The sequence below is a fragment of the Pipistrellus hanaki genome (assembly GCF_964339955.1).
Source record: "Pipistrellus hanaki genome assembly, chromosome: 3".
Lineage (NCBI taxonomy): Eukaryota > Metazoa > Chordata > Mammalia > Chiroptera > Vespertilionidae > Pipistrellus > Pipistrellus hanaki.
Window position 1 is genome coordinate 17,231,176 of NC_140505.1, and position 72,089 is coordinate 17,303,264.

Below are 72,089 nucleotides of genomic sequence, written 5' to 3' on the forward strand. Positions count from 1 at the left end.
GCTGTGATGTTTTTTTCATTTGTAGTACTTCCAGCAGTAGAACATTGAACTGATTTTTTTCCTTATGTGACTTAGAAGGCCCTTAGGGATCAGAGACAGCTTTATTGTATTCCAGATGTCAACCTTAAATGTTGCCAGTTTGTTGTAATGTTCTAGTCTGTAATGACTCGGTCATTTATAAAACCATGTTTGAAGCTATTTATACATTTATTTCCTCCCTTTACCACCTGCTGATGTAATGCATTTGGTAAGTTTATTACCCTTTTGGTGAACAACTTCCTCTATAAATTTTCAAAGGGTGTCCCCCCATACTAGTATTTTGAGATTTAACAAATAAATCTGTTTTCATGTTGCTCGTGCTATTGAAAATTTTATAGTTTAAGACAATGTTCTCTCTCCATTCTTCACATTTCCAAACAACTGATAACCTAAGACCTTGGACCTCCAGTTGGTTTGTGAAACATTCTCTTCAGGCTACCCCATTAGTAGAGCAATATTTGGGTTCTTTATTTATTCAGGCTTTTGGTCTATAATTTTATTTCCTTTACCTAGACTAGACTCAGCTAGACAGGCATAAACTAAAGTAAAGGGTGAAAGCCATTATGGAATCAGAGAATGTTAGAAGCCACTCTTTTTGTAGACTGGAGAAAGTCAGGCTTAAAGAAGTAAGATGACTTGCCCAAAGTCTCATGTTATTAGTTAAGAGAGAGCTGGTTTAAAATTGGACTATCAGACTGACATTCTTTCCAAGGTCTTGCTTAAGTTCAAATGGACAACTCTTATAGGTTTTTACTGTTATTATGTTCCACATGTGGTCAAAAGTTCATGGTCAAAAAGTATCAGAGATAAAATTGTAAAGTAGTCTGTTCTTTTCTTCAAGGCTTCTTCATTCCCTACCATGTCTCCCATTCCGATGAAGGTGTTCTTGGTCGTGTTTGCTAACCACCCATTGTCTTGGTGCTACTTTCTATCTGCCTCAGTCCCCCACATCTGACAATGTGACCTTCCTTATATACTGTACTGTTTGCAGCCCCATATGACCTTTGCTGTTGTTTGCTCCTTTCTTTCCTCAGTTCTATCAATCTACTATGTGGCTCCTGCACCAAAATTTCCAAGTCTGGTACCATTCTGTGACCTTGGGACTTGAGAATAATACTCTAATCGGATGCACCATTTCTAGCTGAGACAATCAGGACCCCAAATTTGTGTTTCTTTAACCTCTCTCTTTCTGTTCTTGCAATTACATGAAGAGTAAATATTGTGGAGCTTTGGAAATCATGAGTGCTCAATAGAGAAGATGATTTTGAACAAAGGGGTCTTTCCCACTGACTATTGCTTTGAGGTGCTGGCCTGGACTACAGCTGATTCTTCATATATGAATCTGAACCCACCTTTTGCATAGGGGCTACAGCTCTGTCATTTTTATCCTCTTCCCTGCTCAGGTCCTTTCTTCCCAGAGGAATTCATGGAAGTTGAAAATGACTATTGATGTGACTAGACACAGAACTCAACTGAGAACAGCATGAAGAAACCAAGGAGAGACCATTTATTTTTTAAATATATTTTTATTAATTTCAGAGACGAAGGAAGAGGGAGAGAGAAATAGAAACATCAATAATGAGAGAGAATCAGCCGCTTTATGCACACTCCACACTGGGGATTGAGTCCACAACCCAGGCATGTGCCCTGACCAGGAATCAAACTGTGATCTCCTGGTTCATAGGTCGACACTCAACCACTGAGCCACACCGGCTGGGTGGGAGGGGGCATTTAAAGACATGAGTACTCAAGGGAATGGTTTGTGAAAAATAGAAAGGAGAAAGGACCATAAAAGGCAGGTATGGACAGTAACAGGGAAACTACTACTACTAGTAACAGGGACTACTGTTACTACTAGTAGTTACTACTACTACTAGTTTCCCCATTACTACTAGTAGTAGTTTCCCTGTTACTAATAGTGAAGTCTACTGTCCATTTATATTACATGTCTCCTCTCACAGTTTCTGGTTCAATTCTTTCTCATTTTGTTCTGTTTTATAGTTTTTAATAGGTGTGTTTCTTCTTTTCTACTTCCTACAATGCCTCTCAGGCACATTTCTACTTGAACCAAGCAGTTTTTCTGTTACACTGTCCCAGAGACCATTCCTCTGGTGAACTCTCCCCAATTCTCCCCCTCTTTTAGCTGGCTTTATATGTTCTTCACATTTGCCTCTGCTGTGTGGGATCCTGAACTTGAAGGATACAGTTACTCCTTCATTCAGAGTCTATATTCTGATGGTATTTCAGGGCTAGGTGTCTCTGCTTTTTCCATTGGAAGCATTGGAGCCTGTAAGAGCTTATTTCCTAAACTTCTTATCCCCACATTTATGAGCATCTTGTAATACCAGTGGTAGATGTTATTATCTGTATATTACTTTGAAGATTGCAAAGTGTATCTGCAGGGCTTGCCTTGTGGAGCTGTTCGACCTGCCTGCCTGTGTAAAAGTTCCAAGTACCTGATGGTTTTACCCCTCTTATGACTGTAAACTCATGGGTAGAAAAGTCATTAATTCCTCCTTTCCAAACATTGCCCATTGTAGGAGAAAGCACTGTACAAAATGGACACTCAATTTTCTGGATGGGCTTATAAATCTCAGCCCTCAACTCAAACGTCCCTAGTACAGATTTACTATAACTTGAGAAACTCAATACACACAACTGGAATCTATAGAAACATATATCATTTGTATTACAAAAGGATTTACCATAGGACTTTCTCTGGTAGCAAACGCCTTTAGTGTATTCAAGTTGTTTTGATCTCATAAGGCAATTTATTTTACACTGAAAAAATAGGTGTATTTGGCTAAGGGTCATGTTGATTGCACAGGTAAGAACACTTGATTCTTAGTCAGTGACTAATGGCCCGGTGGTATCTCTTTTGATCATAGAGTTATGTCACATTGAAAGGTGACTCTATTTGTCATTATTATGAACCACAAGCTCTCAATTGATGGAAATGGAAAGCATGTAAGTGTAGGTAGCGTGGAGGGAAGGATCATTGTTCTCCCAGGTTTCAGCCTGGAGCCTAAAATCTCTCTCTGCTGTGGTAGATAACTTGAAAGGGAATTGGAGGCATGCATACACATGCACACACACAGAATCCCCACCTTTCCAGGTATGAAAAGGGCATAGCAGTAGCTTGCAACCCCAGAATAACCCTGGCTTTGCTTGTTGGATTATCCTCACCCCTCCTCTGACTTCTCCCGAGCCCCTTTGGACTTTGTCTTTGCCCCGGTGGGTGCCATTCTCTGTGTCCAGTCATCCCCATTCTCCAAGGCAGGCCAAGGAAGCGGACACACATGTTTCTGAGCTGGCCCAGCTCCTGGTTGAGCTCAGCCATTGTGGCAACAACACTGGGATGGAAACAGCCGACCTCTCAGCCCTTTCTTTCTCTCCTGCTCTTGAAAGCCAATTTCCTTCTTCAATCTCATTCTTCTGAATAGAAACACGTTGCTTGCATGGAGAATGAGAAACTACTGTATCATAGGAAGCAATCACACAGAACACAAAAAGCCATTCAAAGTAATTAAACTACTCCCATCCCCTTTTCTATATTTCTTTTCAGCTCCGCGCTGATGGGCTGTTTATCTCTGCCACCACAACAGCCGCAGAAGCAGCCCAGGAAACAGCGAGCCATTTTCTGCGAGGGCTCATGCCGAGAGGGCAGAATTAAGACAAACACTTTCATTTTTGGCTGCCAAAGCATTATAGCTTCTGAGAATCAAGGGAAGCAATGCCATCACCCCCGTCAGGAAATAAATACATGGATGCCCTGGTGGTGAGAGAAGCTTCTGGGTGATTTTGCACTTGTGAGAAGACAGGGAAGGGGGGGTGGTGTCTGTGAGGATGGGGGTGGGAGGGATGGGAGGGTCATTATTTTCCAGCCCCTAGAAGCTTTTGTTCTCTTCAGCTGTGGTGAGGAGGCTGCAGCTCTGCTCCCAGCTGTGCAGAACCTTGCAGGACTCTAAGAAGGGTGTCTGAGACCACAGCAACATGACTCCAGCAGGCATTGCACCCTGGAGGTGGCAGCTGGGCAGGAAGGGGGGTTCCTTCAGGAACAGGACTGAGTTAACAGGGCTCCCATGAGAATACCTGTGTAGATGCTCTTTTCCAGGCAGCTGCAGAGAGAGCTGAGGACTTAAAAACATTTTTCCCTCTTGGCCTGGCCCCAGCCTGTCTATGGCAGCTGCTTGACAGACTGGGCACCTTGGACAGTGCCACAGGGGCTTAATGTTGGAGGAAAAAAGGGACAAACCCAGCTTGACTCAATACCATATACTCTGCCATTAGCCCCACATTACATTTGCATCTGGTATGTATTTGTTCTTTTGTGAATATCAATGTTTCTTCTGAATAGTGTTGGGAGGTGGATAAGAGAACTTCAGGAAATTTTCGGAAGGGATTTTGAGCTGTCAGAAATCTCTCAGGCATCCGCACTTCCTGGATGGGAACTGAGAGGGGTCACAAAGGACAGAAGGCAGGATCCTTGATGCAGGCTGGGCTACTTGGAACATAAACCCTTTGGGTGATGGCAACTGGGCAGAAAGGTGGAACCCGCTGGTTCTCACCGGCCCCAACCCCTGAGCACCAGCTTGGATTCTCCCCTTTTTGGGTTTCAAGTAACTTTGCATCTAATAGGCAACCTGAGCTTGATTGAAGGTTTTGCAGAAGATGGTCCATAAAATGCCAAATCAAGCTACATGGACTATCTCAAGCCTATTTTAGGCCTAAGTGGCTTACACTCAATTCCTCGAACCTGCCTCGCTCTCCACTGCAGCCATGGGATTTGTAGTGCAGGTTTAACTTCCTGGTTTTGGAAAATGCCAATTTGAGAACGGCTTCAGAGGCCCTGGATCCACTCCCTCCCCAGTTCCACTGCCCCTGCATGGCGTTGCCTGCTTGGCTTAATCTGGAGAGCTGGCTCCTTACACATGCTCCACTGACAGACCTGCAGAATCCAGCGTGTGTTTTGCACCTGTCATTATCTTTTGTAAGGCAAGGAAGCTTCGTGTGCAATCAATGTAAATGGCCAATATATGATCTGTGTTTTATTAATTCTCATTTGAGCCTGTTGTTGCCAGCAACTGCTTTGCCTTACCAGGATTCATCAGCAAGATCTTCAGTCCTTAGTTTTCTTTGCCTGCTCCACCTCATTTCTGAAATCTGCCTTATCCAACATCTCTCTCTGCTTCTCAGTGCCTTCCTCTGGCTCTCAGGGTGATGGGTACACCCACACTTCAGATGGCAAAGTCTTTCTGGGATGGTTTACTTCAACCATTACCCAGATCTGGGGGGAGGGGAGTGGAGAGAAAGGCCTCTTGTGCATGTATCATCTATCTTGTGTATGAATATTTCAGCAGGTAGGGAACTTCAAAAATATTTCCTGAAAATCAAATGTTGCTGCTTAGACAGGAACATTACTTTCCTACCCTCATTTCAACATTTTTAAAAGGACCTTGTCTTGCGATAATTTTACTCACTTTGCAAAAGTGTTCAATATGCTAAATTAAAATGATAATTCAATTTATTCTCTCAGTAGGAATCCTTGTAAGGTACAAGAGAGGTGGGGAAATGCCTACTGAAAACTAAATTGAGTTTTTGGGGCCACTGCAAAAACCTGGGATTCTTATCCTCAGGGCAAGTGCATTGACATTTGAAGGTTGCTGGGGTTAATATGTGTTTTTAAATACTCACCTAACAACTTAGGGTGGCTTCAAGTAATGTGGACAGATTTTAATCCTGACTTTTGGGTGGTCACTGAGAGCAGTAAATCAAGGGAAAAGTCATTCTTATAGTGTTTTCTCAGAGACTTAGCCAGTAAACATTTCTGGTTTGAGGATGAAAGAGGGTATCAACAGTCGCATGTCAGACATGAGGGAAGAAGCCTAGTGCTGAGAGAGCGCATCGGTCAAAATCACAGGACTGGGGTGGCTTTCACAGCTCCAAAGCCATGAATAGACTCTAGGTGGCACTTGGAAAATTCACTGCCACATAGTGCAAAGGTCTCCCTTTCTAGCCCTGGCTATGTTTTAAATTAAGGAACTTTCAGGTACTTCTGGACAGCTTCCTACATCTGCTAGTGTATAAGTGATTCTTACATTTTCTGAGTGGTAAGGAAGAAAGGTTGATTAGAGCTATCAAGAGACATTAGAAGTGTATTGTTCCAAATTTCCACAAATGCTGCATCAAAACACTCCATACCTCTCCTGCAGTGTTTCCGCAAATTACAATTTAAATGAGTACCCACAGAGTAATGGAGCTTTTGCTTCTAAGATGGCTTTAAAAAAACAACAACTCAGGTTTATTGAGATACAATTCACATACGATATACTTCACCTACGTAAAGTGTACAATTCAGTGGATTTGAATATATTCCCAGAGTTGGGCAACCATCACCACATCAATTTTAGAACATTTCATCACTCCAAAAGGAAGCCCCATATCCATTAGCAGTTTCTCCTCAGTTCCGACCAATTTGCTAATTTACATTCTGCCTCTAAATTTGTCTATTCTGAACATTTTATGTAAATGAAATCATAAAATAGGCAGTCTTTTGTGACTGACTTCTTTCACTTAGCATAATGTCTTCAAGGTTTCTCCACTTTGAAGCACATGTCAGTACTTCATTCTTTTTATCCCTGGAATATTCCATTTAATGGATGAACCACATTTTACTTATCTGTTCATCAGTTGGTGAACATCTGAGTTGTTTGTACTTTGTGGCTATTATGAATAATTTTGTTTTGAACATCTGCGTGCTAGTTTTTGTGTGGGCATATATTTTTATTTCTCTTGGGTACACACCTAAGAGTGGAATTGCTGGGTCATATAGCAACTTTATGTTTAACAGGTTGAGGAACTGCCAATTGCTGTTTTCCAAACTGGCTGCACCACGTACATTCTCATCAACAATGTGTGAGCATTCCAGTTTCTTCATATCCTTATTAATGCTTGTTATTGCCTGTTGTTTATGTTGTAATCATTATAGTAGTCATGAAGTGCCATTTTAATGTGTTTTTGATGAGCATTTCTCTAGCGATTATAGGTGTTGACCATTTTTTCATGTACTTATTTGCCATTTGTATATCTTCATTTGAGATTTTTTTGTTGTGTCTTTCCCCATTTTAAAATTGGGTTACTTACTTACTTACTGTTGTTGTTGTTGTTGTTGTTGTTGTTGTTGTTGTTCTTCTTCTTCTTCTTCTTCTTCTTCTTCTTCTTCTTCTTCTTCTTCTTTTTCTTACTGTTTAAAGTATTATATGTCTCCTCTTTTTCCTATTGACAACTCCTCCCCGCCAACCATCACGTCCATCCCTGAGGACAAACCCCCACAGCCCCAGTGTCTGTATCCATTGGTTATGCAAATATGCATGCATACAAGTCCTTTGGTTGCTCTCTAACCCCTGCTTCCCCTGCCTTCTCTCTGAGGTTAGATGGTCTGTTCTGTGCTACCTTGTCTCTGGGTCTACTTTTGTTCATCAATTTATGTTGATCATTATATCCCACATATGAGTGAGATCATGTGATATTTATTTATACTGGCTTATTTCACTTAGCATAATCCTCTCCACTTCCATCCATGCTGTTGCAAGTGGTAAAAGTTCCTTCTCTTTTGTAGCAGTGTAGTATTCCATTGTATAGATGTACCACTCATCTGCTAATGGGCACTTAGGCTTGTTTCCAAATCTTAGCTATTGTAAATTGTGCTGCTATGGACATAGTGATGCATATATCCTTTCTGATTGGTGTTTCTGGTTTCTTGGGATATAGTCCTAGAAGTGGGATTACTAGGTCAAATTGGAATTCCATTTTTAACTTTTTGAAGAAACTCCAAACCAGGGGTCGGCAACCTGCGGCTCCGGAGCCGCATGCGGCTCTTTTGAACCTTTGCTGCGGCTCCCAGCAGGGCCGACAGCAGGGGGCGGGCAGGGAGCTGTATCACTTACCTCTAATACTAATTTTTGTTGTTGGTTAAGCATGGGAGACAGGTACTTTTGTAAGATGTACACTGTAGGAAATTTGTGGCTATTATATAAATTTTTTTAAATAAATAAATTAATTAAATTATTATTTACATTTTTTAATTTAATTAATTTAATTTACGGAATATTGGGGGGCCTGATGAATTATTTTTATGGCATGCATGGCTCACTAATTAATTTACAAAATATTGGGGGCCTGATGAATTGTTTTTTTTTTTTTAAAGGTGACTTGTTGAGGCGGGCGCAGGGGCGGGGTGGGGAGGGAGCAGCCGTGCTCACCAGTGCTCTCTTTCGGTTTGCTCCGACTCCGGACCCCCCACACTCTGAGGCGCTTCTCCTCCTCCGAGCGCCCCCGGGTTTGGGGATGGCCACCAGCATGTTCAGCATGGACAACATCCTGGCTGCACCGCTGTGCTGCAAGGATGCGGTGCTGCCGGTGGCTCCTGACCCCGCCGCCCCTGTTGTCTTCCCGGCGCTGCAGGGGGACTTGCTCTACAGCGCCGTCGGCAGTGCTGCCTCCTCCTCGAACTATGGCCAAACAAGGGGTGAGGATATCTGTAAGGCTATCCTGGACTATTTAAGTGCCGAAAAAATAAACACCAACCACCTGGTCTCAGTGGCTACTGATGGGGCACCGAGCATGAGAGGAGCACAGAAGGGCTTTGTGGCTCTACTGCAGAAGGCTCTGGGTAGAACGCTGCTGTCATTTCATTGCATCCTGCACCAAGAGTCATTGTGTGCTCAAACATTTCCCCCGGAATGCACAAAAGTGATGGATGTGGTCATTCAGATTGTTAATAAGATAATGGCAGAGGGTTTAAACCACTGCCAGTTCCGTTTGCTATTGGATGAGGTGGAAAGCATATATTCTGACCTCCTGCTCCACAACAAGGTCCGGTGGCTGTCCAGAGGCGAGGTGCTAAAACTCTTTGTCGCATGTTTGGAAGAAGTAAAAACTTTCCTGGCCAGCAAAGAGCTCACCTTTGCTGAGCTGGAACAACCAGAGTGGCTGGAAAAATTATATTTTATGGTAGACATGACAGCACATCTAAACACACTAAATACAACCCTTCAGGGGAAAGGAGGCACAGCCCTGCACATGCTGGAGGAGGTTTTGGCATTTGAGCGCAAGTTGACAGTGTTTGTCAAAGATTTACAGAGAGGTACACTGTCTCACTTTCCCTCTTTGAGAGAGTTCAAACAAAGTCATGATACGATAAATTTGGAATATTTGAAGTCTGCAATCACCACAATCCAAAGTTCGTTTGGGAAATGATTCTGTGAGTTCAGAGAGGAAAAAACCACATTATCCTTCCCTGTCACTCCCCTGGCGATCGATCCATCCCTATTGAATATGATTGCATTTGCAGATATAAGTCAACTTGATCTTGAGATGGAACTGGCCGATACAGCCTACAAAGATATATGGGTGTCCAAGTTCAAATGCTTGGCCGCTACTCTTAAGGATGTTGCCTGTCAGAAGGCCATTCTGGCTCAGAATCATAAATGGAGTGATATTGAAAACCTTCCCAAACAGGACAAACTTGTATTCGAAACATGGAATGCCATCCCCAACACTTATATAAACATGAAAAAGTATGTATTTGGAGTCCTGTCAATCTTCGGCTCCACATATGTATGTGAGCAGGTCTTCTCCAACATGAACTATATTAAAAACAAACATCGATTACGCCTCACAGATGACAACTTGCAAGCCTGTGTAAAAATGAAGGTAACGTCTTACAGCCCTGATGTGCAGACACTGTGCACTGAGGTTCAGGAGCAAAAATCCATTAACCAGGTAAATTAAATATTTTAATTAGCTATTAATTTGCAAAAATATATTTTACATTGTTAAGTGAGAAAATCCTTTTCTTCTTCAGATTGACAGCTAACTGCACGATACGGTATATAGCATTAAGGTAAGAAACAATATATGCAGTGTTATATTTGTTTTAAATGTCTCAATGGTTTTGTGGCTCCCAGGTTTTTTTTTTCCTTCGAAAATGGGTCCAAGTGGCTCTTTATGTCTTAAAGGTTGCTGACCCCTGCTCCAAACTGTTTTCCACAGTGGCTACACCAGTCTGCATTCCCACCAGCAGTGCACGAGGGTTCCTTTTTCTCCACATCTTCACCAGTACTTGTCGTTCGTTGATTTGTTGATCATAGCCATTATGACAGGTGTGAGATGATACCTCATTGTTGTTTTGATTTGCATCTCTCAGATGATTAGTGACTTTGAACCTGTTTTCATTTGTCTTTTGGCCTTTTGTATGTATTTTTTTAAAAAATGTCTGTTAAGGTCCTTTACCAATTTTTTTGATTGTATTATTTATCTTCCCTTTGTTAAGTGGTATGAGTTCCCTGTATATTTTGGAGATTAAACCCTTATTGGATATAGCATTGGCAAATACGTTATCCCATGCAGTGGGCTTTCTTGTTGTCTTGTTGATTTTTTTTTTTTTCTGTGCAAAAACTTTTGGTTTTGATGCAGTCCCATTTGTTTACTTTCTCCTTAGTTTCCATTGATCTAGGAGCTGCGTCAGTGAAGATATTGCTATGACATATGTTTGATATTTTGCTGCCTATGGAGTCTTCTAAGATTTTTATGGTTTCCTGTCTTACATCTAAGTCCTTTAATCATTTTGAGTTTGTTTTTTGTGTACTGTGTAAGTTGATTACCCAGTTTCATTTCTTTTTGCATGTATCTGACTAAATTTCCCAGTACCATTTATTGAAGAGACTGTCTTGACTCCACTGTATGCTCTTGCTTCCTTTGTCAAATATTAATTGAGCATAATAGCTTGGGTAAATTTCTGGGTTCTCTATTCCGTTCCATTGGTCTGTATGTCTATTCTTGTGCCTGAACCAGGCAGTTTTGAAAACCTTGGCTTGGTAATATAGCTTGATATCTGATAATGTGATCCCTCCAACTTTGTTCTTCTTTCTCAGGATTGCTGTGGCTATTTGGGGTCATTTTTTATTCCAGATGAATTTTTGGAGAGTTTGTTCTAGGTCTGTGAAATATGCCCTTGGTATTTTAATGGGAATTGCATTAAATCTATAAATTGCTTTGGAGAGTATGGACATTTTAATGATGTTGATTATACCAATCCATGAGCATGGTATGTTCTTTCATTTATTTATGTCTTCCTCTATCTTTTTTTTCAATGTCCTGTAGTTTTCTGAGTACACAACTTCTACCTCCTTAGTTAAATTTATTCCTAGGTATCTTAATTTTTTTTGATACAATAGTAAATGGGATTTTTGTTGTTGTTGTTGTTTTGTTTTGGTTTTGAGTTTCTCTTTCTGTGAGTTAATTGTTGGTGTATAAAAAAATCCATAGATTTCTGGTGTTAATTTTGTATCCTGTTACATTGCCAAATTCATTTATTAAGACTAGTAGTTTTTTTTGGAGTCTTTGGGGTTTTCTGTGTACAGTATCATGTCATCTGCAAATAATGACAGTTTTACTTCTTCTTTTGCAATTTGTATGCCTTTTATTTCTTCTCTCCTGATCAGGTTACTTATCTTTTTAACCTTGATTTTTAAGAGTTCTTTATATATTCTGAATATAAACCCCTTATATGTAACAAATGCAAATATTTTCTCCCATTATGAGATTCTTTTAATGGCATCATTTGCAGTGTAAAAATTTTTAATATTGCCAAGCTGGTGTTGCTCAGTGTTTGAGCATCAACCTATGAACCAAGAAATCAACGTTCAATTTATGGTCAGGGCATATGCTTGGGTTGCAAGCATGATCCCTAGTTGGAAGTATGCGGGAGGCAGCCAATCAATGATTCTGTCTCATCCTTAATGTTTCTATCCCTCCCTCTTCCTGCCTCTCTGAAATCAATAAAAATATATTTAAAAAGATTTTTTAATGTTGATGACGTCCAATGTATCTATATTTCTGGTTTGTCACTTGTGTTTTTGTTCATGTATTCCAGATGACATTTAAGTATAATGAATAAAGAGCTCCCAGGTACAGCAGGCATTCACTGGGAATCATTTGAGGTAAGAAGGGCAAGGCCATATGGAGAATGAATGAAGCTTATCTACCCTCTAAGGTAGGCCAGTGTAGAAAGCTTTTATTTCCTTATTTTTTTAGAAATTTATTTTATTTTTAAAATTACAGTTGACAGTCAATATTATATTAGTCTCAGGTGTATAGTGTAGTGGTTAGACATCTTACAAAGTGATCCCTGATAAGTCTAGTACCACCTGACATCATACATAGTTATTATGGTACTAGTAGCCTGATGCACAAGATTCATGCTTGGGTATAGTCCCTAAGCCTGGGCTGATCAGGGCCTCTGGCTGTCAACCAGGGCCTTCCTTCTCTGGCTGCTGGCCTTTCTTTGTTCTGTACTGCCCCCTGGTGGCCAGTGTATGTCATAGCAATCAATCAAACTCCTGGTCTCCCAAACTCTTGATGAGACACTTTGCATATTAGCCTTTTATATATAAAGAGAAGATTATTGATGATATTCCCTATGCTGTAGAAAGATTTTATTTGTAGAAGGCTTCTATAGTCAAACATTTTAAATTCATACAAGTATTTTGTTTGCCCATATATCTTCATTTGAGGAGAAAGGGAAATGTTAGCAATACTGTTTTATATATTTAAAGTCATACTCTATCAAGTCAACTTTGAATTAAACAGGAATTCTCTGTATAGAATATAAAGTTCTCCTTTCTTAGTTTCATAATAATCTTATCTATCAGGATGTTGATTTACCACTGTTCAAACTATCCTTGGTGTAAGTTTAGTGATAAGACTTAGTCCTGTTTCTTGGCAACTGTTTCAGTTGCTTCATGATTTGTAGAAATATATCAAACCAGGCAAGGTCAAGGCTTGTGAAAATTAAATAGGAAAATTAGAATGAAAAAGAAAAGAATCAAACAAACATTTGAGGGATTTTATTTAATAAATTTGAAGGTTACATATTTTGTTTGTATCAATAATGCTATGAAGCAGGGCAGTTGGATGAATTAGGTTTAGTTCCTTTGTAATTGAATGATTATGTGCTATTTAGTCACAGATTTCAAAGCAAAAATATTATTTTTTCTCAGTTTAAAAGAAATCAGTGATTGCCTAAAAGTATGATGGTTATGATCCCTAGTTGCTGAAGGGACATGTGGAAGTCTAAGCTATTGAAGATGAAGCATCAAGAAAATGTATGACTATGGGTTGGATTGTATTAGTATGGGCTCTCCAGAGAAATAGAACTGATAGGAGAGAGAGATAGTGAGATTATAAGGAAATGGCTCTTATAATTACTGAGGCTGAGAAGCCTTAAGACACCCAGAAGAGCTGACAATATAGTTTCAGTGTATGTCTGAGGGACTGAGAATCAGGAAAGTGAAATAGTAAGTTCCATTATGAGTCTGGGTCCAAAGATAGGAGAAGACCACTGTCCCAGCTTGAAGATAGATAAGGTGAGAGAATTCTATTGTTCTATTCAGGCCTTCAACAGATTGGATGAGACCCACCAAAGTTAGGAAGGGGAATCTATTTCTCATCCAGAAATGGCCTCTCAGACACCCTGAATAATGTTTAGCCAAATATATGGAAATTCTGTGACTCAATCAAATTGACACACAAAATCGACCATCACAAGGGCATTGTAGAGGCATAGCCCCCTGTGTCTACACTACAGTCTCTATTAAAATCCTGAAAAATAATTTCTTAAAGCTGTACTTGTTGTACCAGTGCAGTGATGTAATCCTATAAATTGTGATCTTAAAAATATCCTAAAGAAAAAATTGTTTCAAAAAGGCAGGATAGATTTTCATCTGCTCTGGCTTTCCCTACTCTGCCAAACATCTCGGGCCATTCCTTTTCCTAGATTCACATAATTTGGGGAAGGTTGAAACAGAGCCCAGGATTTAGGATAGTATATGAATCTACTAATCCTTTCAATGGGCAGTTGCACTCTCCCTTTGTAGACATTTGGGAGATGAGATTCTCATGACAGCAGTTTCTGCTGGTCCTGAATTTAATTATTACCAACTCTTGCATTCATAAGTGTAAATGCAGCTCTACTGGGCTTAGAATACTGCCTTCAATCTGCATCCAGGCTTAAAAATCAGCAGCACTTTCAGAAGAGAAGGACTCTTCATATCACTAGCGTTGCCATTTTTGGAAATGTCAGTGATTGCTAAGTGTGTCCCATGGAAGGCTTTGACTCTGGGATATGAATGAGAAAAATGACATTAGCTTTATAGGCACCCTTGTATTGCATGCATGCTCTTTCTGCCATCATGTCTATATCTCAGAAATATTTTATGCTCCTCTGGCAATTGAGCACGCTTTCTACTGACTATAAGATATTACAGGTTATGTAAACAGAGAACTGGTGAAGCTAATTGAAAACAGATGATATTTAGTCAAACAATTGTTTAGAGTCCAAGTGAGGGGGTTGGGAGGCAGTGGACAGCAGGGAAGAGGCAACACAATATCAGATAATCATTTTTTAAATTTATTCCCCCCAGTGAACTTATTGAATGTGTGAGCAGGTTTCTATGAAACCAAAGCATCAAGCTGACATGGTCAATTCCGTCAATTAGCACTGGCTTCTTTTCAGGCTGGTTCTCAGAGGTGCATATAAATTATGCAGGATTGGCCACAGGCTTTTGGACAGGTAAGACCTTTGCAAAAAATAGTCTATTTGCCTTCTTAAAATGTGCTATATTTGCTACTCCTAAGGATCTGGAGTTTTCTACATGGTAGGGTTGGGATGGAGATGAAATTCTTTCTCATTTGGTTTCCCAACAAAAACAATTTGGAGCTAAAAGAGAATGGGCCCAGTGATTATGAATCCACATGTTGGTTGGTTTTAACAAGACAGAAATTGGAATATGAGTCAAAGGGCTGACACATATGCATATTTTTTGCATGTTTTTAAGGGAAGAATTAATGATTTGTGACTGTTCTCTAGTCCTATCAATCAGAGAGATGCCAATTCACCCTCCTTCGAAAACTTGAAATTTTGTGCTTATTATTATTATTACTTTTACTTCTTTAATAAGACACTGTAGTTATTTGAGTACTTGTCTTGTTTAATTTTACTTCATATATCCTTTTTATATGCAGGAGTGTTCATATTTATCTTCTTATATTTCCCAGCACAATGAATTATTAATACATTTGCAAGTGAATGAATGAATACCCAACTCAATTTGAACTATACTAGATTGTATGCATAACGAGAGAAGTGACTCAAAATCATAAAGCTATATAGTATATTATAAAATGGTGGTAGTTAAATTTAAATGTCAACTATAATTAAAAAAACAAACAAACAAACAACAAAAAACAGAGTAAGGCTTTTCCCCATGGTACACAGAGGGGCATAGCTATTCTCAAAAGTGTTGGACTCACAATTCATTACTTGTAGGCTTATATAATGTGAAGAAAAACCATAAAAATGTTAATACTTTTGTCCTAAAGCAATTGGTTTGGCAAACACCTCCTTTATTTCATGTCTTAAATTTTGTCTTGTGAAACATGCCATGTACACAAAAAGGCCTATAAAATGTATATGTCTGGTTTAAAGAGTTGTAATAGGATAAACATCCATATACCCATCATCCAGGTACAAAATAAACTATTACCTTAGAGATATTTTAGTGCATTCCCTGTGGGGACATCCACATCCCTCCTTCCCCCTAACAGGTAACATTGGCTGTTGATTGAATTATTCCCTGGCTCTTCTTTATGCCAGCGGCTGCACACCAGTGGTCTGCAGACCATTGGTGGTCCGTGAGGTCCAAAAGGTTGGAAACCACTGCTTTATACTTTCAATTTCTTCCTTTATACTTTTATTTTTTTAAAATAAATCTTTATTGTTCATATTATTACAAATGTTCCTCATTTCCCCTTCTCCTCCATTGCTCCCCTCCACTGGTTCCCACCCCACCCTCTGCCCTTTCCCCACCCCCATTGTCTTCATCCATAGGTGCACAGTCTCTTCCCACAGCCTCCTCTCCCTTTTTCCCTGAGAATCGTCAGTTCACTCCCCTTCCATACCTCTGATTCTATTATATTCAACAGTTAATATTGTTCATCAGATTTTTTTTAAAAAAATTCCCTTGGTTTTTAGATTCACTTGTTGATAGTTACATATTTGTGTTCATAGTTTTTATCTTTATTTACTTTCTCTTCCCAAAGAACCCCCTACAGCAATTCATATAATTCTGGTTTGGCAGTGATGAACTCCTTTAGCTTTTTTTTTTTTTTATTAGTGAAGCTCTTTATCTGGCCTTCGATTCTGAGTGATAGCTTTGCTGGGTAGATTATTTTTGGCTGTAGGTTCTTGCTATTCATCACCTTGAATATTTCTTGCCATTCCTGTCTGGCCTGCATGGTTTCTGTTGAGAAATCAGCTGACAATCGTATGGGTGCTCCTTTTTAGGTAACTACCTGCTTTTCTTTTGCTGCTTTTAATATTCTCTCTTTGTCTTTTGCTCTTGGAATTTTAATTATGATTTGCCTTGGTGTGGTCTTCTTTGGATTCCTTTTGTTTGGAGTTCTGTGTGCTTCCTGGACTTGTAAGTCTAATTCTTTCACCAGGTGGGGGAAGTTTTCTGTCACTATTTCTTTCAGTATGTTTTCGATATCTTGCTCTCTCTCATCTTCTGGGATCCCCATAATTCTGACGTTGGTTCGCTTGAAGTTGTCCCAGAGGTTTCTTACATTATCTTCAACTTTCTGGATTCTCTTGTCTTCTTGCTTCTATGGAGGAGTGTCTTCTGGCTCTTTATGTTCCAAATCTTCGACTTGATTCTTGCGATCTTCCATTCTGTTTTTAGGACTCTGTATAATATTTTTTATTTCAGACAATGTATTCTTTATTTCTTGTTGATCCCTTATTATTTCTTGTTGATCCCTTATTAGTTCTTGTTGATCCCTTATTATTTCTAGTTGATCCCTTTTCATATCCTCATAGGTCTTATCGGCCTTTTCTAGGAAATTCTTGAAAAACCTTATAAGGGTGGTTTTGAACTCTATATCCAGTCGCTTCTTTTCCTCCATTTCTTTTGTTTGTGATCTGCTTCCTTGTCTCGGCATTTTCACAGCTTCCCTGAGTTGGTAGGGTGGCTTTGTGTGCTAAGGTGTCCTATATGGTTCAGTGAGTCAGCCTCCCAGTTACCTGAGGTGGATAGTCTTGGTGTAGCCCTTTGTGGGCTTTGTGTGCAGTCTTGTTGTTAAGCCTTGCTTGTTGTTGGTATCACTGGGAAGCGTTGATCTCCAAGACAATTGGCTATGAGGATCAGAAGTGTCTCAGCTCAGAGGGTTTCTGTATTCCGCTTGGATGGGGCAGAATCTCTGGGTGGCACAGACAAGCGTTGTTGAATCCCACACAATTGGTTGCAGGCGAGCGCACCTCTTTGGTATAGGCACAGACAAGCTTTAGATTCCTGTCTGTCACTCCCTAGGAGAGTCCCATTCACTACGAACAGAAAGCTAGCCACTGGAAGGGCTTCTGTGCTTCGCTTGGATGGGGCGGAGTCTCGGGTGGTGCAGACAAGCTTTATTCTGAGTCCCGCAGTAACCTCCAAGAGATCTCTGCCCACAGCCTGACAGTTTGGCCTCTCCCTGTCTGAGGCCGTCTATCAGCGCAATAGGGTGGGTCTGTTTTTCTCCCAAACAAGAAAGCCAGCACGCACTGGGAGTAAGCCAACAGCGAACTCAGCCCGGCCCGCCTCTCTGCGCTCCGCAAGCAAGCCGGCAGCAAAGTCGGGTGGCCGCCTTTTCGCGCACACAGTTCTCTGTACCTTCATAGTTCCTGAGGTCCAGAGTGCCTTCTCTCTCCTTCCCAGAAGGTAGAGCCTCCTCTCAGCCAGCCATCTGGTGCTTCAGGGTGATGTTTCCCCTGTTTTTCAGTTCTAAATTCAAATTTGTTGTGGTAGGCTGCATTCGGGTGTCTACCCTATGTCGCCATCTTGGTTTCTCTCTCTTCCTTTATACTTTTAATTAGTACATGTCTATCACGAGGTGGTAAACAAGGTATTACTTAGTATTTTCTAAATTCTACACAGTAATGTTCTTATATAGAAAGATCTCTCTCTATAAAAGCCTAACTGACCAAATGACATGCACTGACCAACAGGGGGCAGATGTTCAAAGCAGGAGCTGCCTGCTGATAGTCAATGCATTCCCACAAGGGGAAGGCTGCTCAGCCAGAAGCCAGGCTCACGGCTGGTGAGCGCAGCTATGGCAGGTGAGCCTCTCCCAACTGGGACTGACTAGGAGAGACCCCACAGCAGGCACAGCAGACCAGGATAAGCAGGAGCCACAGGCCATGCTAAGGGACCCCACCAGTGCACAAATCTGTACATTGGGCCTCTAGTTTAATATAAAGATGTCAATTATTCCCAGGTTGAAGTGTATTTGATTTTCTGATTCAACTGAAGTTACATAGATTCAGTAAATGTTAATAAAGGTCTCAGTATTTCTATGAAATTTGAAAATATTAAATTCAAATTTATACAGAATAGTAAAGGGTCAAAACTAGCCAAGACACTCCTGAAAAAATGGGATAAAAGGATATGTGGAGGGCATGAGAGCTGTTCTCTAACAGATATCAAACTTTATTATAAAGCTAAAGCAATTAGAAAGTGTGGCACTGGTGCAAAGATTGATGAGTAGACCCATGGCCAGGGTAGGCCAGAAACAGACCCATGGTTGTATGGGAACTGGATATATAACAGAAACTGCATTGCAGACCATAAGAAAGAAAATTGAACTATGTAGCAAACCATTATCCATATGGACAAAAATAAAATTGAATCTCTGCTTCAAACCATGCACAACAGTACATGCCTATTGAATGAAAGATAAATTTGATAGTTAAGAAAGTCAAAACTATAAAACATATGAGAAGAAACAATAAAATAATATATCAGCTCTGGCTGTGAATAACTTCTTTCTCAAAATTAATAAAAAGCCCAAACATAAAGAAAAAAGTTGATAAATTCAACTGCATTAAAAAGAAGAACTTTTGTTCATCAAAAGACACCATAAAGAGATAAACCATAAATGGAGAAAAGATATTTGCAACAAATGTAACTGACAAAGATTTATTATCCTGAACATATAAAGACTTTCTATGAACCATTATGCAAAAACAAAACAAAACCTAAATTTAAAAATGGGCAAAGAACATGAATATAAATTTCAGAGAAAAGGGAACTTATAACCCATAAACACATGAAGAGACGCTCAGTCTGTTTAGTATTCTGTGAAATGCAAATTGAAATCACAATGAAACTTTATTTCATATCTACCAGATTGGCAAAAGTAAAAAAAAAAAAAAAAAAAGTCTCTTGCTACCATTTGTGAGAAGGCAGAGAAATAGGACATCCACTTCTGCTGGAGTGTAAATTGGTTCAAACAGTGAGACAACTATCTATTAAATTAAAAAAAATATTGTTTTACTTTATTAATAGAAATAAAGGGATGGAAGGGAAGGTGTCAGGTCCTTGAAATTATCACTAGATGTGTTTAGAAGTCAAATAGTACTGAGAAGGAAGAGAGGAAGATTCGGTTCATTCTTTGTTGGGAGAACACTCAATGGCCTTTTTAAATCCTGGCATTTTTGCCTGGGTCAATTTGTTTCTCAGGAAAACAAGTGAAGTTTCACCAATTTTTGGTGCTAAGAACTGGTGTGTATAATTAAAGGAATAGAAAGTAGATCTGCCATCCACAACACTGTGGAGACATGATTAGCAGAATTCAAATGATATGGCTTCCTTAACAAATAAATTGCAAGAGAAAAAAGAAAGAAACAAGGGGAACTTACAAATTAAGAGACTGAAGAGCCAAGAGACATGTTAACCAATTGGAAAGGGTGGGCCTCATTTAGATCTTGCTTCAAACAAGCAGACTGTAAAAACCAAACAAAGCACTACCTTTACTATTCCTAATTAGAAGTTTATTCAAAAAATAAATTCACTTATTCTCTCTAAGACTTAATTTTCTCATCTATGTACTGGGGATACTAACCATGCCTTCTTCCTAGAGGTTTAGTTGGAATAAAATGAAATGATGTTTGTAAAGCAGTTAACACAATACCTACGGCATTGTAAAAAACTCAATAAATGTTTGTAGTTATTATTATTTTTGTAATCATTACCACAAAAGATGGTATTAGAAACTTGGTGAGTAGTCTAATATCAGACTATCATATTCTCTCTCTCTCTCTCCCTCTCTCTCTCTCTCTCTCTCTCTCTCTCTCTATATATATATATATATATATATATATATATATATATATATATAAATATATATATATATATATATATATATATATATATATATATATATAAAAGTTAAGTGACCATTATGACCAAATGACCAGAATGACCCATCAACCAGTCGCTATGATGTGCACTCACCACCAGGGGACAGACACTCAACTCAGAAGCTGCCCTCCTGGTGGTCAGTGCATTCCCACAGCCAACTCCTGGGGTTCCTCCTTCTGGCTGGCAAACTTTTACCCCCCTTCCACCCTCCCCTCCCCCCCCCTCCCCCAGTACTCCCCAGGCCTCGATCGCTTGCCAGGTTGAGGGACCCCAACTATGCATGAATTTGTGCACCAGGCCTCTAATTATGAAATAAAAAAAAAATAAGAAAATAAGAAAGCCAAGATGAAAGCCAACCAGATTGGTGCTGGGTGTAGCTGGTATATGAGGAAGATAGATGTGAGCTGTAAGAAGAGGGGACTGAAGAGCACTTTCATCCAGAATTCTGGAATTTACTTTAGCCTGTACCAAGTTCTCAGAAATCAGAGAAAAGGACTTCCAAGGAGAACACAGCCTGCAACATATTATTAGTGAAAGCTGAAATTTACTCTAGGCCTCACTCTCATTTCAAGACTGCGGTGGAACTAGGACTCAAATCCAGGTTTCTCAACTGTGGAATCCATTACTAAAGTGAAAATGACAAAGAAAGTAGAGACTTAAGTACAAAGGGCAAATTCTGGTCTTTGTAATACTGCCAGAAAGACACCTGAAATAGGAAAACTTACAGATGTGAAAAGAGCAAAATAGTCTTACAGTTTTTCCTTCATATCTTGGAATATTTCCTGAATACTAGAGGCCCGGTGCACAAAATTTGTGCACATGGCCGAGGGGGAAGGGTGGTGTCCCTCAGCCCAGCCTGCACCTTCTCCAATCTGGGACCCCTCAAGGGATGTCTGAATGCCCATTAAGGCCTGATCCTGGGGGACAGTCAGATATCCCTAAATGGGCAGTCGGACATCCCTCTCACAACCCAGGACTGCTGGCTCCCAACTGCTCACCTGTCTGCCTTCCTGATTGCCCCTAACTGCTTCTGCCTGCCAGCCTGATCTCCCCCTAACCACTCCCATGCCAGCCTGATTGATGTCTAACTGCTCCCCTGCCAGCCTATTTGCCCCCAACTCCCCTCCTCTGCTGGCCTGGTCACCCCTAACTGCCCTTCCCTGCAGGGTTGATCACCTCCACTGCCCTTCCTTGCAGGCCTGGTCTCTCTCAGCTGCCCTCCCTTGCAAGCCTGGTGCCTCCCAACTGCCATTCCCTGCTGGCCATCTTGTAGTGGCCATCTTGTGTCCACAGAGGGGCAGGATCTTTGACCACATGGGGGCAGCCATATTGTGTGTTAGAGTGATGGTCAATCTGCATATTACTCTTTTATAGATAGGATAGAGATCTGGTGCCTGTCGGTCAGCTGAGTGGCGCTCCCACTGTGGGAGCACACTGACCATCAAGGGGCAGCTTCTGCATTGAACGTCTACCTCTGATGGTCAGTGCACATCAGTGACCAGTTGACCAGTCACTTGATCGTTTGGTAGCTTAGGCTTATATATATATAAACTAGGGTCCAGTGCATGAATTTGTGAACCTTGAATGGAACTGTGGGTCATGAGGCTGCAATGGGCACAGGGGCGGATCTTGACCCATCCTCTTGCCCTCTCCCAGCCCCTCCTGCAACAGCCTCCCCATTCTCTGTCTGCTGGCAGCCCTGCTCCTGTGGCTGTCACTTTCACATGCTGACAGCCAGCTCTACTCACACCTGCTGACAGCTGGCACTGTCAGTGGGTGCAAGCTACTGCCCTGATTGCCCCTGAGGAGCAGGGGGAGGTGGAGAAACCCTCAAAGGTGATCAGGGCCAACAGCTACCACTAGTACCTGCTGATGGCACTGAGCGATTGGGGTCAGCACTGGGCACTGGCAGTGGGTGTGAGCAGCAGCTCCAGTGCTGGCAGCAGGTAGGATTGCTGGGCGGGACCACAGCGCATGGGAGCAAAGAATTTCAGTAACCACCAGGGGCTTGCTCTGATGACAACAACTGGCACCCCTGCTCACCTGCTCCACCATCCTGCTGTGGCCGATGCCTGCCATGCTCCGCATGCACCTCCTGGTTGTCAGTGCACATCATAGCAACTGGTTGTTCGGTTGTTCTGCCATTTGGTCTATTTGCATATTAGCCTTTTATTATATAGGATGCTATATTGTGATCAAGTTTATAAAAGGGACCCGCTGATGTGAATGAAATGGACTTTAAATCTATCATTATGAGGAAATACCCTTAGCTCCCGAACAGATATTAGTATCATTTCAGCTCAAAATTCAATGCAGAACTTTTCTCAAATTAATATCAATCATAGTATTTAGTTTGCCATAGGTACTGCAAGTATTGAATCCTCTGGCCAAAAGGACTCAGTCCTAGCACTATAGTCCAGATCAACTAGAAACTTTCTCTTGTTCAGGACTCCAGTAAAAACCTCAACCTTTGGTAAATGAGTCAGAACAAGAGGCACAAGATGCCATATGCTGATTTCAAAAGGCTAATCCAAGTACGGGCCTCCTTTGTAATGGGGGGGGATATATAGTTGAGAAACTTGTTTTTTACTTTGGAGTATGTTCAGTCTAGACCACTGGATGTCCAGAAAGTTCACTGAGTTGAATCATCTTAGGGTCTATTGCCCACTCACTGTCACAACTAGGTCTTACCAACTCATTTAGGGTTCCAGTTACTTGTTCACCAGGTTCTATTATATTCATATTGTATAATATCATTAATACATTGGACAAGCACAATAGTCTATGAAATAGTGAGACAATCAAAGTCCCTGTGAACAAAATTATGGCAAAAGTTTGGATAGTTGATGTGGTCCTGAAGCAAGGGAGTGAAACTATATTCCTGAACAAAAAAGTGAAAGTAAGCTACTTTGGTGATTTTCGCTTCACGCTTTAGAAAATAAAGCCTTTCCAGATCTACGCTGCATGCCAGGTGCTCCAGTATATGTTGATTTGTTCCAGTAAAGAGACCACATCTGGAAGAGCAGATTAATTTTATAATTAAGTTTATGATAATTTACTGTCCTTCTTCAAGTCCCATCTGCCTTTTGCAAAAGTCACACAGAGAGTTAAATGGGAATGCTGAGAATCATCACCCCTGAAGCTTTTAAGTTTTTGATAATGGCACAAATATCTGAAGCTTCCCAGGGCTATCGTATTGGTTTTGGTTTACTATTTTGGAAGGGAAATGGGGCTCTATGGGGCCTTTTTTTTTTTTTTTTTTCCTATGGGCCTTTTTTAAGTGCTTCCTACATAATAGTCACATCATAGGCCAGGGAACCATTGGAGGTGCTTTGCCAGTTGCTGAGCCTTCCTATTTCAACTACATTTTTCCCCCCAGAGGAAATAGCCATAGGATGAATTATCAGATGAACTGAACTTACTATGAAATGGACTGGGGCCAACATTTATTATCAAACCCACATAAGCTCTGGTAGATCTCAGGATATTTTTAGATGATAAAAAAGAGCTCAGAGCCAGAGTCCAACAATTCCTGGAAGGTCCGAATGTTTCCTTTACTCTTGGACATAGTCATTCTAGGAAGTGGTGGCAGGTCTCTTTGAGGAAGACCAGGGAGATTATTTACAAAACATAAATGTCACAATATGGCATGAGCCTTCCTCAAAGGTACAGCGTCCTTCCTTTATTCATGGGCCTCTTTGAAGTGATCGGCTCTGGAATCAGATGAGACCCCAATTCAGGCCTCTAGTTGCCTGCTCTAGAGATTTTCTCCAGTTATAGAAATCAATCAGATTTCTCTAAGGAGTCTAGGCTACTAATTCTGGCTCTAGAGACCTCATTAGCAGTTATCCACTGTCAAAAATACTTGTGTCAAACCCTTGTGATTATCCCCAAACCTAAATCTATCTATCTATCTATATATGTAGAATTATTATGAGAAATTGGCTCATGTGATTATGAAGGCCAAGAAGTCCCATGACCTGCTATCTGCAAGCTGGAGATGCAGAAAAAAATGGTATAATTTCTAACAGGCAGGCAGAAAGTAACAAATCCTCCATTCCACTGCTTTTTATTCTATTCAGGCCCTCAGTGGATTGGACAATGGAGACCCACATTGGGGAGAACAATCTACTTTACTGAGTCCATTGATTCAAATGGTAATCTTGTCTGGAAACACCCTCACAAGACACTCTCAGAAATCACATTTAATGTGGGTACCTCAAGATCCAGTTAAATTGATACATAAAATTAACCATCACATTACCTGTGATAAGTCCATTCTATCTCCTTCCTCTATCATATCCAGGAATTTCTAGTATGTAGTCCACACTGAATCTATATTTCAATCAGCTGAAAGATGTGTGTAATAGGAGTAGAGAATAAGAAAGATTGTCACCTATTTTTTATGTAAGTCCCATAGGCAATGCTGTGTCAAGGTATTTGAGCAAGGCATGACCAAAATCATCTGAGAGCCAGAGATCACTGCTTCTACAAGTAACAGGATTCACCAACCTTTGTAATTTAGAAAAAATGAAGTCATTAAATCCTGCCAAATATCTTTATTCAACTTCTCAGTGTTCTAGTTTTTCCAAGTCTTTCATATAAAAGATGTGTTGATCCTGAAATTTAAACCATGAAATATCTGGCATATCCATGTTGAATCAGAGTGTGAGTTTGATTTTAGCTGATGCCAGGAGACATGATACACATTTAGGGTATAGAAACTAGTTTTTGTTTCTTTTTAAACTGTGCTTTAAACTGAGAATTAAATATTTTGATTGCATCATTTCCTCCCTTCCTTCTTCCCTCCTCCTTTCTGTTCTTCATTTTCCCTGCTCAGTCCCAGTACTTCCCATGCTATTCATTATGGTCTATAGGAGCTACTTCTCAGTCCTTTAAAGTCTTGGCTTCACTAGGCTCTTAATTCAGGTGAATGCAGGTAATAGTTTAAGTAATTGCTTTTGTCATTGCATGCCATGGAATGCCAATATCTCATCTTCTGAGACTAAATAAATATTTACTAGTTTTAGGACCCTACCACTTTAGGTAACTGATTCTAGATTTTCATTTCCTTGAGGCCTTGTTGCCTGCAACCTTTTCTGTTATAAATTACTTTATAAATAAGACTTCTTAGTTTAGAAAACAGAATCCATCCTAGCTAGTTTAAGCACAGTGTGACTTAATCAATATATTAGCTTGCAGAATCTCCTAATCGGCAGAAAATGAGGCTTAAATATTGCACAATTAGGAGATATTTGGGGTAATCAAATGAGTCTGGGTGGCCCAACTTTCAACTTCCACACCAATATTACTCATTCTCTATTGCTGCTTTATTCTTCTTGTTCTTTATCACATTAAAGATATTATGTATGGCTCAGCCAGCATGGCTAAGTGGTTGAGCATAAACTCTGAACCAGAAGGTCATGGTTTGATTCCTGGTCAGGGCATGTGCCTGGGTTGCCAGCTCAATCCCAAGTGTGGGGTGTGCAGGAGGCAGTCGATCAATGATTCTCTCTCATTGATATGGTTGTTTGTATTTTTCTCTTCATTTCCCTCTCTGAAATTAATAAAAATATATTTAAAAATATTATATATGTATATATAATATTTTGTTTATTTCCAATTCCACCCACTAAAGTGAGAGTGGAAAAATTTATGTCTTCTTGTTGCTGCATAGAAAAGTGCTTGGCTCACAGTAGGTACTCAGAAAATATTTGTTGAAATAATGAATAAACAATCCTTGTCTTTTTACCAAGTGGGAAAGAGAGACATTAAACATATGCAGTCTTTCAAATAGAATGTAAATTTCAGTCTATTTTAAGTTGGACTGAACTGTCTTATTGTCAACCTGGTTAAGCTAGAAATTACTTTGCCTAGAGTCCCTTTCTCTGTGGGTTGTGGGCCCACAGAGTAGAAGCTACGGAGGAGCAGCAGCCATAGACCTCCCCACAGTCTCCTCCCCACAAGCTCCTCCTGCAGTCTCACTTTGGCAGGCTAGTTTACTCAATTTCTTGGAGAAACGATGGATTTAGTTCCTCAACTGTTTCAGATTTCAGATGATAAAATTATTAACTATAGCTATAATTGTGTGTATTAGTTTTCTATTGCTACTGTAACATATAATCACAAACTTTGTTAAAAACACACAGTTTATTTTCCAATAGTTCCTGACTTCAAAAATCTAAAATCAAAAGGGTAGGCTGGAATATGTTCCTTTTGGAGCCTTCAGAGGATGGTGTGTTTCTTTGCCTTTTCCAGATTCTACAGCCTGCCTATATTCCTTGGCTCTTAGCCTCTTCATTTATATTTAAAGTGCATCATAGCAACTCATGGTTCCATCATCCCACCTCTTTTAGCTGACCTTTTCTCTGGATTTTCTCTTAAAAAAAAACCACTGTGATTTTATAGACCCACCAAAGTAATTTTGGATAATCTCTCCATTTCAAGATCCTTAATCACCTTTGAAAAGTCCATTTGCCACATTAGGTAGTATAGACATAGTTTTGGGGGTTAGAATGAGGACTCATGGGAGAAGGATGCATTATTCTATTTAGCATACTATGCATAAATGTTTAACCTTAAAATAATGGAGTCCCAAAAAGATAAACAGTATGACAATATCTGAGAGTAACTGTGTAGACTTGAAAATAAAATTATTGAAAAGAAAGGAAAAACAGATTACAACCCTCTCCCCCACAAAGAGAGATAGTAGTCAGGTAGTTAACAGAGAAGTCAAATAGGATGAAAACCAAATCAGTGAATTTTGTGATGTAACCACCACTGCCCCATTTAGAGAGAAAATGAGTGGAAATAATAAGGGTGGGTCTATAAGGGAGTAGAAAGTAACAAGGGAGATCTATGGCATGGGCTAGTGCCAACTGTTTCAGGGCCCAGACAATATTGCAGCAATAGATTTCAGATCTTTCCCAGATATCTTGTGGCATGGCCGAGTCAGGCATGAACTGACAGCATGGACCTTAAGATCTAAATATCATGAGGCTTACGTGTAGATTAGATTTTAATTCAGGGCTTTATTTGGAGTTGGCTCCATAAACTGTGCATTGGTTTTGCAGGGCTAAAATATTTGGCTTGATTGATTCACTGTAGTTCCTTTAATGTCAAACCTCATAGTCCAACAAAATTATCTTTGGTGATCCAGACCACCTAAGTCTTTTCCATCCAATTCGGGTTTTCTATTAATATTGAGATTTAGTCTTATACCACAGCAGATGTTTATGCCACTAAGGGACTCTAACTTTATTGAATACTTAAGTAATAGTGAGTAATATCTGATTATAGAATTAGATGGTCTAGTCCATTAAAATAGGATTTGAGCCCAATTTCCTGGCTCTAGCTGCTTGGGTTTGGGATCTGAGATTTGGCAGGGAGAGTTTTCTTTCTGCAGGCTGTTTCCAGGAAATGACTTTCATGTGAAATACATTCACAACAGTTCTTGGTGTCACATCTTGTGCTGTTTTGAAAGATCTTGGTTGTACAGAACAGCCACAGAGCTACAGCACTGTTTTAGATGAGATTGCAAGGAAGGTCATGGCAGGGTTAATAAGGTAACCTCAAAAATTTAGCCATGAAAATCTTCTCCTCCTGGTTAGTATTAAATGTTTTACAAATAAACTGTTTCAATATGAAGGCATTTGGTTCGGTTTATGGTCTAATGCTTTGGTTGAAATTCAAATAGCTTAATAGAATTTGTCCTGGTCCTTAGGCAACAACCAAGAAGGGAGAGAAGCACAAAGCAATTCATGTGCATCTTTTAAAGAAAAACTCAGGCAGAGAGCCATCCAATAAGAAGTCTACCTGCTCCTCCTGGAATTCTTGCTCACTCTCTAGCCTCCATTGATTGCTTGATTTTCTCAGGATTTCATAGTTTTCTCTTTCCTAGAAAGCGGGAGCCTCATTAGCCTGTTTTCCTTATCCCCAGAGGTTCTTTTTCTCAGTAACAACTTTTCCCACACTCTAGGATAAGGACACTGGACAGAGAGAAGAAACTGGAGCAAGACACCTGCAAATCTCACACCAATCTGAGCAGAGTCACAGTAGTTAGTTCAGGGACACAGGGAGAACATGCAAACAGGAAATGTTGGCTGACAAGGAACATGACACTACCCTGAAATATCTTCTTCACATTTCTCTTGATTCTTTTTCTCGTTTTTGTTCATGGCAGGAAGTACTAAGTGTATCTTGTGTTAAGGAAGCTATCAATTGCTTTTAATAACCCAGGAATAGTAGTTCATTTGTTAAGCTTGTCTTCAAGGTAAAATATGCCCTACAGAACACATAATAGAAAGGTTTCTAGCTGGTTTCACTCAGAGCATAGAGCATTGGCCTGTGGACCAAAGTGTCTTGGGTCCCATTCTGGTCAAGGATCCTCCCCCGCCCAGGCCCTGTTTGGGGCTTGTGCAGGAGGCAACCTATCGATGTGTTTCTCTCACATTGATGTTTCTCTCTGTCTTTTCTTCTCTCTTTTACTCTCTCTAAAAATCAAAGGAAAAAATAGCCTCAGGTGAAGATTAAAAAAAAAAAGTTTTCTGATTGCTGATATTCAGACATCTCAGTCTTTATATAAAGGGATAATATCAAGTTTCTTTGGGCCATATCATATAGCTGTCCAAAGATAAAGTAATGGTTTCTAATGAGTCACACCTTCCAGTATTCCAGGAATACTATATATTCCTTCCCCACATGGATTCTGAACTTGAGCAGTAGCTTTATTTGGCCAATAGGATATCACAACTGTGGCCCAAGAAAGGCCTTGTCCAGCACTTGCATATGGGAACTTACCTTTTGAAAAATTGCCTGAGCTGTTGCCATCTCAAAGCCCAGAATGAAAGGCCATGGAGAGAGACTGAGCTGTCCCAGCTGAATCAGCTGAGCCCGGTCACTGGCTGTCCTGCTGGCTACCTGAGTAGCCTTGGAGAAAGCATTAGAAAATCCACCCAGCATCATGAAAAATAATGTCACATTTTTTTTAAAGTAGTAAAGTTTGGGGTGCTTTGTTGCACAACAATAGATAACTAACACAGGCCAGGATCTTAGAGTTTTCATATTACATTCATTTTCCCGCATATGTCTGAGGGTACTTGCATTTATGATATTTTACAACAAATTTCTATGTCTGAACCTTTAAATATCTGTACATTAAAATATAACTCTATAGGGAAGATGAAAATGATGGTTGCTAGGGGCTGGGGTTTTGGAAAAATAAGGAAATGTTGGTTGAAGAGTACATGCTTTCAGTTGTAGGTTCTGGGAATCTTATGTACAGCATAGTGACGATAGTTAATAGTATTTATATTATATATTTGAAAGTTGCTGAAAGAGTAGATTTTTAAAAAAAACATATTTTTTATTGACGTCAAAGAGGAAGGGAAAGGGAGAAATAGAAACATCATGATGTTTGATGATGATAGAGATTTACTGGTTGGCTACTACCTGCATGCCTCCTACTGGGGATTGGCCCACACTTGGGGCATGTTCCCTGACTGAGAATCGAACGTGACCTCCTGGTTCATAGGCCAACTCTCAGACACTGAGCCACACCAGCTGGGCTAGAGTAGATCTTAAATGTATTTGTCACACACACACACACACACACACACACACACACACACACACAAAGGAAATTATGAGAGGTGATGAAGTTATTAAGTAACCTCATTGTGTAATATACACTGAGTGGCCAGATTATTATGACCACCCCATCAGTACTTTGTTGGGCCACCTTTTGCCTTCAATGCTGTGGCAATTCTTCTTGGCATTGATTCCATGAGATGTTGAAAGGTGATGCGAGGAATCTGACACCATGCCTGGTGAATAGCACTGTCCAGTTCTGTGAGATTTTATGGTTGTGGAATCAGCTCTTCTGACTTTGTCCCACAAATGCTCAATTGGATTGAGATCTGGTGATTGTGGGGGCCACGTAAGCAAGGTAAAGTCTCTCTGATGTCCTTGAAACCACTCCTGCACAATATGAGCACCGTGGCATGGTGCATTGTCTTGTTGGAAGAAGCCATCTCCATTGGGATATGATCAATGTAATAGGATAAACTTGATCAGCAATTATGCTTAGGTATGTTGTGTTATTCAGACATTGTTCCACAAAGATTAAAGGGCCCAAATCATGTCAGGAAAACATGCCTCAAACCTTGTACTTATGCATACAGGGTGCATGCTTTCATGCTCTTTCCATGAAATTCTCACTCTGCCATCTGCATGATGCAATTGGAAATGCGATACATTGGACTACATGACTTCTTTCCAAAGTTTGCCTGACCAATTCTTGTATTCATGTGTGAATTAGAGACATTTTATCTTGGTAACTGAAGACAGCAAAGATGTTTGAACAGTCCTTTGGCTTCCATATCCCATACGATGCAGTGTATGGCTAACTTGCCTACGAATGTCAGGTGGTCATAATAATCTGGCCACAGTGTATATCTTATCTAATAAAGAGAGAATATGCAAATTGACTGTCACACTATCACACAGACGGTGGTGCCCATAGCCACAAGATGGCAGCACCCAGTTTCCTCAGCACCCCCGGAATGCCCCAGTCCTTTCAGTCCAGCTGGGGGAGGAGGGCACAGCAGGCACATGGTATGGCCAGACCCACCCTCAGCCCCACAGCTGCCCAGCACCAGCCCAAGGTGCAGGCAAGCCTTGGATGGCAGCTGCCCAGCAGCCTAGGGCCCCCTGAGGCTTAGGTAACCAGGGCCAGCTGAGGCTTGCACTGCCAGCAGTGGCAGTAGCAGAGGTGTGATGGGGGCATCACCTTCCCCTGATTGCTGGGTCACCTCCCACCCCCAGGGCTCCCGGACTGTGAGAAGGGGCAGGTTGGGCTGAGGGACCACCCTCCAGCATATGAATTTTTATGCATTGGTCTTCTAGTACGTATATAAAGTAATCACATTGTACCTTAAACTTACACAATGTTATGTCAATTACATCTTAAAAAATCTGAAAAAAAATGTAAAAAGTGACAGTATAGAAATGGGACTGCTTTCCATAAGGCACACCCCAAATCTGTCTTTTCACTCAGCACCGCATATGCATATCCTATATAATACAAGCCTAATATACTAAGTGTCTGACAGTTTGTCTGACTGTTCAACCAGTCATTATGATCACCAGGGGGCAGATACTCTGACTGGTAGGTTGGCTCAGGACTGGGCAAGACAGCCTGGACATGACCTGGAATCCTCCTGTGGTCCCTCCCTGGCCCAACTGTGCACCAGTGGGGTCCCTCGGCCTGGCCTGCAGGAATATGGCTTAAACCTGCTCTATGACATCCCCTGAAAGGTCCCGGATTACAAGAGGGTTCAGGCCAGGCTAAGAGACTGCACCAGTGCACGAATCCATGCACTGGGCCTCTAGTTTTGCATAATTAAAGGTGGTACAAGATCATAAAGTTTGGGTGGAAGAATATGTGTAATTAATTGGGAAAACAGAAAAGACTTATCAGTGTGTGTGAATGAGTGTGCATGCATGTGTGTCTGCATACACATTCAGAGAGGAGGAGGGGTACAGATATCAGGGAAATAATTAGAGGAATCTAGTTAAATAGAAATGGTTATTGGTGGGGGGGTGATGATGTATTAAATAGCACAGGTGGCAGAAACATGTTAACATCTGAATTCAAGACCTAATGAGTAAAACAATCTACATGTGGCATCTAAGCACTGGCTCATAATTAAAAGTCAGATTAATGAAAACATTGGGATTCCTGGGGATTCATCCGTAGGATTTTTTATTTAGTCTTTATATTGTTTGAAATTGTTTGCAAATTAAATATTTAATGCTGGAGCCACAAAGAAAAAAGGGATGTTGTAAATGCAAATAATCTTATTTTGACACTAAGTTGTCTACATATACCCTATTGTTTTGTTTTGTTTTTAACTACATAGAATAGATAAACAATAGATATTTTAATGAATAAGAAAATAAAATATATTAAAGAATATTCACAATTAGAATTATGTTTATAAGGCAATGCTCAGCTTTATTCAAAACATTCTCTCGTGTGTGTGTGTGTGTATGTGTGTGTGTGCATGTATATGTAATGTGTATTTTTCAAAACACAAATTAAGTAGCTAAATAGTTCTCCAACTCATTGGCACTTAGTAGTAGTCTGTCTATGGGTTAGCCAGCTCCTTATCTGAAGAGTTTCCTTCGTGTATGCATATAATACTCACTTGCAATGAAACAAAATAAATCCTCTTGCAATAACCACTTCCCAGACATCTGCAATGTAGTGAGGACACTCTGCATAAATATACACCAATTATTTCTGATTTGTAATAGCAATTTAAATGTATACACACACACACACACACACACACACACACACACACACACAAATACACACACACAGATACATCATACATATTAAGACACTACCCAATTGGAATCTAAACTTCTGGACTCTTCTGGAATAGAAATTCACATCTCTTGTTTGATGACAAAAATTGGAAGCAGCATCAATCAAATCCTTTTCACTGCTTCCCTAATTGTCTTGCTGTTATAACAGTGGTGATTTCTTAGGAAGAAGTCACTTGATGTGAAGCAAAATGCTATTTGCTGCACGCCCCATCCAGAGTCACCAGGTTAGACAGCTTTCACCCCAGAAAGTGATGAAAACAAATGGAAAGGAAACAGGTGTGGCTGCTGGGCGTGCTGTGCCCGATGTTCCTCGGGGTGTAATGATACCTGGCATTGCAGCAAAGGGATATGAGGAGAACTTTCAATGGCTTGATTTCTAAACAATTAGCTTAAGGACTCTTCTTTGTGCTCATAAATAATTTTTATATTGCAATCTTACCTCTTTCCCCTTCTTGTCACTTTACACCCTCCACCTCCACCACTCACAACACATTCTCTGTAAAAATTAAGAAATCAGTATGCCATTGTCAATGGTGAGATTGTTCACAGCAAGTTTTCAATGAGGCCGGGTTAAATGACTCTACTGTAGTTTGATTTTAAAGGGTATTTCTTAAAGTGTGGTCTGGAGACCAGTGCTTCTGCAGAGGGTAAATGACACTCCAGGGCAATGCAATGTGTTTACACTTGCTTTCCCAAGGCAGTGCTAGAATTTTCCTGGGAAATAAATAAACACATAGCAAAAAAAGTTTGTAAATTCAGAATATAAGTCTGAAAATCAATGAATCAAAATCTTCTCCTGGTGTCTTCGTAGTACCCGAGGACACATGTTACCCACCATTTTTCATGCCCTCTCCACTGGAGACCAGTTGCCTTGCAATTACTTGTTAAAATTACTTGTGAAAATACAGATTCCTGGTACCCTCTGGGAAAATTCTGGTTTAGTAGATCTGGGGTGGAAGCAAGGAACCTGTTTATTGTGTAAACTCCTAGAAGACTTTTATTCACACAGTTTTTGAGAACTCCTGTCAAACCTCAATGACTATTAATACCTTGATGCACAGGATTGCTCATGGATAAAGGTTTCTTATTACTGAAGATAAGTAGTATTTTATACTTTGAAGTAATTTAAATGATCAAAATGCTATATAACAACCAGTCACTATGATGCCCACTGTGGCCAGCCACTTGGCCTGATTGGGGTGGGGCCCCAGATTGGAAAGAGTGCAGGCCAGGCTGAGGGACACCCACTCCCCTGTGCACGAAGTTCATGCACTGGGCCTATAGTTTATATATAAAACAGTTGGTTTTCAAAATCAGCTGGGAAAGGAGGATGACATATATCAAGCATCTACTACCAGCCAGGTACTTCAGCCTTAGTTTTGCTGTCATGGCATCATTTTATAAACATGCTGGACAGTGTTGCCATTTTCATTTTATAGGGGGTATTAAGAAATATGAATGTTAATTTTAAACTTTGGGTCTGTAATCTTTATTTATTAAACTTTTAAAAACTTAAAAAAAAATTTCATTTATAGTTGATGTGCAGTATTATTTTGGTTTTGTGTACAATCCTAAGATTAGACATTTGTATGACATAAAATGATTAACCCAAAAAATCTAGTACCCCTCTGACACTGTACATAGTTATTGCAATATTATTGACTATATTTCCTAAGCTGTACTTTATATCCTTGTGACTATTCTGTAACTACCAATTTGTACTTCTAAATCCCTTCACCATTTTTTTCACCCATCTCCCCAACCCCTCTCCCATTAAGCAATCCTCTAATATTCTTTGTAGCTATGAATCTGTTTCTATTCTGCTTCTTTGCTTATTTTATTTTTTAGATTCCACATATAAGTGAAATCACCTAGTATTTGTCCTTATATGTTTGACTTATTTCACCTAGCAAAATACAGTTTAGATCCATTTATGTGTTTCAGATGGGAAGATTTTATTAACTCATTTTTATAGCTGAATCAGATTCCATTGTATATAAGCACTACTTTTTCTTTATCCATTCATCTTTTGATGGACATTTATGTTGCTTCCATATCTTGACTATTATAAATAATGCTACAATAAACATATGGATGCATATGTCTCATTGATTTGCAGGGGTCCTCAAACTTTTTAAAGTGGGGGCCAGATCACGGTCCCTCAGAGAGCTAGAGGGCCGGACTATATGAACTACTTATCCCTACTGTAACACCTTGGCTGCACTCACTGCCCAAAAAACCTGGCGGGCAGGATCAGACTCCCCTGGGGGCTGCATGTGGCCCGCGGGCCGTAGTTTGAAGACCCCTGATTTAGTGTTTTGGGTTTCTTCAAATAAATACGCAGAAGTAGAGTTTTTGAGTTCTTTTTTGTCTCTTGTTATAGACTGGTTTTAAAGTCTATTTTGTCTGGGATAAGAATTACTACCCTACCTTTTGTGCTTTGTTTTGTCTCCATTTTTATAAAGTATCTTTTCCATCCCTTTACTTTTGTCTGTGTGTGTCTTTCAATCTGAAGTGAATCTCTTGTAGACACACTGTAAAAGTCTTGTGTTATTTATTCAGTCACTGTTATCTTTCCATTGGAACTTTTAATCCACTTGTGTTTAAAATAATTGTTGATTGGTATGTATTTATTGCCATTATATATATATATATATATATATATATATATATATATATATATATATATATATATATATTATTGATTTCAAAAGGAAGGGAGAGGGAGAGAGAGATAGAAACATCAATGATGAGTGAGAATCATTGATTGGCTGCCTCCTACATGCTCCCTACTAGGGATTGAGCCTGCAACATGGGCCTATGCCCTTGACCAGAATCAAACTCAGGACCCTTAAGTCTACAGCCTGATGCTCTATTCACTGAGCCAAACTGGCTAGGTCTATTCTTTATATTTTTTGTCTTATTTTGCCCTTCTTCTTAAAGAATATTATTTAACATTTCTTTTAATACTGGTTTGTTGGTAATGACTCCTTTAGCTTTTTCTCATCTGGTAGGCTCTTTATTTGTCCTCGGATTCTAAATGATAGCTTTGCTGGGTAGAATAATCTTGCTTGTAGGTCCTTACTTTTCATTACTTTGAATACTTCTTGCCAATTCCTCTGGCATGCAAAGTAAAGACACTTTTGATACTTGTGCCTCAACATTTTACATCTCTTTTTCTTTTATTAGGGATTTACTAGAAAATATGTTCTATTAAATGAGGGCCCAGAATGAGAAAGAGTAGGAAATAAGGTCTAGGATACAGGAAACTAGTAGGAGAGAGGTGAGAGGCATTCCCTGATGTGGGTGAAAGGAAGTCCCAGGCACATAACTGCAGACTTGTGATAAGCAACTCCTCTATATTGAAGTAATGCTAGGCAGGGGTAAACAAAGCCTGATGGTTTACTCTTCATTTATCTGCATCATTTGAGGGTTAAGAACTCAGCCCTAAGAAAGCCAGAATACCTGGATTTCAACTCAGTGTCATCACTTACTAACCATGCAGCAGATTATTTAGCTGTTATCTATTTTGCAGAATGACAATAATAGTACTACCACACAGATGAGGATTGAATTAATACACAGAGTACTTAAAACAGTTTCTGGTACATAATATTCAGCCATCAAAATCTTTTTATTATTAAAAATGTTTTTATTATTAAAAATGAATTTTGTTGGATATTTTGGAGGAATTACTGATAGGCACATGGAATATTGAACAAATATGTCTCTTCATGTAACTATTGCAAATAGTATAATAGTAAAAGTTTTAGTTGTCAAGGATAAACCATCATAAATAAGTATATAAGCATTAACTATTGAATTAACCAACATTGTGATTTAAGTGCTTTGGAAGATTGGTAGAGAGTATGTCGTGTGTGTGTGTGTGTGTGTGTGTGTGTGTGTGTGTGTGATTGTGGTGGGGATGAGTTGGGTGAAAAGGACATCAAATGATAATGTATCAAATTGTAAAATCAAGATATAGCAGTATAAGCATATTATTTAGGAACAGCTAAAGGAGTTAATATTTTCTCTAGGGATTATGATATTGAAGTGTGGCGAAGTAAGGAAAGGAACTATTGATTTCCTTTATAAGCCCCATGGCACTATCCAGCTTTTTCAAGTATGTACATGTATACTTTGCTAACATTTTGAGTGAATAATTAAATTAACATATGTTATAGAATACATTAAGCACAGTAGGCAAGCCATATAAGCTTTATTACCAATAAGGTTATTATTAAAATTCTTTGACTATTTTCCAAAAAGGCAAGCTATAGAACAAAGATTAGCTCAGAGCTCTGGAAATTGAAACTATTCAGTAACCTTTAGGTCTTATCTCCAGTGATATTTCAAAGCCAATGGTGCTCAACCTGGGCTGCAAATAAAAATCATCTGGATTATACAATGCAGTCACCTAGGGAGCTTTAAAAACTCCTAATGTCCCAGCTCTATCCAGACCAATTAAATCAGACTCCTGGGGGTGAGTCCAAATATCAGTATTTCAGAGTTCCCCTGGTGATTGCAATGCATGGTCAAGGTTGAAGACAACAGTATGAAAACATTTTGAGTGCTGATTGATAAGATTTTATACTCACTAGCTTTGTAGTAAGCAGCATTTCACATTTACCAGCTTGGTAGGAACAGATGTGGAACTGGTGATAGTTTACAGAAATAAATATATCTAAACTATAAATACATATATGTGTGGGTGGGTGTGGATGTGTATTTTTTAAACATTGTAATTTGAATGAGGATCATGTTGGAACACTTCTTTGGTTAATTTTGTCAAACTACATATAGCTGTATACTAATTTTTTTTTAGTTATTTAATGCATAAGCCAGATTCTCAAATCTTAGAGGTTTACATACTGATTGCTATAGTTAAAACACATTGGTCTATGTGAATGCAAGATTTACTAACAAACTAAATTATACCAGGAAGACCTAGTATTAATTAATTACCATGTAATCCATATTACAGTATATAAGTCAGACACAAAAATCCAATAATTATAGGACAACTTCTATGCAATTACCTCATCTCCACATAGTAATTACAGGGTATTTACACCCATAAAGAGAACTCCTATTACTTTGCCCCCTGCACTTGAAAATAACTGCCTAGATTATGCTAGCATTAATTTAGGAAGGAAACAATATATAGTCTTCACTATATAGTTAGGACAGTGGACGGCAAACCGCGGCTCTCGAGCCACATGCGGCTCTTTGGCCCCTTGAGTGTGGCTCTTCCACAAAATACCACGTGCGTGCACGCACGTACAATGCGATTGAAACTGTGGCTCATGCACAGAAGTCGGTTTTTGGCCTGGGTGAATCTATTTTGAAGAACTGGTGTTATAACACTCAAGGGGCCAAAGAGCCACATGTGGCTCTCGAGCCACGATTTGCCGACCACTGGTTTAGGATACAGAAGTTGGATTTAGTTTGTAACCTGCTCAGTATTTAGCATTGTATTAATTGACACTAGACATATTTAACATGTAATGCAATTGGTACAGGAAGGATTACTCTCTGTTATTTTGTAATATCCAACATTTAAATTAAATCAACTAAGCAGGTGAACATAGATATCTATAGGGAGGAATGGACTTGAACTAAGAACATTTGGAACATTGTAGAAAATGCTGCTCTTCCTTTGAAGATGTAGCCTAAATAGTTTTATTATAGCTGGACTTGAGCTGATCAAAGGTGTTTTTAGCAATGGATGTACTGCAACTTGCTTAGTTCTCCACAGGAAGGTGTCTGCCCCCCTCCCCCCCTCTCCCCCAAATGTTTCAGCTCCATTGACTGGACAATATGCTGGGAAACTATGGAAGACTGATTTAGGAGGAAGAGCAGTAGACAGAATTGTCACAAAATGAGGAAAAACCTAATACACTTAACTGCTTGGCAAACGGTATTACAGTATAGGAACCAATTCTAAAAAAGGACGAAGAAGTTCCTGCCCATGTTCAAGTAGAGTTGAGACAGATGAGGAGTTGCACCTGGAAAGATGGTCTGTGGGTGAATTTCCTATGATTTAGTATGGTGAAAATGCCAATAACTGAGGTGATTGGCATTTTGAGGAATTTTGAGTGGCAAAGAAATGGTGACAAGTCACAGAGGTATTTGCCAGTCTTCTACCACCTTGGAGAACAGATAAATCCCAAACAGGAGAGGTTCTAGGAAAGTATTTAGAAAAGCCTGCCTCTGCTCTGGGATCACAGAAGTCCTCAGGCATTGAGCTGAGAAGTCGGTTCTTTCTGAGACTCTAGGATGAGGTTCCAGATATCCTGGATTTGGAGCATTTTATTGTAATTGTTTAAAGTGGTGAAAGTGACAACCACAGAATATTTGGAAGGTTATAGAAAGAAATCTCCATTAAATGATGAAACCCAGTCTATTAACTCCCAAATCTTCTGGCCACGTAAAGATGATCAAACCTACCTTTTAAGGTCCTGGATATTTATAATAGAAAACAGAAGTGTTTGGATCAGCTTCCAACTACACCAAAATAGAATGCAGACTCCTTGATTCCTGTCTCCCCAAACATAATGAGGTAATTGTTAGCGAATCGATAAAGCAATGAAACTACAAACAGGATGCAAACTCCACTGGGGCAAGGCTTTGTAAATGGAACAAATGTATCCTGAGGCCTGAAATGCCTACCTAATTAAGAAAAAAAAACAAAACAAAAACACTCCAAAGTTTGACCTTTAATGCCCTCCACAAAGTGTCCTCATATTAACTGGTGTCTTTCCCTACCACAGGGCACATTTGTGCATCATGCAACTTAGTCATCAAGAAAACTCATTTTTTGTTAAGTAAACCCTGCAATTTCCTACCACCAGGCTTTTCCTTTTACCTAAAATTACCCATCCATCAGATTCTTGCTCAGATCTTATTCTTTAAGGCCCAGCATAAATGCTACCTCTACCAAGGGAGCGTTTTCTTATCACCTTGGTAAAGAGACCCCTCATTCTTTTTGAAAATCATAGAATTATTTGTTCTATATTTTTATACACATCTTCTCTACTGACTTATGATTGTGGGAACAGGTACCATGATTTACACTGTTTGAGTTATTCTATACAAAAATATGTGTTAAATTTCACAATATAATTAAAACTAGAATGGATATATCTCCATGTGTTTCTTTTTGAAAGTTTAAGCATGCTGGTCCATGGAGTAAACATTTTCAGTGTAAGATTTTGACCTAAAAAAATGTCCTTTTCCCCCCCTAAAAGTATTTTTTTTTTTATTATTATACTGATGACCATTAACAACTTTTTTTTTTTGACTGAAATTGAAGATTCAGTGTAGAAATTTGAAGATGACTTCTTTCGGTAATGTTAACAGGAGATCTAAGATTATATAATTAGACCTAAGGATCACTTTTTGAAGGAGTGAAGGATTAGTCAGTTCCTTAAGGCTGTATAAGTAACATCAGATTTGAAAGTAGGAACAGGGAAAAAAAGGTCATGTGTGCTGTTGGGAGGGCCTACATGGGGGTTCAGGAGATGAGGGGTGTCCATTTCCCTCATAACTAGCTACGTGCATCAGGCAGGCCAGGGAACACCTCTGAAAAATGTAGGTTTTAGTTTATGTGAGTTCCAGGATATCTTTTAGCTCTAAGACTTTATGATTCTAAAGATAAATATACCATGAAGAAATATCTTAGAAAGAAATACTGTAAGGGAAAGGAAACAGAAGGCTGCTATGAGACATTAAACTATTGGAAAAGCCAATTATGAAGCAATGATACTTTCCCTCCCCACACTTGGTCTTAGGAAAATTATGGCTAGGCACCCTCTCTTGTTTCCTCCCCATCCCAGTCACTTATTCTTATTTCAATCCCAAAGGCACTGTTTTCAGATTTCTCAATTGATCCCAATGAAGATAGAGCTGAAGGCAGTTTAAGGTATTGCTTCTCCTGCAGAACTCTTATAGGGGAAGCAGGAGGCCTAGCAGGTTTCCAAGGCCCCCAGAAGCAGGTTCCAATGTTGGAATTTTTAGGTATTTTTATAGGTGATTAGCTCCTCAAATGTCATCCATCACACAATCACTGCAGGAGAGAGTTGAACCATTAGGACAGATCACTCTAATTATTTGAGTGATGTCTACTATTACGACTCCAATCGTATGGGCACCATCACTTTCAAAATAACTGAAATGTTTTAGCTCAAGTCAGTTTCTCAGAGCGCAGGGTCACGAGACCAGCCAGGGAAGACAGGTACTCAAGCTGTTCAGTTTAGTCACTGTTTTATTACAAGCAAGCACAAGGTCCCCTCTGTCACAAGGACTGCACCTCACCCTTCCATGATAGTGGAGGTTTATTGCAGGAGCATGTGTGTTTTCCTGCCACCTAACAACAATGCCTGGAACATATTTGGATGTTAATATCCATGAACTGGAAAACAATTCTGATTGTGTTATATAGTATAATTAATGAAGGTATTATACACACATTCTTATCAGGTTATTATTTCCATCTCAGTGTGGTAATTAACAAATAAATCTTCTTAATTGTATTAATGTAAGATGAATTAGAATCTAATTATTTAGAAAGTTTAGATTTTAAGGCAAGTAATTCAAGGTCTTCGAAGCAATATGTTAGAAAATTGCTGGCTAGCAGCTGTAGTGATATTTCACTTTGGGGAAGTGACCCAGTTTTCCTGTCTGAGCTAAGTATACATTCACTTTTACTTACTACTTCCGACTTTCAGGGTTGTCGAAAATTCAACCAACTTTCTCTTCTCTGCATCAATAGTTCCTTGAAACAAGTCTAAAGGCGACTTGCAAAACCATGTCTGGATTTAATAAGGAACTGGAGTATGGGAATGACATATGTGCTTTACAATGTGCAGAATGAAATTCAGATTTTAGTTTATTTGTTTATAGTTTCAGGGAAATTGTAGTGAGTGGTGTTTTTCCACTGGCCTCCAAAATTTTTTTGATTTAACAGACCAAAGAAATACAGACAATATTCATTTTTCTGCCTTAGAAGAAAGTAGTTTATCATTGATTTAGAGCCCTGCCCCCAAATGAATGACTACTGTGATGAGTAACTCAAGACCATTTCTTAATATGCTAACACCAGTGGTCGGCAAACTCATTAGTCAACAGAGCCAAATATCAACAGTACATTGATTTAAATTTCTTTTGAGAGCCAAATTTTTTTTAACTTACACTTCTTCTAATGCCGCTTCTTCAGAATAGACGTGCCCAGGCTGTGGTATTTTGTGGAAGAGCCACACTCAAGGGGCCAAAGAGCTGCATGTGGCTCGAGAGCCGCAGTTTGCCGACCACGGTGCTAACCAATGAAGTCAGATTGGAAAATGCCATGATTGATTGTTCCAGACACACGCATAAAAGAACACTGCCATTTTTCTAGAGAGTGTTCTTATACATGAAATGAAGTCACTTTCCCCCAAACTACTCAGTAAAGGTAGCCGGCAGTGAATGATACCCTGAAATAATGCAAAGTAATTTTTGATGCTCAGATGATTTACCTTCTTAGTTATGTTTTACATCACTTAATACTCAATAAAAATTCAGCACATTTTCACAGTGTTTAAGATTGACTTAAGAATCTTTTAATTAAAAAAATAAATATTTATAATCCATGAAGTGATTATAAAGAAAAAAGATCTGTCAGATCTTGAAGAATAAGGACCACTGAAACAGCCTTAACTCTTACTCACAGCTGCTATGAGTAAATTATATACTCTTCTGAAGAGCAATTTGGCAATATGAATGAAAAATCATATAATGCATGTTTTTTAAATACAGCAATTCTGGGAATTTACAATGAAGAGATAATGTTGTGTGCATAAAGATGCATTGAATATACCAAGGATATTCCACACAGTGTGGCTGACACTACAAAAATTGGAGTCAAATTAAATGTTCAACAACAGACTTGGGTAGTACAAATTAACAATCATTAAAAGTGATGAGGCAGATTTATATTTTTGCAACATATATTGCTAAATAAAGAAATGGTTTCAAAACAAAATGAATGTCATTAAGCTATTTTTCTAATTTAAACTATTTTCTATGAAAAAAATTTTTAAAAAATTTATAACAAAATGTCTGGCAGGCTATGAGCTAGTTTTCAACTGTGATTATGTTTAAATAGTGGAATTATGGATAATTGTTTTTCTTTTACTTATGTGCATCTTCTATTTTTCTTTCTTGTAAGAACATAAAAAGAACATAAATTACTAATGTAATGATCTGCTGTAGCTATTCCCTGTAAGAACTAAAAAAATAAGAATTCAATCAACAGTTTTTAGATAATAGAGTTGTATTATAATATGGAATATGAAAAAGAAAGAAAGTTTAATTTTTTTAACAAACATTTTTATCGCACTTAATTGTATGCCAAACACAGTTTTCTCTTTCTGTCTCCCTATTTGTCTGCCTGTATTTTATATTTTTTAAATTGAAGTAAAATTTGTTATTTTTGGTGCATGGGTCTATGCATTGTTAAACACATATAGCAATGTAAACACCACCATCAAGATATACAACAGTTCAATAATCCACTCCCCTCATAAATTTCCTTGTACTCCTCTATAGGAAATCCCTACATACCCAACATCTATTCTCTGGAAGCCACTGATCTGTTTTCTTCCCATGTAACTTTGCCTTTTCCATAATGTCATATGACTGCTAGCAGGCAGTATGTATCCTTGAGTTTGGCTTCTTTTCCTTATGCTGTTGTGTGGAACAATAGGTTTTTTTTTAATTATTGCTGACTAGTATTCAGTTACATGGATATACTACAGTGAATTTACCCATTCAACAACTGAAAACATGAGTTACTTCCAGTTTTTAGCAAATTTGAATAAAGCAGCTGCAAATATAGGGTGTCCCCCAAATGTATACACACTTTGAATGATCATAAAATCAGTGTTTATTAACATACAGTTCATTTTCAAAATTTAAAAGAATCTAAAGAAATGAATACTTTTTTTTGTCACTGCCTATTTTCAAACTGATGACTATTCTGGTTCAGGCACTCCTGATAACGCAAAGCAAAGGAATTGCAAACATCAAGGATCATTTTGTTTGGTTTTGTGAGCTCTTAATTTGTTGACTGTTACTGGTTTTGTACTGTAAACTTTATCTTTTATGTATCCTTATAAAAAAGGCTAGCGGCATTTAGGATAAATGTTCCTTATTCAAAGCTTAGTCAAGCTTCACCCATTATTTCAAATCAGTTAAACTTGGAAAGGAGTGAACATTAAGTGAGTTACCAGCTGTTAAAATGTGTACACATTTTTTGGGACACCCTATATTTGCATACAGATTTTTATATGAACATGTATTCATTTATCTTTTGTAAATACCTAGGATTGAGATTGCTGAGTCATCTGGTTAATTTTAACTTTATAAGAAGCTTCCAAAGTGTTTTGCAAAGTTGCTTACTATTTTGTATTCTCACCAGTAATGCATGAGGCCTCCTTGTTACCACTTAGTATTGTCAATTTTAAAACATTTTAGCAGCTGCTACCTGAAATATTTACAAATAGTAACTCATTTGACTCTGTGAGATAAATATTATTATTTATCTCATGAAAATAACTAAAGGCACGGTGCATGAAATTCATGCACAGGTGCTGTCTCTAGGCCTGGCTGGCGATCGAAGTTTGAGCGTCTGGTGTGAAAGGGCAGGTCCCAGCTGACCTCTGGGCCCTGGGCAGCACCTGAGCTGAGCCCACGTGCCCCCCTCTGCCTGAGTCACGCACAGTGCCTGAGTCCCCATGTGAAGATGTGGTAAGCAAGGCCAGACACTATGGGCTGGGATGCAGTGTGGGCCTCTGGGCCACCCAGTGCTGCCACATGGAAGCCAGGCAGGCAGCACGCTTTCTCCCAGCCAGCCTCGGCAGACCGGCCCCTTGTGGTCCTGGCAGCTGCAGCCCTGCTCACCCGTAAGCCCATTGAGGCTGGCAGCACCTCCACTGGGGCCTGCTGCCAGTGCTTTGTTGCCAACACCTGTCATGTTCCGCGCTGCCCCCTGGTGGTCAGTGCACGTCATAGTGAGGGGACTCCTGGTCCAACTCCTGATAGAGGGGACAATATATTAATACATATTAGGTTTTTATTATATAGGATATCTTCTATTGATTTCAGAGAGGAAGGGAGAAGGAGAGAGAGACGGAAACATCAATGATGAAAGAGAATCATGGATTGGCTGTCTTCTGCAAGCTCCCTACTGGGGGATCAAGACCATAGCCTGGACATGTGCCCTGACAGGGAGTCAAACCTTGACCTCCTGAGTCTCATAAGTCAACATTGAACCATTTAGCCATGCCTGCTGGGCTCTTGTTCTTATTTTAAAGGAGAGAGAATTAACACTCCAAAGGTGGACTTGCCCCAAATACCCAAGTTATGCAGTGGCAGAGTCAGAGGGCGGGAGGGGGACCGGTTCTAAATACGCACTCATGAGGCCTCTGTGTTAATGGGTTCATCCAAGGAGTGGGGGGGTGGGGGGGGGGCGGGTGGACAGACACTGTCTCTGGCTCTTCAAGCGGCACTTCCTCAATACCCTGCATGACCCCCCCACCCTACCTACCTGTCATCGGAGCTGTGGAGGATCGAAAAGGCCATCTGTGGTTCACCTGGGAGGGGACATGAGGGGGACGGAGAGGCAGAGCTGGGAGCACCACAGACCCCGGGGTGGGGGGTTGGGAAGGAGTTAGAGGCAGCCATCTGGATGCTGATTGCCCTGTCCCAGCATTTCAGGAGCGTTTCTTTCTCTGGGAAGCATCCCAAGCATTGCCTTAGGCCTAGGGACCAGGGCTGGTCTCGGCTGTTGTTCTGTTCTGTGGTGTGGGATCCTCTCTGTCCTGTAAACTGGAGTCCAGGATTGGAGTCAGACCACCTGGGCAAGCCCTTTGCATTGGACTCTGAGCGCTTTTTGTGTCACGGGTGACCCGGTTCCGGGCACAGCTGATGTGTGTGTGCACAAGAGGGCTTTATTTTCCTTGCTTTCAACGTTTGCTTTCCGTAATGCTGTACATTCTGTTTTGTTGTTTTTTGTACCAAAAATAAAACCACTTGCTTGTTTCCAATAAGTACGTGTCATCACTAAAGAGAGCTTGGGGTTGGGGGGTGGGGTGGGTTAGAGTTAGGGCAGCCAGACAGAAATGACTTGTCTTCAGGGCCTCAGGGTGGGAGGCTGGTCATGAACATTCCACGTCCCGTGTGGAGCTCAAACTGAGGTCTGGGATTTACAGTCAAACCCTCAAATAGATGGCCCCCTGCCAGCAGCTTCTGGAGGCCCTGCCTTCCAGGCTGAGCAGAGCATGGGGCCTCCTTCCTGCTCCCCCCACATGTTCCTCAGCTCTGGCTTCCCTCCAATATCCCCAAAGCCACCACTTCAGCTGCCACGGTTTTGACCATCTCCGCATGGCCCTGGGAGAGGGTGCTGTCACCTCCTGCTGTCTCCCTCCTTCCACTTCCCCCTCTGTCTGCTTCTGACACAGAAGCAAGCGGGTCCTCACCTACAGCTCCGGTGCAGCCCCCTGCACTTAGGGGATGCCAGGTTCTCATGGGCCCTCAATCCCTGCAGGATGTGCCCCTTACCCAGCCTTGACTCCCTTCCACTCAACCTCTTGCTCCTCCTATTGCCCTTCTGCCCGAGGCCCTCTCCAGGCATCCACCTGGCTCTCCTCCATTTGTCCACTTTCCCTCAGAGAGCCTCCCTTTGCCCCTCCCTGGTGGGGCTTCATTCCCATGTTTTCGTCGTGTCCATGCCCACTAACAGCTGCACTTCACCTCTGTCCAAGGCTGTTTCCTCCCTGTTCCCCTGTCCTCTCCTGGTGGAATGCACACCCAGTAGGACAGGGCGGGGGCTCCCTGCTAGGGCACACCTAGGACATGGCAGGTGCTCAGGCAGTGATATGGGTTAAGATGCTCAAGCAGCACCTTGAGTGGAAAGGCCATTGGAAAGCAGACTCACTTGGAGCCTAGGGTTGGGGGACTCTTGGCATAGCGCTCAGGGTGGGCCATGGGAGCCAGTTGTTCCTTTTCTTGCAAGAAGTCGGGTGGAAGAGAATGAAAAAGGAGCAGTGTGTGTTTTCCCTCAACTACTTAAAAGCTGATGATCTCATTCCATTCTGAAAGCTATGAAAGCTATGAATAGAAACCCTTTGATCAGTGTTTCCCAAAGTGTGGTCTGCGTACCGCCTGGGGTACAGGAAGAGTTTGGTGGGGGTACGTGTTGCACCGGAGTTTGGTGGGGATGTGCACTGCACCGTGCTTAGCTGCGCCTAATTCTACGTTCTCATGAGTACGACGGGTATTCAGCGTTACGAAAATTATAGATGGGGTACACATATGTCAAAAGTTTGGGAAACACTGTTAGGCCTAAGTTAGATCAACCCTGTGAGGCAGGTTCTGGGGTTATCTGAGATTCCATGGAGAGTACCTGGCCTTCCCCTCATCGAGGACGGTGCTTAGTAACCATCAGCTTTTAGTGCTGTGATTCCCGCACTGGTGGGGTGCGGCCTGTAGGGATCAGCCTGTTGTGGGAGTGCAGCTCAACCTTGTTAGCCCAGTGGCTGTAGACCCGCCCTCTGAGCAGCTGCTACCGCTGTGAGAGGGCCATGCACTGACCACCAGGGGGCAGCTTCTGTGTTGAGCGTCTGGTCAATTGGTCATTCTGGTCCTTATGATCCCTTCTGTCTGGGATTTTATTATATAGCTTGATACCTACCTGCTCCCCTGCTGGCCTGATCACCCTCAACTACCCTCCCCTGCCAGTACCCAGAAAGTTTCTTAGGTGGAGGCACAGCTACATCAGCTAAATGTGCAATGTTGAATTAGGCCACACGGAGTCCAGATGCATTAAGCTATTTCAAATAAACATTTTTAGGGTGTGTGTGAAAATTTAGGTCTCTGATATTGAAAGAATAAAACTATTGCTTTAAAATGACAATGCCTATTTCAAATATTGTAATGAAAGTATGGGGAAAAAAAAAACCCTCACATAAAAAGGCTGCAAAAATGTTATTTTACTTTAAAGACAGTAATAACTGAAAATAACAGGTTTATTTTAGGCCACATCCTAAAAAGACAGCTACTTTTTTATGACTTAAAAGACCCCTGACCTTGCCTTGTGAAGATTTTAGGTTAACACGTTTGTCTTAAAAACTGAGGTGCCTAATTTTTAAAAACAACCGGCCACACTCCCTTCCTCAACCACAATGTCACATCATCCAAGTTATACTTTATAAACAGCCTTGCTGTGCTATACACGTGCAAAAAGTACACAAAGTGGGTAAACTACTTTTCCTTAGAAGTATATTATTTAGTAATAATTTATTTACATTATTTTATTTTTGTGAAATAAGAACTGATTAACTAAGCCTTTCAAACAGACCCACCAGACGATAAATATCACCATATGTTTGATTCACAGTACATTTGGGCATACACACTTCAATTACAGCTTTGTGTTTAGTATCAAAAACCTTTTCTTGCGTGCGTGCTTTCTCTACAGATCCCTTGCTCTGGATTACATTGTAAAAAATGCCTCCACCAGGGGCTGTCTCCAGGCCAGGTGGCCTCCAGGCTGGGCCTCATAGCCTGCTCATGCCTTCTGGCTGGGCTGGGCAGCCTCTGGGCTGGGCTGCCTTCACTGAGGGCTGCCCTGGGCAGGCCCCGCCCACCCACTCCTGCTGTGCATGCCTTCAGACATTATGGCATCCCAGAAAATTTGCATATTCCTCTATTATTATATAGGATAGTAATAGGTTGCTGGAAAACAAATCAGTTTCACTAAAAAGAGATGTTGACAGGAAGCCAGGAAGGCCGGTCAACAACCTTAATTGCTCTAACCACTGACCCTTTAGTTGAGACATTGTTTGCTGAAGCAGCCTCCACCTTGTTTGTCCCATGTACGTTTCTGTTATTTCCTGCCTAAGGGCTATATGTAAATTTCTGTTTATGTTGCCTAAGATGTTTTTCCCAAAGCCTCAATAAAAGGGGGTGGCAGGACCAGAGCAGTAATAGTTCTCTCACTAGAGTTGGACTACCTCCTGGCTCCCCCTATTGCCAAATTGAATTTCTTCAAGTCTCTTTTCATTTGTGTGCGGCCCTTCTCCAGAACCCGAACCCTGAATTGGAACTCTTTCCACGTGGGCCGTGAAAGAGATTCCTACAATAGATATTTAATAACAATAATTTAATATTTATAACAATTTAAGTTATTAAATAAATAAACATATCACCACTTTTACTATAACTGAAAGTTACAAGTTCACACAGCCAGTAAGTAGCAGAGCTGAATTGCAACCCAAGAGCTCAATTGGAGCTCAATTGGAGCTCCAAAACACATGCTTTTTGTATTATGTTGTGGAATGATTGTCTTTTGATCAATACAGGAAAGAAAGGTTTTTAATATTTTCACTGCCAGTTTGAAAGTTCATTTACTTCTTATCTTGGAAAGTTAGCTAAAATTTATTCAATTTTAATTTGTTTTTACCAAAAATGTACAAAGTGGTTCAACATAGGACCTGCCTGTCAACTATTTAAAAGATGTCAATTGACTGGCTCCTGAGAGCTCTCTCAGAATGCTGTGCACCTGCTGGATTCCCCATGGCCCAGCCTCTGGCTCTCAGCCCTGCAAACTTCAATAATTGATCTTTTTGATGTCCCAGAAATGACTGAACTCAGCTGTGTAGGAAGACTCAGGACACAAAGTTCATAAGACACTGATATGTTACACATAGTGGCAAATTATTTACTTCTGATGAGAAACATAATGATCAAAGGAAACAAATATTCATTTCCATTTGACAGCACATCTTCTCCCTGTCAAAAAAGTGCATGGGGACCAAATTATAATCAGAAGGTTTCCAAGTGTGACTAGAAACATAAATAGGAGACTTCCCTGCTTTGAATGTTCTGAAGTCTTTAAACTCTCAGTCATAAATCCACGTCCTGGTGGTTTGGGCCAGAAATATCCCCACTTGTTCAATGGCACAGTATGTGCCCATCTGCCCAGGGGCCACAGAGAATGACTGAATGCTCTGGATGGAGACATTCAACCTCTACCTTTACATTGCTCCTCCCCTCATCAATACCTTCTTTCCTTGATCATGGATCTTCAATCTAATTAAAATCAATTATTATCTTCAACAACCTAATATATTTAAAAATGTTTATTGTTGAAAACATTAAATATGTCCCCTATTTTCCCCCATTGATCCCTTCTAGCCTGCCCCTGCCCCTTACCCTAGGCCTTCACCACATTATTGTCTGTGTTCATGAGTTTTGCATATATGCACATAAGTTCTTTGGTTGATCTCTTCCCACTACCTCCCCCTCCCCCCTTGCCTCTGAAATTTGACAGTCTGTTTCATGCTTCTATGTCTCTGGATGTATTTTGTTCAATAGTTTATTTTGTTCATTAGATTCCACATATGAATGAGGTCATTTGATACTAATCTTTTTCTGACTTAGTTTGCCCAGCATACTACTCTCCAGGTCCCTCCATGCCGTCTTAAAGGGTAAGAGATCCTTCTTTTTTACTGCTGCAGAGTATTCCATGGTGTAAATGTAGCACAGCTTTTTTATACACTCATTTACTAATGGGCACTTGGGCTGTTTCCAGATCTTAGCTATTGTAAATTGTACGATTATAAAAACAGGGGTGCATACATTCTTTCTGATTGGTGTTTCAGGTTTTTTAGGATATATTTCTTAAGTGGATCACGGGGCCAAAGACCAATGGAAAAAGATGCTCTAAGTCACTGATCATCAGAAAGATGCAAAGTAATATTTTAAAAAAAATAATTTATTATGTACCAAGACTATTCCAGAAGTAGGGAATATAGCTAATTTTAGGAATCATTCTATCCTCTTAAGATTTTGAAATATAACTTATTGGATCTATTCTGTGTCAAAACATGATATAACCTTCTAAGGACAGACTTATTTATTAGATCTTTGGGTCACCTGATTGTGGTTCCCATGTACTGATTGAGAACAGGTATTCTTTAGATCTGTGTTTACTCTTTTTTTTTTTTTTTTTTGTCTCTCCACAACTTCTGATTTCAGCTGTAACCAATGTATGAATGCTTTTGAATTCTAAATCTTTTGTACAAATTCAACAGTTTCTCTCCTAAGCTAAATTCATGGATTTCAATTGGCAGATGTCACCATCTGAACATTGTGCTAGCCTCTCAGATCCAGTATGATTCAGACCAAATTTGTCATTTTTTTCCCCATAAAAACTAACTCTTATTTTTTTATCTGCATATTGTTTTAAATCAATGTCATCAGTATCTTCTTAGCCATTCAAGACTGTTAGTCTTCCGCTCCCCATTTTTCCAACACCAGTGAGTGGACAAGTTGCGGGAAGAGCTCTTTTCTATACCTGGGTGCTTATTTTCCATTATCACTGTTGTTGGCTGGCTTAAACTTTCATGTCTTCTCTACTGGATACTCAGGGTGTTGGTGAGTTGAGCTCACAAAATTTACTCTCCTTTTTAAATTTTTTTTTTCCCTCTTATTTTTTCAATCTTCCCAACCTAATGATTGCAAAATCATCAGACAATTTAACTGGAGTCTGTTATATCCTGGCCGAGACAACAGGCTCTTAATCACTGGATCTTCTTTTCTCTTTCTGTTATCTGAGAGTACTTCTCTTGGCCCTTCCTTCTTTTGCCATTTAGAGCTCCAACTGTTTTATCCTGCCTGGTTGCCACAGAACTCTAGTGTCATATGCCATTTCTCCCTTTGGCTATTTTTTATAACAAAAATGCTTTTCAGCATCCCTTGTTGTTGAGCTGGTTATTTTCTGAGATTTCATTCATCTATGCTTTTATGCATTTATCTTCCTGTTATCTCAAGTTAACTCTACATCATTATCATCTTTCCCACCCTTCTCTCTTCTCCTATTTTTTCCTCCTTTTTCATCATGAATCCAAAAGAACTCAATCTCCCTTTTCGCCTTATCCCCCTTTACTTTACCATTTCCTTCTGTCTTTCTCCCAATAAAAGCAAATACTTCTCATTTAGGTATATGAGGCACTTCACCACCTTGGCCTCTATTTTCAAGCTTAAGTTTTATGATTCTCCTATAAAGAATCTTGTTCCAGTTAGAGTAGGGTTCTCCTTCTCTCCTGGTATTTCATGGCATGTGCTAATTTTTGGTTTATCCTGATTGAAAATTCTTTTAGTTCCCCTGAACATATGAATATATATATATGTGTGTATATATATATATATATATATATATATATATATACATATATATATATATATATAAAATATAAATTCTAGTTTAGCAAATTCACTTTTTCTTTTACGTCTTTTCTATCATCCCAAGCAGAAAAATACCCTCTGTTGCCTTTAAATTAGAAAAGGACTTTGTTTTCAGATCATATTTTATGGTGCTTAAAACTTGCTTATATATATGAAGATAGATCCTAAGGCATATTAGCTTTTAGTTTCTCACTCCCTTCCTAGCAGATACTTTGCCACTTGAAGGAGCTTAATAATATAAATCAATTGAATGAAGGAATGACAAGGTAAGAATCACTATAGCCTTAAACACTGTTCTATTGTTTCTCCATTCATCCCATCACCCTGCTGTATAATTTTCTTCTTTAATGCCATACAATGTAGATGGGCCAACATTTTCAGGCAAAGCCCATACTTTGTTTTCTTCTACTACCTCACAGGCTTTATCAATTGACAATAGTGCCCCCCAAATGCCCCTCTTTCTTCAGATTTCTCTTATTTTGAATCTAGTTATAGGTGTGCAGGCTGCAGACCACCCTCCCTGCACAGGCTTTGTAGGAAATTCCTGACATAATGGTCTGACCTGAAATGTCATCTAGGCAGGTTTGTACTGGCTCCCAGCCCAATGCGCACAGCAGGGAGAAATGACAGTGCTCCGCTCAACACTTCACTAGTGAAGCTGTCATTAAAAGGGAAACACTTGCTACCCAGAGAGTCTTTATATTTCACTTTTCCACAGGGGTCTACTCTGGTCTTGTCAACTAATTGCTTTGGGGCTAAGTTTCGAAAAAAGTACATTGTCTTCCCATGTAACTATCAAGTAAAGAAGGAAGTTTCCTCTGTATGATCCGACTCATCCACAAAACAGGCTCATGGAGGGTATAGAAACTCAGCTCTACTATAGAAAAGAAGAAATACACTAAGTCCAGCTGTTTTAGGGAAGAATAGGACAGGGGCAGACAATGTCATTGTGCACTTAGAAGACTGCAGTCGGTGGGAATCTCTGTTCCATAGCAGCCTTCTGTTATTCCAAAATTGCTTGTTGCAGATTAAAAAATAACAACAAAAAACACTAGAACTGTGATCTTCTGAATTAGGAGTTTGGGAGGTAGGAGGCATAAGGGTTCAAGTCCCACCTATACATCTTATTGTTTGTTTGACTTTGGATAAAAGATTTGGACTTTCTTGAGATGACTTCTTCATCAGTATTGTGTGGGGGTTAAAGTGGGTGACCAGAGTTTGCTTATCAAGCTCTAATAGTCTAAAACTCTGGGACTAGTTAACACTACTCAACTTCTTACTCACACTACCTAAAGCATCGGTCAGGCACCCTTCATAAGGCAGAGAATTTTCACAAGTTTTACAGTGAAATCTGCCTGGTTTGCACTCACAGAGGGGGCAGTGAATAGTTGAATTATGAGATGCTTTTTCAGAAATGCCATTTTTATTACTTTCAAATGGGCACAGTAAATATGCTAAGCTAACAAAATGTTTCCAGGATGTTTTGCCAAATATAGATCTTTCTGTGAATGTATTGGAATGCTATGTAATTAACTTTTATTGTTTATACATCAGCACGAGCTTCTAAAGTGTTTAAAGCAGTTTGTTCCCTTGAGCAGTGTCACAAATACCTCTGTCACCAGCCTCTTATTTACATGATACCCTATGTTTTATGTAATTTTATTGGTGCAGAGGCAAAACCGAACTCATATTTTCCTCTACTTTCAGCGCTTAAAGGCAAGCAATATTAACGATGTTTTGAATGACGATGACTTGGTATTTACAAGATTTTCCTGGATGCATATTTCTTCTGTGTAAGCAACGTTACTCAGCCCCGGAATCTTGGATTCCGCAGAATTTGTCTTCATGTTCATGTCATTGATTCAGAAGTTTTGCTTCCTTCTGAATCAATGACCTGGTTCAGCTTGAAGTTCAAGCTTATGTTGAAAACTTCAAGAGATTATTTGGAGTTGAATGTCTTTTACTCTTTGAGTCACTGGCCACCCCTTCTGCTACTGTGCTCTTAGCTTCCTACCTACATTATTAGGACCTTAAGTGCCTTCTTGTTTAATAGGACTTTTCAACTCCTTAGCTCCTCAATACAATGCAGAAAACATCTATTTCTATAAGCATACAGCTTAGGAGATAACTGAAGGACTAATGGTCACTGACAACCAGGCTTTTGAAATATATATATATATATATATATATATATTTAGAGGGGAAGAGAGGGAGAGAGAAATAGAAACATCAATGATGAGAGAGAATAATTGATCAACTGCCTCCTGTATGCCCCCTACTGGGGATCAAGCTCACAATCTGGGCACATGCCCTTGACTGGAATCAAACCTGGGACCCGTCAGTCCACAGGCTGACACTCATAATTCAGGCTTTGGAATTCTTCATGAAGTCATTAACTAGTTACTGAATACCTATAAAGAGTAAACTATAGAGGCCTGAACAAATACAAGACACAGCCATACTCTTAGTAACTTGCTTGCAACCTAGTTGAGGAGATTAATTCCTTCATAACTGTAATTTTATTGTCTAGGGGAACTGATTTTTCCTTTGTCCTCAGGCTGTACTAAGTACCACACACTACAGAAGCTATCACCTTCTCAGCACTGGTGACAGTGAAAGCCACAAACTTTTCATTAGGTTTTGAGATCATTTCTCCAAACTACGCCATGGAGAAATGTTCTCAAAACAATATTACTTGGCTTAATTGCAGCTTTCACAAAAGAAACAATTTATACAATCACGAGAAGGCACAAAATAGCCTAATGATATATTGAAAGTCCTACAAGAGACTAGGGAGAAGGAATAATGGCAATACAAAAACACAAAAATTAAACTGAATTGTTGGGAATGGTTTGGGTAGAAGGAGGATCTGGCTTAGGGCAGCATCAATAGGAAGGAAAAACCTCACTGAACTAGGGTGTCTTAATCACCTCCCATGAAGGCGGAGTCTGTGCTGACTTCTTCATGTAACTGCATTGCTTCTAATGCTGTTAGAAAGAGGTTTTACCTGTTGGCAGAGATGCAAAGCCAGACTCGCTGCCTGTGTGGTGTGGCCCATACCTCTAGGCCAAGATGCCTTCCAGTTTTTCTTCCCCTGGCTTGCAGCAACCAAAATCTCCACCATTAGAGTTTGTAGATCAGTGCTTTCGGGAGACATTTACTCTGTAGATGAATTAAAATGTTATTACCTAGAGGTTTGATGTTTTGGGTAGTTTTATATAGCAAGGCTTTGCTTATCTGGAGAGCCCATTAAGATTCAGTTTCACTCTAGCTGGTTTGGTTCTGTGGCTAGAGCGTTGGCCTGCAGACTGAAGGGTCCCAGGTTCAATTCCAGTCAAGGGCACATGCTCGGGTTGTGGGTTCAATCCTCAGTTGGCAGCCAATCAATGATTCTCTTTCATCATTGATGTTTCTATATCTCTCCCTCTTCCTTTGTCTCTGAAATCAATAAAAATATATTTTTAAAAAGATTCAGTTTCACTTAAGGTAGAGAAGTGATCTGGAAGAAAGGAATGGGAAATTGATAGAGTTTCATGAAGTATGAGTGGGAGAGACAGAAGAGAAAGATGAACTAGAGCTGACCTATAGTCTCAGTGGCTTTAGAAAAATGTGCTCAATGCTTTGGTCATTGCGGGACTGGAGGACACATGGTTTCTGCCTTCTCTCTTCTTTCCTGTCATGATCAAGAGGTTGGCTGAGCTCACTGAGCATCAGATAAGAACATGCATATGCATGCTAGCCTATAGGGTGGGGGTTGATAGTTTTGCTATGAACCAAACAAGGCACCAGAGACTCCTCTCTTCACTGGTGATATTTAAACCCCACCCAGCACTCCACCTTCTTCTCCCCCTTCACTTGTAACAGCCTGCTGCCCTCTGAACTTCTAAGATAAACATTCTGCTGGTCTAGAGCTGGCCCCGCCCATCATATTTGCATTCCTTCCCAAGGATCCTATCCTAATTGCCTCTCTTATCTCTAAATCCCTTTTAGTGGAACAGTCAGAGTGTTTCCATGGGGTGAAGAGAGCATTCCACAGGACACTAGGTTAGCTAGGTCTTCAGCCTGACTGCCAGGAATTACTGCGTGGCCTTAGGCAAATCCATTCCTCTCTCAGGAGATCCACTTTCTTTTGCTATCCATGACAGGGCTGGTGAAAAAGAGGGGCCGAATAGAAGTAGCTGCCCTGTTCCTAGTTGAAATTTGTGCCTGTATTGTATAAAAGCAGAGAAGGCTGTAGTATTTGAGAACTGGATCTTACCCATCATTATTTAAAAAATAAATAAACATATTTTACAGCTAGATGTGGTCCTGAACTCCCACATATTAGCTGGGGAGAACCTGATGCAAGCAAAGGCGGAACAGCAGATTGTATCCCTGTCACCGTCTGCAAGCCTCTCACCTGCTAAGCCATCTTCCAGAGTCTGGCTATGTGGCTCCTGGGATATGCTCAACCACACCCTGAGCTAGGCAGCAGGCATCTCCTAAGGGCAGAAGCTTGGATTTTAATATAACAACTGGAGCCAATTTACAGAAGTAATATGATTTTCTAAATCATTGGAATTAGCTAGTCAAGCCTGAGAGTTACAATTACTCAAAGGCTCACAAGCCCTAATAACATCTGGCAAACTCCAACTGGGGCAGAAGAAACAAAACACACACACACACACACACACACACACACACACACACACACCACATCATATGCAATAGCAAGCAAATGAACAAAAAACAAGCCCAAGGCACCATTATCCATTTTTATTATGACATCCTTAAGGTCACCGTGTCAAGGGATGGGAGGAAATTAAAAGGAAGCTTCTTAGAGGACACAGCTTACAAGAATTCCTGTACTTAGAGCTTGTTAATTTTCACAGTACAGTTGCCCTGGGTTGTGAATTAAAGAAACAGATGAAAGAAATATTGTGCCTTTAACTGTACTGAAGGCCCCTTGCATACCCCTGTGCCTTTTGATGAGAAACATTAACCATTTTTAATTTAGCACATCAATTTGGAAATCTAATTTTTTTAATGCTTTGTGGTAGCAGACACGTTCACAGTGCTGTCACGACCATACAAGAATTATGAGAAACTTGAACCGCAAAAAGTAAATTAGAAAAATCTCATTTCAGTTACTCTAAAAAGAGGGGAAATTAGATTTTGATTAAAATCACTCACACATACAATTTTAGATAAACTAATTTAGCAAGACTGACTATATAATTTTTTTCCCCCTGCCAGTATGTCCTTTTAATATTGGCTGTGAGGTATTTGTACCACGAACCTTTCTTACAACCAATGGAAGAAAAAGAAGAAACTCTACAAACGTAGCCTTCTGGCCACGTGTATGAGATCTGGTAGGGAGAGATTAAAGAAGTGGATTTGTCAATAAAATAGGCAGGAGCCGGGAATGAATTCAGACTCCTTGTATAGTCCTTGTCTGGGGGCCCTTCAGTTCTGCCTCTTCAACCTTTTCCCCCCCTAAGGTGTCAACTTGGGAATTTTTACTTTAAGGAATGATGTGTCAGCTGATGTAGGAATTAATTGCATCATTAGTGCTGCATAATGTACAGTGTATGGCCAGAGGCCCTAGCCTGGGTTACACTGAGGCTACCACCTCCTACGTGAGATGGGAGAACAGCGACCCAGGCTTCTCATTAATTACAGGAAGACCTGGATCCTCTCCAAAGGTGTTGCCAGAGGAAGTGAAACAGAGCATAGGGATGGATGTGTTTCGTAAACTCTAAGGTGCTGCTCAAGATTGTGCTATCAGTATTATTCTGATGGCTGAGCTCAAATTACTGCCCTGGGGCATCTGAACTTGACTTTCTAAAATCTCGGTATAGAATCTGGTTCTAAGAGGGAGAAGATTGATAACGCCTTTTAGTTATTAAGCATCTCATAGCAAATCTCATTTTGAAAATTGCATTGTTAATGAATTAGAAACTTTTAAATTAAGGCTGAAGGGTGAATTATTAACTCTCAGTAAGAAAAGGAACGACTAGTCTACAGAGGCTAGTGTCCAAAACCAATGCCCTTCTCTATAGAGCCTAAAATATGAGAAACAGGCTTCCTTGCACTGGTCAGTGAGGTGTTAGGAGACCTGCATGACATGGGTGTGAGAGCCAATGAGAAAGTTACATAATCTCTAGGCAAGATACTATTTAAAAAGAAAGAACAAAATATAATTATTACATTCAATAGAAAATGTATAGTTAGCAGAAGAACAAAGAGGGCAGACAGACAGACACTTTATACTCTAAATCCTTTACCACTACTGTCTCCCAATCTTGGTGTTCAACAGGAAGGTAGATAAAAGAAACAGAATGAGTCAGGAAATGGAAGAACAGGGGATAGAAGAGAATTAGAAGCACTAATGTACACTATATGCTTTTGGAGATAGGGATGTGTCAAGGTAGGCTCATCAATTGCAACAAAGGGACCCCTCCGGTGCAAGATGCAAATAGAGGGGAAGGCTGTGCATCTGTGGGGCCAGGAGGTAATTGGAAATCTCTTTACCTGCCACTCAATTTTTCTGTGAACCTAAAACTGCTCTAAAAGTAATCTATTAAAAACACTCTAAAATCTCTATATATAAAGAGGCAGAGGCCATCACAACTGAAACAACCGAACGGACAACTGAACAGACTGAGTGGGGCCACAAGACCAGCAGAGGGGTTAGTGAGAGACAACCAAATGACTGAGCAGCAGGCTGTGTGGGGCAACCAGGCAGGCAGGGGGGTTAGTGAGGAACAACCAAATGACTGAACAGCAGGCTGCATGGGGAAACCAGGCTGGAAGGGGGAGCAATGAGGGGCAACCAAAAGACCAAACAGCAAGCATGGGGCAACCAGGCCAGCAGGGGGGGCAGTGAGGAGTGACCGAACCAACAGGGGGTGGGGGCAGTTGGAGGCGATCAGGCTGGTGGGGGTGGGGTTAGGGGTGATCAGGCTGGTAGGCAGGTGAACAGTTAGGAGCCAGCTGTCCCAGATTGTCAGAGGGGTTTCTGACTGCCAGTTTAGGATTGATCCTGTGGCCTAAACTGGCAGTCGGACATCCCCCGAGGGGTCCCAGATTGGAGAGAATGCAGACTGGGCTGAGAGCCTCCCAATCCCATGCACAAATTTTGTGCATTGGGCCTCCAGTATATGCATAAGTACCAATTAATAAAAAATATTGAGTCACTAGAGGGGTTTATAATGAATATGAAATTTAAATACATTTATCTTTTTGTTTGCTTCTCCTTATGTATGCTTAGAGTGATGCAGGGAGCATGAACGTGATATCAGACACACTCATTTTAATCTAAACTCTGATATTTACAAACTGTGATTTTGGGCAAATTACTTAAACTCTCTAAGTATCATTAATCCCATCTATAGAATATACACTTTATATACTCTGACACTGATTTCATTGTGTTATCACTAAGATTAAATGACCTAACCTCTGTGATAAATATAGTAGCATATTGTAAGTTCTCAGCAAGTGGTGGCTAGCAGTTGTTGTAGCTTAATAGTAACTTTTATGTAGTTATGAACAAAGGTACTGCTATGTGGTATGATGTGCCATTTTTTGGGTAATAGATTATACTTGTAAAATAATTTATGTGTTAAGTGTTTTTTTGTCATTGATATTTTTGATATTCACAACAAATCTGTGACTTAGGTAGAGAAATGGGGAGATATTTCTATTTTTTATTTTTATTTTTTATAGCGATGAGAAACTGTTTTCTATACATGGGATTGCTTAAGATTATACAGCTACTATTTATTCTAGAGATAAAATAAAAATAAAATACTCTGAATTTTGAAAACACCAACTAACTGAGACAAAAAGATATAAGAATTCAAAGGTAACATAAAGTAGCATAAGAAGTGGATGACAGCATTCAGGAAAGAAACTGAAAATAACCATAAACATTTTACTAGGATAAAGGGCCATGTTAGAAGCTATAAGTAGAGTAGATGGAGTCAGGGATATAGAAAAGATGCTTCAGAAAATCGCATAAAAACAAATGGAGAAGAACCAAGAGATAAATGATAAAAGTAGATAATGTAAAACAAAGTGGAATTTATTATGTCCATAATGAGAGAAAATTATACAAATTTAATAAAACTTTCAAGAATCCATTGTCCTAAAAAGCACACTGTTTCAAGAGAAGAAAAATTATATAGAATAATATATATTGAGATGTAGCCCAATTAATTTGGTAATTGGGAAGGATAAATACTGTACATCCAGGTAGAAAAAGCAAGGGGGAAGCTGTGAATTCAGCTTACTCCACTCTAACATTTAATTTTAACATAGGATGGATAAATGTCTATGGATCTCTAAAGGGGTAAAAGGGAGAATTTTATTCCATACCAATTTGTCTTCCAAGTGGAAAGAAAGTCATTATTAAACATGCAAGTAATTGAGGAATGTAATGCTCATGAACCCCTCAAAACAAAATATGATGGAATCCAACAGCCAACAAATAAAATTAAACAAAGGATTCAGCGATGAGGAAGCAACACTATGAAAGACCAGAGGTAGGCAATGCATCCATTTAAACACATAAAAAAGTTTTTCTTTTCTTTTTTTTTAAAGCTATGGGTGTTTTTGTAACAGAATTGGATGTAACTAATATAAATCTTGACAATGTAAAAAATGATAATAACATAACTGAAAACTAGAAGTACAAGAGGGTACAAATTTCCTCATCTGTCATAGTTGGAAGTTAAAAAACACTGTACAAAGTTGATAAGTTAACAAATAGAGGGTTAAAGCATATAATTTTTGAAAAGAGACTGACAACAAATCTTTTAAATAATAAAAATTAAATAACAAAAAAATTAACACTAAAGATATAGACTACAAGAAGATAGTAAATAAAAGTACAAAAACATAAAATAAGATGAAAAATTGACTCAACATATTTCTTATAAAAATAAGTATAAATGGAATAAACTCACTTAAAATAAAATCTCTCATATTATATAAGGGCATTTCTAAAATAAAATAACTCCAATTGATCAAATATAAATTAATAGGCAAGGCTATATCAGGCAGATGAATGCATGTATGTAAAAGACAGGCAACAAACTCCCAAGCCAAAAATAAGCAACAATGACAAAAACTAGTGGTCACAACTATTAATACTAGAAAAGAGTGAATTCCAAATAAAAAGCATTGTATGGCACCAAAATAAATAGTTTATATTAGTAAAAGGTGTATGTCACATTGGGAACAACATTTACTAATCTTTTTGCATCAACCAACAGTATCAAAATATTTATAGCTAAAATTGCAGGTCATAGATGGAAAATTGACAGGTACTTTATTCTAACAGTAGGAATCTCTCATGCACTGCTCTTATCTCATGATCAGTGACACAAATAAACATCAGCTAAAATTATATTGAGCTTTTATAATATAAATAAGATAGTTTAAATACACACATGAGCACAAGTCTATTCAATTCTAGAAAGTATTTTTAAAATACATGATCATATACCGTCACTTACATTTATTTTATAAAATATCAGCAATTCCTAGAGGCTGTTACCCTATAATTTGGGCAAGTTTCTCTGAAACCATGGAATTGCATGACCTGAAAATTGAAAACCTCTGGATGAAGAAACCAGAGCTTGTATTACTAGACTAGCAGCACAGATGGAGTTCCTTTCAATATCAAACTACTTTTCCCATTGTTATTTCAGAGAAAACACTGTTCTGATTACAATTGTCTGGACGGGTTATCTATAACCAATTCTACCATTTCCAGCAAAGAAATGAAGAGAAACCTGTTTTTAATCATAAACCATCTCTCAAAGATGATTTCAGTAAGCATTGCAATACTTTAGGTTGCAATGCACTTGAGCTCATGAGGGACCAGCTGGTGCACTCATCAAGGTCCTCTGATCTTCCCCATAACTCACACTCATACCTCACAAAGATTCGCTTTAATAAACGGGGAAATATTCCTGTTGCTTAGTAACAGAACTAGGAGTTGAACCTATAGCTCCCAAAGTCCAGTCCTTCATTTCTTTAAGCCATATTGCTTTTCTGTAGCACAGGTCAGGACTGTGGATATAGAGTAGCTTTCCCTTTGACTTAACGTTATGAGAGATATTATATTTAACTGCTTTTCTGACCAGCTCTCCTGTGGCTTCAGCAATTCTCCATAATCTTCATACTTGGCCTTGTGAGTGTTCATCATGTTAAATGTGTTCAATTGGTCTATTCTGTATTGTATAACTACCTTGCTCACACCAGATTGTTGTTGTAAGAATTGCAAATACCTTTGCATTTCGCCCATATAAACTCATGTTTCCGATTTCTGTGCTGATGTCTCCTGGGCACTATTCTAGGAGCGCTCACCCCAGGATCACACAGGTATTGTACTATATAGGTGTTGTTTTTTTACACCCTGAATGTGGTTCCATGCACTATGGGGACTGTCTTTTTGCCAGGCCTGTCTGCATACTCCTATTGTGTGCTTGACTGAGGTTTAATAGGCTCTGAGTGTTCACCTTTATGGACACATTTTATTTGTAATGATAAATTAAGAGGTTCTTACCTAACAATTATTCAAAAAGGTCCTATACTATTAAAAATAAAATATTGCTTTGTTTACTGTTATTTCCATATAATCTACTCTGAGTTGGTCCTATTAAAGAAAAGGAGTGGATATTAATAACTGTTTCTAGAAGAACCATATAACTTTAACATGAGCAATATATTCACTTTTACCATCAAGACTATCTCTAAGCTGAGATATTACACTTGGGCCCTCTCAGACAAATATGAGAGACTTAATATTTATAATGCTGAGGATCTGGCTTATTTATTTATTTATATTATTAATTCTTTTTAAAAATATTTATTGTTGAGATAACCACAGATATCCCTCTCCCCCCCCCCCCATTACCCCCCTCTATCTAGTTCCAGCCCTGCCTCAGGCCTTTGCCACCCTATTGTCTGTGTCCATAGGGAAAGCATATATGCATATAAGATCTTTGTTTAATCTCTTCCTGCCCTCCCCCTTCTTTCTGAGAATCATCTATCTGTTCCATTTCCATACCTCTGATTCTACTTTATTTACTAGCTTATTCTGTTCATTAGGTATCTTATTTGTTTATTTTGATTCAATTGTTGATAGGTATGTATTTGTTGCCATTTTGTTGTTCATACTTTTGGTCTTCTTCTTCCTCCTCCTCCTCCTCCTCCTCCTCCTCCTCCTCCTCCTCCTCCTCCTCCTCCTCCTCCTCCTCTTCCTCCTCCTCCTCCTCCTCCTCCTCAAGAATATCCTTCAAAATTTCATATAAAACTGATTTGGTGGTGATGAATACCTTTAGCTTTTTCTTGTCTGTGAAGCTCTTTATCTGACCTTCAATTCCAAATGATAGCTTGGTTGGGTAGAATAATCTTGGTTGTAGGTTCTTGGTATTCATCACTTTGAATATTTCTTGCCATTCCCTTATTGCCTGCATATTTTATGTTGAGAAATCAGCTGATAGTCATATGGGAATTCCCTGGTAGTTAACTAACTGCTTTTCTCTTGCAGCTTTTAAGATTCTCTATTTGTCTTTAGCCCTTGGCATTTTAATTATGATGTGTCTTGGTGTGGTGCTCTTTGGATTCTTTTTGTTTGGAGTTCTCTGTGCTTCCTGGACTTAGAAGTTTATTTCTTTCACCAGATAGGGGAAGTTTTCTGTCATTATTTCTTCAAATAGGTTTTCAATATCTTGCTCTCCCTCTTCTTCTGGCATCCCCATAATGCTAATGTTGTTATACTTGAAGTTGTTACAGAGGCTCCTTACACTATCTTCATATTTTTGGATTCTTATTTCTTTTTGCTCTTCTGGTTGAGTGTTTTTGCTTCCTCATATTTCAAATCATTGATTTGATTCTCAGAATCCTCTATTCTATTGTTGAATCCCTGTAAATTATTCTTTATTTCAGTCAGTTTATGCTTAATTTCTGAATGGCCCTTTTCTATATGTTTGGCATTCTCACTAAGATCCTTAAAAGTCTCACTAAGTCCCTTGTAGGTTTCTAGAAAATTCTTGAGTAACTTTATAACTGTGGTTTTGAATTCTATATCCAGGAGTTTATTCTATTTCTTTCATATATGACATATTTTTTTTTGCCTCTGCATTTTGGCTGCTTCCCTGCGTTTGCTTCTATGTATTGGATAGAAACTCCTTGAGTTGGTAGAGTGGATTTGTGTAGTAGGTGTCCTATAGGGCTCAGTGGCTCAGCCTCCCCAGTCACCTAAGCTGGGAGCTCTAGGTGCAACCCTTTGTGGGATGTGAGCACAGTCTTGTTGTAGTTGAAACTTGATTGCTATTGGTGTCACCTCCAGGCCCATTGGCTGTCAGGACCAGCTGCACCTACAGTGGGGGGCAGCTTCTATATAGGAGACACCCCTATAGAACAGGATTTGCTTCAGTAGGGCTTTGGTGCTCACTGAGTCTGCCCCTTGAGTGTGTCACTTATGGGTGTGTAGAGTTGTAATCTGGTATGGTCAGACACTGATTACTGGATACACTAGCGCTTGGGTCTCCAGAGAGATGCAAAGCCAACCATTGTCTGGGGCCACCCAATAGGAGCTCCAGAGAGATCTGCAGATTCCTCCTCTTTGTATTGGGTTTGGAAGTGTCCAGATGAGGCCCAACTATGAAGCAAGGCCAGCTGGTGCTGGTGCCTGATCTTGGGCCTTTTATTGATAGATTTGGGGCTCCCTGACCCTGCTACAGCTTGTTTGAGATTTTCAAGGACATGCCATTAATATGCAAAGTCACTGCATGCAGCTTGGGTGGATTTGTAAATTGGATGAGGCAGGGTGGGGGTGGGGTGGGTTTTAGGGAATCACTAAGGGGAGCAAACAGACATGGCTGCCAGTCAGCCCTGCTACCAGGGAGGTTCCAGCACAGGAACTGTGATTCCTGCTAGTACCTCTATCTGGTAGAAAACCTCCCCCAAGTTTCTGCCCTGATTTCAGACAAATATGTTCCCCAGAGCCTTGCCCTGGCACTGGAGCTCAGAAGAAACAGGACCTTGTAAGTTCAGTTTGTAATGCCAGTCTTTTAAGAGGAGTAGTTGGGTCTCCAGCAGCCTCTGTCACTGAGCTTAAATCTTCACTAGTTTTTACAGCCCATAGGTTAGGGTGACTTCCTTTCCAATTCTGTGATCCTTAACTGGGGGTCTGCTGTGGAGTTGGGGCCCCTTGCTCCTCTGGGTGGCCTTCACATAGGCGATCTCCCTCCCAATTAAAAAAGCCCATTCTGTGCCTCTGTACCTCCTACCAGTCTCAGTGTGCTTTCTACTTTACTTCTGTAGCTGTAGGACTTCCATTCAGCCAGCTTACGGGTTGTTCTGGATGATTGTTGTAGTTTTGATGTGATTATGAGAGGCAGTGAATACAGGTGTTTACTTGAAGAAGATCTGGCTGTTTTAAAACTAGATGAGAAAAATTTCCAGAATGGTGAATTTGTTCATGCAGTGGGCATATGCTATCATTTCTCATCTTGCGTTTGGTGTCCCTTTATAACTTATTAAAACAAAAAATTAAACTGGACTAATGAAGCTCTGTGTTTTAGGGGGAAATCTATGTTGACATTATAATTCACCTCTTGATCTATGAGCCAACTTTTAAAAAGTTCTAGAGAGTTGTTGCTTAGTATCTGAGCTACTTAATCGAGTCTGCAGGAAATGATCATGTAATACATTTTCATTCACTCAATTATTCTATAAATATTCATTGAACAGCTTCTGCTTTGATATATTGCACAAAATTCTATAAGGCACATGGGTAAAAAGGCTAGTGGTCTCCTCAGCTAGACTGCCAGGTCATTGAGGACCAGATATGACGTGTTTATAAGTAATTATAATGTGAGATATGAACTACTAAGTATAATAAGAGATAGAGATGAAGGACTTTGAGAGACCAGGGTTGGGAATAATTATTTCTGACTGGGGAATCTGGGAAGAGACCCTTTTTGAGTTTAACATGGAGGAAAAACTAAGGTTTTGACATGCAGAAATAGGTAGCAATGCACTTAAGTGAAGGTAAAATTGTGATCAAAATTGTGTCAACTGCTAATTGAATTATTTTTCCTAGGATCTTGCTAGAGAAGTAGGCCTATTTCCAAGTAAACACTTAATTTCTGGCCAATAATAACTTTGTTCTCTGCATTAGGGATCTGTGTGGTTCTACAATTGCAAACCCCAGGCCAGATGACAGCAGCAACCCCTTCAAAGCTCCTACAGCCCATGGACCAGTGAGCATGTGACTGAGTGACTCAGGGCATTGCGGTCCATTGGTCCCTCAGAATCTCTGGCTGGAACATTCTCCTTCAGGCATGTGCTCCTGCCACCGGTATATAACCTTGGGAAAGATCTTCCTTTGTTGAATGTATGTCACACAGATGTTGCTGTGTTTTGGGTTGTGATTAAAAAACAAAACAAACTGTAATAGAATATATGAAAATACACAATATAATAAAGAGAATTGGAGTTTTGTGGTGGTTACAAAGCTTGCTGTGATTTTAGCAAAGTCCATTTATATCTCTGGCCTTTAGTTTCTTTGCTTGAAAAATGGGACTATCACCATTGGATTTGTTTCTGCCATTCAGAATGTTCCAGCCAGAAGCTCTGAAGCACCAATGGGTAGCAGTTGGGAGAGTAAATGAGTTGCTAGCTACTGCTTGGACTTTGTTGTTTTACATGCAAACAGATGCATCTCATTTTCTGGACAAGTTATATAAATTTAACTATCAAATATTTTCAGCCAATTAATAACTATTTTTTATCTGTTAATTTTCTTTATAAAAGCAAAACATATTCATTGAGGGAAAAACTCCAGGCATAAAATCACAAGTAACAGCCAATGAACTTTCAGAATCTCACATCTCAGATCATTTTTTTAGATAATCTACCAGTATCAATATTTAAGATAAGCCACCCACATAAATAATGTACCTGAAACCAAGATCCTCTGAATTAATTAATAAGATAGACCTTTGGGATGCATGCCACTTAAAGTAATGCATTTCCTCTCTAACAAATGTCAGATTTTCTAGCCATACATAAATTCCTCAAGCATTTATTAAAATTATTTGGTGATTTTGTACATGGCTGGTGGGCCTGTAAACGTGAGCAAGCTTCTTGGAGGGGAATTTGGAAATATGTGCCAAAGACCTTAAGTACATTCCTACCCTTTGACCCAATAATTCCAAGCCTGGGAATTTATCTTAAGGCAATAATTATAGGTAGGCCCAAAGATTTATATGTGATTTTAAATTTATCACAGCATTTTTTATAATAGCAAGTAGTAGAAACAACCTAAATGTCAAACAATAGGGGGTTGGTTAAGTAAATTATAGTACATCTATATCCAGAATACTGTGTGACCATTAAAAATAATGATCTCAAAGAATTTTTAATGCCATGGGAAAATGCTTATAATATTTTGTTAAGAAAAAGAAAAAAGTAGAGCAGATTCCAATGTTTTTTTTTTTTGTTTTTTTTTTTACAAAAGCATGAATATATACATACATACATACATACACACACACACACACACACACATATATATATATTATATATATATATTATATATTTAAAGATTATAGAGATTTATAGCAAAAGGTTAATAGTGATTATGGTTGAAAAAATATTTTTTTCTTCTTTATACTTTTTCTTAAATTTATCCAGATTACTACTATCTTCACAAAAGGTTATTTATATATACTGTACATGACATGTCTTAATCTGTTTGATAGCAAAATATCACAGACTGATAGCTTATAAACAACAGTTCTATAGGCTGGGAAGTACAAGATCAAGGTAATGTGGTGAGAACTCTCTTCCTGGTTCAGAGGAGCCTCTGCATTGCTGTATCCTCATATGGTGGAAAGGACAAGGGAGCTCTCAGGAACCTCTGTTGTAAGACACTAATCCCATTTATGAGGGCTCCACCCTCATGTCCTCAGCACCTCACAAAAGCCTACCTCCTAACATTATCACTTTGGGGGATTAGGATTTCATCTTATAAATTTTGAGGGGACACAAACATTCAGACCATATCATTATATATAAGTCATATGATATATAACTTATGTTCAACATCTTAAATAATCAAACTTAAAAAGAAGGCTGCTTTAAATTAAAATAAAAACAAGTAATTTGGAAAATGGATTACAGCTTTTCAATGATCAGAATACCACAGGTTTATGGAAAATATGAGCTGGAAGAGCCAGCTCTTAACGAACTCCAGAATGGTTGGAATAACTTTCCTAAGTCATATGACCAAAGTGGCAAATTGACATTAGAACTCAGGTTCTGAACCTTCAGACTTCTCTTCTCAGATAAAAAAAACACACAACCATAAAAAACAAACACACACATTTTTATTGATTTATTGGGAGAGGGAGAGAGAGAGATAGAAACATCAATGATAATAGAGGATCATTGATTGGCTGCCTACTGCATCTCCCACATTGGGGATCTAGCCCCAAACCTAGGCATGCGCCCTCAACAGGAATTGAACTGTGACCTCCTGGTTTATAGATGGATGCTCAACCACAAAGCCACACCAGCTGAGTTCTTTTTAGCTGTTTTTGACTGAGTTCTCAGGTTTGCTCTCTCTCCCTTCTTTCTATCAAGATACTGGGCAATTTAAGTTAGCACTCTACATTATAAAAAAAAAAAAAAAAAAAAAAAAGACTTTATGTTTTAAAGAGTAGTTTTAGGTTCATAGGAAAATTTAGAGGAAGGTACAAAGATGCCCCATGTATTCCCTGCCCCTATGATGCATAGCCTCTTCTATTATCAATAATCCTCACCAGAGTGGCATTTGGTTATAGCAGATGAACCTGCATTGACACACCATTATCACCCAAAGTCCATATTTTACATTGTGGTTCACACTTGGTGGTGTGCATTCCATGGGTTTGGACAAGTGTATAGTGACATGTCTTTCATTATAATATTATAAAATGTATTCTCACTGCTCTAAAAATCCTCTGTGCTCCATCTATTTATTTCTGCCCCAACCCCTGGCAACCACTGATCTTTTTACTGTCTCATAGTTGTTTTTTTTTCTTTTTTTTTTTTTTTTCCTTTTCCAAAATGTCATATACTTAGAATCACACACTATTTAGCATTTCCAGATTGGCTTCTTTCACTTAGTAAAATGCATCCAAGTTTTTAAAAATGTCCTTTCATGGCTTCATAGCTTATTTCTTTTTAGCACTGAATAATACTCTATTATCTGGATGTACCACCATTTAAAAAATCTACTCACCTACTGAGGACATCTTTGTCAATTATACATAAAGGTATTTTGATAACTACATTCTGAGCAAAAACAGTTGGAAATCTTCTGGGTATGTTACAGATGGACTGCTATGGGCTCTTGAGTGTTTTAACTCTTATTGAATGAAATGCTTGCTGAGTGGACTGAAATATACAAGCCAAATAATAGATCCTTTTCAGTCCATGGAGAGAACTGGAGAAATGCTGATGAATTTTACTTTCTTTCTTTTATTCAAGATTTTTAAAATGAAGGGACTTTTGCCATCCCTCTGGTTGCGGTTTTCTAAGAGATGGCTGCTCATCTACATTTATATGGTTGGTTACTTACTTCTAATGACACATAGAAAAACACCACTGTTTTCTAGTGCTTTCCAGATACAGGGACTTCTGCACCTTGTCCCTCAGTTGGGAGTAGATCTTCTTTTAGGGGAAACAGTTATCCTTTATTTATAGTCTATGTTATCTTCCAAATAATTATATTTTAAATATCATAATTTAATTAATATTAGCATTTTCAGGGTTTGCTCAAAGGCATCGAATAGGTCAATATATCTATTTTATGCTGACTGAAATCCTACATGAATTTTTTTCTATCAGGGGACTTTCTTTTCAAATTTTATTAGGCCATGATAAGAGATTTAGTGTTCTAATTTCTTTCTTTTTTTCTTTCTCTCCCTCCTTCCTTCCTTATTATTTTTGCATTATGTGTTTTCTTTAGTGTTTTTCTGTATTTGGATTCTATCATTAATGCAACTGATTTTTAGGTAACTGTGGGAAAACTGGCAAGAGGATGATATGAATGTTGTAAAATAAGAAAATTAAGTAGATTTCTATGTCTTTTCTTTTTTTATTATACAATCATTTCACTTCTAGGTATGGGTGGTATTAGTCTCAGGGGAAGTGGATATAGGAATTCAGCATAGAACATATCAATGCAATTGCAATACATGTCCCTATTAGATCCCAAACACCCCCTGACAATAGTTTGGAAAGTATATCAGCAGAAAATTAAACCCTGTAATTGCTATCTGGCAAATGGAAAGATATAATTGATTATCTTAGCTTATTTAATGTTTCTAATTGCCAGAGATAGTGTTTGTTTGACACAGCTTTTCAACTTGCCAAGCAAAGTTTACACTGTCAATAAGCAAGTAATAGAAGTTGCCAAATAGCTCTTCTAAACATTTTGACTCTCAGTGGCTCAATTTTATGTGATACTCTGCTTTCAGCGCCAGACTCTCTCCTGCAGTCTACAGTAAGTGGAAAAGTAATAACATTGTCATGTTAAACTTGGAAGGGGTCCCCAATGCCCACCTATGCTTCCACACTGGGCCAGCAGTTCTAAGCCAATCTCCAGGCAAGGAGATTTTATTTATTTTGAGTTACTGATGGTGACAGTTACATCTCATACTGAGAAATGCCTGGACCTGGGTTTTGGGATGCCATTCTTTCTCTTCTCAGCCATGAGGGTGATTTCTCTGAGGTACAGAGGAATCACTATCAGTGAGTCAGGACCTCAGCGCTCCAGGCATGTAGGGCTTCAGTGCCCTGCTGGCTAAGCATCCCTTGTACATGATTCTCTAGTACAATTGGGCTAGACATTGGAAAAACAACCCCAACTATTCCTGCTTACTCCCATAAAGTTCTTAATCACACATCCACATTACTTAGAGCTCTTAGGAATGAGCAAACAAAGGATTCATAGATCTCCCTACCTCGACAAAACTGCAGATTTTTGAAGATTGAGTCCCTCTATTAACGAACCGTTGCATATTTATTGGATACTTTTTATGCATACAACATTATTCTAGATGCCCTAGGGAAAGTGAAGAGAGTATAAGTCAAAGATTTCATCCTCAAAGAGTTTACAATTAGAGAGAGAGTTCATGTGTACTTTAAAATAGCAATGACATGAGTCAGTTATTTGTAAGTGTCAACTGACACACCTAAGGGACCCGTTCCACATTCTGCAAAGTTGTAAGTACTGAGAAGAGAAGAAGTCAGAATTTCTGAAGGTTAACTTGTGTTTTCTCCCTTGTGTTACTCAGCATCTGTGCCAAGAGACATTCAGCACATAGGGTTACTGTGCTTAGTTGTTGAACATTTTCAAGTTTAGTGAACGATGTCCTCACTGTTGTCCTTTTCCACCTGGGCAGAGGAAATAGAAAATGGTCATGGACATGGTTTTTGCTGGCCTGCCAGCTCCGTTTGGAAATGTCACTTCCTGGAGGAACAGAACAGAAATGGAGATAAGACAATTTTGATATCTTATATATGCCCTCAGACCTATATGCTAAGCTTGACACCAGATTTCCCCAACTCAGATTAAACTGTGATTGTTAAAGAGTTTCTAAAAGCATAAATAATATTAATAGCTGACATTTATGAGCATGGTGTACCAACCACTTGGCTAAGCATTTTGTATACACGATTTATTTTAATCCTTATGACAACTTTATGAAGTCAGCTTCTATTTTTAGTACCACTACTTTACAGATGGAAAGCAGGCCTTAAAGGTTAAGTTGCTTGTCCAGTATCACATAACTAATGAATATAGGTAGAACAAGAATCCTAGCCTAGGTCTGAGTGTCACCGGAACTCAAGTTCTCTACCACTACTTTAAACTACTCCTTATAAATTTTCTTACTACCTCAAGGGATGGTGATGCTTTGTAGAGTATGGTGGTGGAAGCCCATTAGTCACAAATAGAAAGAGGCTCTGTGGGATTTTCCATAATCCCATTTTGTCCTAGCTGTCATCAGCTGGACA